The sequence below is a fragment of the Coturnix japonica genome, chromosome 1 (assembly GCF_001577835.2).
Source record: "Coturnix japonica isolate 7356 chromosome 1, Coturnix japonica 2.1, whole genome shotgun sequence".
In the NCBI taxonomy this organism is placed as follows: domain Eukaryota; kingdom Metazoa; phylum Chordata; class Aves; order Galliformes; family Phasianidae; genus Coturnix; species Coturnix japonica.
In genome coordinates this window covers 44067944-44134529 of record NC_029516.1, presented here as the reverse complement: position 1 = coordinate 44134529, position 66586 = coordinate 44067944, and the positions used below count along the sequence as shown (strand labels likewise).

General features: G+C 45.0%; 1 long non-coding RNA gene across 1 annotated transcript; it reads right to left on the bottom strand.

The window, feature by feature from the left end:
* Window positions 1-15057: 15057 nt before the first annotated feature.
* LOC107312433 lies at window positions 15058-18510 on the bottom strand. The gene is made up of 3 exons (XR_001554495.2): window positions 17809-18510; window positions 17587-17718; window positions 15058-15268 (listed from the first exon to the last, which is right to left on the bottom strand). It is a non-coding gene; the product is annotated as an uncharacterized LOC107312433 (long non-coding RNA).
* Window positions 18511-66586: the final 48076 nt, after the last annotated feature.

Here is a 66586-nt window from a genome sequence, read left to right as displayed (position 1 = left end):
TTTCTGGGGAAGAGGGTTTTTGTGAACTGTTGTTACAGTTCAGCACTGTTTAAAGGATGTGGAGGGGAAAAAACAGAGGGAAAAAAAAAAAAAAAGAAAAAGAAAAAGAAAAAAAGAAAAAAAAAGAAGAAAAAGAAAAATCATGAAGAAAACGTGAAAACCTTTGTGATGTACAAAAATACCTGTAAATAGTCAAAGATACTTTCTCTTTTCTAAAAACAAATTATTTCTGTCACTTTATATTCAAAAATAAAGAAAACTACCACAGAGTATCAGGGTTAAAAAAAATCTGAACCCATATTCAGAATATCTTTTGTTTGTCTTGGTTCATTTTACACTTATCCTGAAGAATGCCTGGGAGTGTTGCACTATATCTGTGACGTTTAAAAAGTCTGAAATGGGGATGAGTTGAAATTGGGATATAATGTCCCCTGAGAGATGCCTTTCCCCTGGTGCTCACTAATGGCTGTAGATTGAGCCTGGTATCTTGGGGTCACCTGGCAAGAGTGGAATAACATCCACTGTCTTCACAATCAAGAACACGCACTGAGGAAGAGGCACACAGACTGAGGTAAGAGTGAACCTTTGCAGAGGTTGCCCTGGTCAAACCACCAGAAAAGGCCTTGGGTTTATAAAGAAGCACTAAGAAGTAGAAAGTTTTGGAAACAGAGCAGTGGATCACCTTTAATGGTGAGAGGGTAGTCAGCCTTTAGATATTTTTAGGGGAACTATAAATAAATAAAATAGACCAGCTGAGCCAGACAGAGGATGTTAGACAACCTGTGGGGTGCAATTAAAAGGGTAGAGCACAGCAGAAATACTCAGACATGGCAAGCAAGACTCAGAATAAGAAAGCAGTGTTCATCTGGGGAGGTTTGTAACAGCTGATAGAAGTTAAACATTAATAAATGCAAATAGTTGACAAGGGGAAGAATATATGAAGCAGGGAAGGAAAATCTATGGCTAGTGGATGTAAAGTTAAAGAGGTTTATATTTATATAAGCACACCATATGGCAAAAGCAAACAAACAAACAAAAAACAAAAAACTGTTCTCTATGTATCTATCTCCCTACATATATACATATATCTATTTTCAATCTCATCCCATGTGTGTTATGCACAAGGCAGAGGTGCTCACCTTTGTATTTCTGAGTTCAGAACATCTCTATTTAGATAGGGAATCAAGTTTATTTTCTTCTGATGGTGGTATAGATAGTGCAAAAATGAAATGTGACTGTTTGGGGCCAGTTCAGAAAGAACCTGATATTTTTGCTAAGAAAACAAAAGTGTCTTCTTCCAGGTTGGGGACAGAGCTACATTAATGCAGGACACTGCCATCAAAACTGGGTAACCTCCAACACATCACTGTAATATAGTATAGCTCATTAAAACTTTAGGTCATATCCTGGTTCCTCAGCCAAAAGATGGGGTGTATTTCACTATATTTCACATGCAATCCAGAGCTAAGTCCTAGCTGAAGGGAACTCAGCTTGAAATTCCAAGCACATTCATTCTTCTATCTTTCCAAAATACACTGATTTTCAATACTCTTCATAGTTTTTGTATTTGTATTTTTATTTAATTTTTTTTTTGTCCTTGATTTATTACTTAAATTAAATTGGCAAGTTCTGCTTTGAAACAAGAGATGCCTGCCAGTCTGCTGTTTCAGATCTGAAACTTCTCACATTTTGGCCAAGCTGCGTACTTTGAAACTGCTAATAGAGTAAAAGCAATCCAATGGGAAACTAAATGGAGTGCATAAGAGAAAAGCAAAGATAATCATCAGAAGGAATCGAAAAAAAAATATTCAAACAGTAGAAAAATACTTCCTCATTAGGTTTTATTTGTGCAAAATATCACTGAAATAAAATCTGGGCAGAACTTCTCAAACAGCTCAACTGGCAGCTGAAGCAAATAATTTTGAGAAGTCTAGCAATGTTATCAGCGAATGAGATAGCGATGAAGAAATTCAGGTTCTCTCTGAATCTCCTAGATGTAACAGACTGAAACTAGAAAGAGATTAATTAGTTTTCCTTCTTTTTTTGACTTTCACCTCAGCCAGGAGCTGGTAGCTCAGGAATAGCTATGGACAAGAAAAGGAAAAATGGAAGCATACGGAGGAAAATAATCACCTTATCACTAGCCTTATGATACTAAGGTGTCTTAAGTTTTGGTTTGTTTTGATGTTATTAGCCCACGCTGTCACCTTTGGTTCTTTGAAGAGCCAAGCTTTACAGAAAAGCTTTTAAACACAGCCCAGTATGACAGTGATAGAAAACAGCTGTTCTCTGCTACAGCCAGTCTCTGGTACCCATGCCACAGAGACAGGTATATATCTCCCTAGCACTCGGTATCTGGTATAGGATGTTTCCAGATTTTTTTCTTTGCTTAGAGCAGAGCAGAAGGCATTTCTACATTTCTAGAATACAAGTCAAAAACTAATATCTGGTTTCAACTGCGCTGAGGTGAGCCTTTCTCTTGATAATTGCCAAAATGATTGAAGTGTGTGTATATACGTATGCATGCTTGTAGAGTCTCACCTAAGCCTTAGGGCTGAAATCTCAGCTACGTGCTTAGGTTTTCACTGAACTTAACTAGCATCCAGTCAATGAACTCTGGAGAAAGTCTTTTTTATAGTCCTGTATAGATGTCTCTTTTAGTCCAGACAAATCTCCAAATAAATTAATTCCTTTGGCAGGTCTTTGCTGTGATTCCAGACTCATGGGCACCATCACCAGAAGGCAGCTAAAGGTGTGTCAAAGGAAGCCCACTTCTGGTATCTAAGTTGAGGTGGAAGAGATGATAGGAGAGATATGTCTCCCTTACAGTTCAGTTGTACTGAGTATCAGGCTCTGAGCACAAAGGATTTCTTTCTGGGACAAATTCTTGGGAACCAGTGCTCCTTTTCTGGAGTCCCTTGGGGATGTCCCTCAGAAAACACTTGCAAATAGATGTAACCCAAGGAGTGGGAAAGGTCTCCTGACTCCTTGCCTTGTTTCAGCTAAGCACCATAAACACCATCTTCTCAGATCTTTTCAGCCTTCATCCCGTGGTATGCAGAAATTCGGTAATTCAAATAAAGGTCTTGTGCCAGGTGCCATATTACCCCATGCAAGGTACAGGCAAAGAAACTACTTCATTATATCAGTAAAATTCACAAAGCAAGAGGACCCCTTTCCATTCCAGGAAGACAAGCGAGAGTTTAGCAAGCAATTAAGATGTATTAGTGTCCTCCACAGCCTCTACTATCCTGGGCTGCCCTCTTCCTTGAATGGCCCACGGGATGTGAACCCTTCAGCATTCATTATTCTCAAATTAGGAAGGCTTATTAGAGGGCCCTACAGCACAAGTCATTGCTACCGTGCTTTGCATAGGATAAAGCTTTAACAGGAGAGGGAAATTAGGGTTCTGCAGGAAGATCAGTTGGTGTAAGATGTACTTGATGCTCTAAGCCAGGACAGAAAGAGCAGAATGAGGTTTGACAGACAGCTGTGATGTTGTGTTTCCTTTCCCTTTCCCCCTTTTTCTGCCACGTGAAATGTAAATAAAGTACTGTGCAAGTGGAGGTCCCTGTGTGTTGTTCAGCAGTGGCAGCTGTACAGGAATGTTTCCTGTATCTAAATCCTCCTGAGCCATCTTCTCAGCTGGTGCAACACTAACACAAACGTTTGCAAGAGCATGAAAAATAGTGGTGACTGAAGATGGTTTTGCCAGAGATTGGATCTTGACTGATTTACCGGTCAGCAGGGTGGTAGAAAAATTGCAGTCAGGTGCATGATGCCCCATGACAATTGGAACAGAGTGACCTAGCGAGGACTGTGTTGGCTCACTCCTGCTTGCAGAGTGAAGTTGTGCTCAGCATTGTGTCCTCTGCTTCAGTAAGATACAAGCATGTTCAAGCATGATAACACTGTAGTTTCAGAAAGAACAGTGTCCTGGCCCAGTTCCAGCTTGTATAATTGATTTCTTCTTATCTGAAAGTTCTACCTGTAATTTTGAATGGACATAACTGGATTTCTTAATCTCTTTCCAGCCATGACTTCAAACTGCCAACTGTTTTTGTGTTGTTGTTTTTTTTCCCCTTCTGACTCCTTAAATATCTTGTGGCTTCCATATGTACGTGTGCATGCATATTCATATTCCTTTCTTTATCTTTTGCGCTGTTGCAGCAACAAAAGCTATAATGCTTTTTTAATATTTTTTAACTGTGTGATTATGCAATGCACTATATAGGGCTATATGCAATAATACCCTTCTAAGAAAGCCTAAGAAGGAATGATCATCCATACACTGAAAACACCATGAACTCTCCAGTCCTCCTATAGACAGCTTACTGCAGCATAGTGCTCTTTGCATCAACTGTCAGAATGCTGTTCTTTATTCAGTGATCAGCCACATACACAGTGCTGTGTATTTGTCTGCATATTACCAAGCTCAGGAGATGCAATCACAGAATGATTAATCTGTGAGATGATACCTATTCTTTGTAGGCATATTCTCCAGTTAATGTGGAAGAAAATGTATGTCCTCAAAGCGTCCAAATCTGCTGCATGCACCTTGTTTTAGGGCCTGGTTGAAGGGCTGCTGTGCAGATATTCTCACTTAAACACCGCCCAGGAATCTGCCCACTGTACGCCATTTGGTAATTGTAGACAAAGCAGCACCAGCATAGAAAAGGTGCCCTGCCCAGCTCAGTACAGCAAGGCTCTGTATAGTCTATCCAGCCAATGCTGAAACCATTCACATTTCCACACTTGCTTTAAAGAGTCAAGGGATGGAACAGCTCCCTGTAGGGACAGGCTGAGAGAGCTGGGGCTGTTCAACATAGAGAAAAGAAGGCTCCAGGGAGACCTGAGAGTGGTCTTTCAGTATCTAAAGGGGGGATATAAGAAAGAACAGACTCTTCAGCAGGGTCTGATGGGATAGGACAAAGGGAGATGGTTTTGAACTAAAAGAGGGGAGATTTAGGCTGGATATAAGGAAAAAGGTTTTTTTACAGTAAGGTTGGTGAGGCACTGGCACAGGTTGCCCAGAGAGGTCATGGATGCCCCAGACCTGGAGAGATATTCAGGTCAGACTGGAGGAGCTCTGAGCAATCTGACTGACCCTGTTCATTGCAGGGGGGTTGGACTAGATGACCTTAAAGGGTCCCTTCCAACTCAATTCTCAAATTCAATGCTTTGTGAGCAATACCTTAAACAATTTTCAGTGAAGCGAAGCATTGTTTGACTGTGTGGTAACACGTGCCTGGAAAGCAGTGATTGATTGAGCTGGGAGGTTGCTCTCCCAGAGCAATTAGACACGTCCTCCTGTACAACTTTTATCTACCTGTGATACCAGGCAGTGATATCCTGAGTACCTAAGTACTGCTGACTGCTGGAGGTCACTGTGCTTTGGCAGTGAGTGAAATGATTTCCACGTGTATGTCTGTCACATGGGATTTAGTCTGAGCCTGCAGAGATGCCAGTGGCCCTTTTGCACACACAACTATTGTTTAGGCTTTGCAGCTCAGCCAACAGAGGGTATTTCCAATGGTCCCAGCACTGGGCAGGAGAGGGTGGGAGGGCTGTTCAGGACAACTGTATTGTGTAGAAATTGCATCCATGCCTAGCTTCCTTAGTGTGTGCACAGCTAGATTGGATGGGGCCATGGGCAGCCTGATCTGGTGCCTGATTTAATGGTTGGCAGCCCTGCCCACAGCAGGGAGTGGGGAATAGATGGTCTTTGAGGCCCTTCCCAAATCAAGCCATTCTATGAGATCACAGCCCCACAGTGATGTTATTGGTGGTACGGGGGGGGGGGGGGGGGGGAATAAATAAATAAATAAATAAACAAACCCCCAAAAAACAGGTTTAAGTATCTCTTTCAAGCCCTGTAACTTAATCAGTGTGTCGGAAGGAAGCGGTAGCAGTTCTGCCTCCCCAATGTTTCTGCTGCTCTGCTCTAACCCACACAGATGGGAGATACTACTGCTTTTGACCAGGTGGGCCTCCCCAGTCCCTTGGCTCAGGAATATGGTAATCTGAATGTGCGCTGCTGTAGGTGACTGGGTGTCTGAGCCAATTCCTCAGTCAGCAGCACCTGTGTAACTAACGTGGCATTTTGACGGCTATCCAGTCCTTAGCAGCTAAGCTGTTTCAACACCCTGTCATCATGTGTTGCCAGGTGGTTGTAAAACAAGCAGAGGTGTGCCGATACAAACAGAAGGATAAACATGAGGGGGGAAAACAGGAGCGGTGTAATTAATGAGGAGCGCAGAAATCACAGAGGTCCAATGAAGGGCAATTCAAATGATCCAAAGCAAGAGGGGCTGGAAAGCTGTCAGAGGAAACAATGATCTGATATACAGGGAAAGTGGGGATGCTGGAGACTGAGCTGAAGGCAATAAACAGGTAGATGATGAATGATTAAGAACAGGCCAGCAGACACTCTAAGTTAGCCTGGTACAAGAGAGAAAGTCTTAAAGGCAATATGTTTTCCATTTTTATGGATTAAAAGGGCTTACATTTCTCACCCTGCAATTAATCAGTCCCTGGGATTTGCTCTTGTTACATACATCAAATATATATAATGCAATAGCTTTTGTAGAAATTCAGGCAGGGTATTTATTCACAGCAAGGCTGCCGGGCAATGCCCTTAGAGAGACTTACAGCTCTTCCTCCCATTGCTCCAGCTGGCTAGAGTTCTCATTGCTCAAAACACCCCTCAGAGAGGAACGAATTAATCAATTCCCACCTGTCTAGAGCAAAACCACTGTCACAGACCAGCGCATGAACTAGTAAATTTAAAGATTAGACATTTATATAGCAGTACTGTGACCCAACAGGTAGTTCGAACTTGGCTGAAATTTAGCTGAACATGATTAAAAACATAAATTAATCTCTGGCAGGGATACAAAGACATTAGAGGATTACGCAACTGTGGATAGCATAAGGCTCAAGTACGGGAGAGAAACTGCTTTATCTGCTATTGATGCATCTGGGGTTATAGCAAAGGCCATAGCAAGGGCAAGTTGCAGGGCCTATCTATCATTTGTTCTTGTGCAGAATCAAGCATGTTTTTAGTCTGTAGTTTTCTCCAAAGGTGTAGGCCATAGTACAAACACAGTGTTTGTACTAAGTAAGCCTCCCGGGGGAAAAAAAAGCAACTTGTTTTTGCCACCTCTATCACATTTGTAAGTGCTTAAGCAGGGACTTAGTCCCCAGAGAGGTTTCTTTTTCCAGTGGAAGAAAAGCAGAACTCTAAAGGGTAGGCTAAATACTTTCAGGAACAAACAGCCATGCAAAACCACATGGGCACTCTTGAAAATTAATCCCAAATCAAAAGCAAACTCATGGAGTGAGTTAGTGACTAGAGACAGCTCTGCATGGGAATTGCCTGCTCTTGAGAGTAGCGCAGGATCCATCCTGCTGGCAGGATTTAAGTGTGATCAGCTGGTGAGTACCAGGGCTGGCTTCCCTCTTTGAATAGCGTTAGATATTTGGTACTGGAACTCTTGTACTGTTCTTACACCTGGTGTTCATCTGCTTTGCTTTGTTGAGTGCTGAGGCATTCAACATGAATCAAATATTCCACAGGGAGTTATCACCTGGCAGTAAAGCCCACTGCACTGCCTTTCTTGTGACAAGCACAGAGGAATGATGGGCCATTTCCATGGTGTTCTGTGTCCTTGCAGCTGCAAGGATGTGACAGCAGGTTTGCATGTCAGCTCAAGGAGGGCTGTAGAGGGCCCAGTGCAAACAGACTCAGCCTGGTGGCTGGCTTTATCTACCATATGAGTGATTTGCTCAGTGCCTCAGTTTTAAAGGTAAGGAATCTATGGCTGTACAAGGAGGCAGATCTGATAGGGAGAGAGATTGTATCTCTATGTAATCCTGCGGAGAAGGTGCAAAGAGGCCTTGAGGCACACAACAAGGTTTCAACATTATTGTTTTAAACCCCAAAAAGTACCTATACGCCTGAAAAAATGTCAATTTTCACCAGAGAGTAAAGGCACTGTACTGTGGGAATACAAGTGACTTCTTGGAACCACATATTCTGATCCCTTTTTGTTAATGTGATATTATATTATTTTTATAAAAGTAAGCATACTGAGCCTGTGACAAAACCATGACCAGAGATAACATCAAGCTAGCAAACTAAAGTCAGACAGTGGGAAAATAAAGCTATTCTAATGATCAAATTATTCCTGGTTCAAGAAAAAAACATCCTTTCTGGCCACTGGGCTGTTTTCAGTTGCTGGTAAATCTTGTTCAGTTCCCTGAGGGATGAGTACCTTTTGCAAACACAGAGCAGGATTAGCAATGCTGTGTGTGTGAAAAGGAGGTGCAAACTCTGTTTCTCTTAGGTGGGTACCTCTGAGAGACATCACAGGCATATAACATGGATGTGGGTGGGCAGAAGTGTTTTAACAGTCTGTCTTTCTACTTTCAGTTAAAACTATTAATTGCTTCTCTTGGGCTCTTGATTGAGCTGTGATTTCTCCAGTGGCAGGCTGTATTTTAGCCCAGGCTCATGCTCAGCTGGTGTCATTTGTCTTTGTACAAGCGTGTCATGGTCACTTTTGCCACATGGTCTCCTTTAGTGGGTATGACACATCTAATTCTTTCTCATTTCTCTAGCAAGAAACAGTTTGACCCTCTTTTTAGAGAGGTCTGTTGTCTGTCCCAGCACATGGCTTTTTGGGTTTGGTTGTTTTTTGGTGATTTTTTTTTTTTTTGACACATAGTTTTTTGGTTACTAATTAACTTAATTATTAATTAATCTTGGATCCAGAGCAACAAATTGCTTCATAGTAACAAAAGTAATTTTTTCCCATTTCATCCATTCTGAACAGTACCCAGAACAAGGATGACCAGTAACCTCTAGGACCTTCCTGGATCCTTTCTCAGTTTGTCTTTAGGGTTTTTTGAGACACAATATTTTGTCAGACTGCCCAACAACTCCTTCTCTATGATCTCATACCATGGACTGTTAATCTTAAGAAAGTGATCTTTGACAGCATATTTTTCACCCTAAAAGATTTTCTGCTTGCCAGTTAAGTTCGCACAATCATGGAATGGTTGAGTTTGGCAGGGACCTCTGGAAGTCATCTTGTCCAGCACTCAGAGCAGGCTGCCCAGGGCCATGTCCAGATGGCTATGAATATCTCTAAGAAGACTTCATAGCCTCTCTGGACAGAGGTACTGCCTGGTGGTGTTCAGAGGAAAACAAACTGTGCTCCAGTTTGTGCCTGTTACTTTTTGCTTTGCCAGTGGGAAGGACATTCATACACATTACCAATATCCCCTCCGAGCCTTCTCTTCTCCAGGCTGAACAGTCCCAGCTCTTCCAACCTTTCCTTGTATGTGGAATGCAGTTGCAGCAACTCAATTGCAACAAAGCAGAAAGACTTTAAGCATCACTCTATCCATTATTTTAAGTCCTGAATTTTTAACATTCTTTTCCCATTGGTAAAAACTTTCCTGTATTTTTATCAGCTGCCTTCCACAGAGGTTCTATTTAACTAATCTTATTCAGTCATTTCTTTATGCTCTACTAAGTACTCCTCTCTTGGCATGCAGTAAAGGAAAATTCATGAACTTCTGTTGGTAGGGAAAAAAAAAAAAAAAGAGGAAAAATGTAGTTTTGAGAAAACAAGCATTGATCCATCTGCTGAGTGCCAAAGGGAGCTCTGTTCCTCTGGGTAGCATCTCAGGTCAAGTACTGATGTCTTCACTGGCACATCATCCTGTAAAGTAGGCCCAGGTGAGGTTTTTTACTCCAAGCTCTACTGGCATAATTGGTCCTGGTAATGCAAAGATGTCAGGTTTAGTTTTGCCATATAAGACCTCTTGGTGACTGTTTCAGAAAATGATTTTTATCAAAATGAGTCCTTGCTGTGTGTTGCTGTGCTTGGCTCAATCTCTGTCATGTTTCCTTTGCCTTTTTTATTGTTTCCTTCTGTCAATCACGAACCAGTATGTGGTGAAGGCTGGTTTCAAAACAGTTATTTAAATCATCAGTAGGGCTTTGTCCTTCAGAGACATTTCATTAATTTATTTTACATTTATTTCTGCTGGGAACAATATTTCCTCTCTAATGCTTTCCTGATGCGCGCGGCACAGAGCCCTTGCGCCTGGATGTCTTTCAGTGTGCTGAGATTGTCTCTGCTTTACTGCAAGTTAGTCATTGCTGTTTGTCTGCCCTAATATTTGGCCTTTATACCACAGCGTTTTTTAATTAGGTGTATAGTTGCTCCTGCAGTGTTTGCTTGTGCTTCATTCTGGGCAGTAAGTAACTGCTAGCAGTTTTCAGCTAGAGCATTATAAACATTTATTTCTCACAAATGCTGCTGTGATCACTGCTTCAAACACATCTCAGCTGAGAGAGGTAACATCAGAAAACAAGCCTGGCAATCATCCGGTCCTGCCCATTGAGGCACAGCTCTTTCAGCCATGTAAGCAGTTATGGCCATTCCAAGGCCAAGTGGTCAAGTCCACTTCTTGAAATAACTGCTATTTTGGAGCATTAATTATATGACAAATAATCCACTTCAAAAATACTTCAAATTCATATAATGTTGGTTTATTTCCCTGCCATGTTTTCTAATAGGATGATCAATGCTATAGGCTGCCAGCTAGCTTCTGGTAGAAACAGGGCATCTTTCCCAAACAGCATTGTTGTCCAGATCAGAAATGTGGTGACTTTTCTATCATGTCCAACAGTGCAGGGTTCAAATGCTTGACTTCAGAACTGCTTTCATAATCTGGGAAGCTGCACTGGGCTGTACCATGTGGTGACCTCTGCACAGTGGCACACAGACTGGTGATCCCTAACTTTCTAGTGCTTTATACCAGTTCCCCCACCTCTTCTCCTGTCTTCTGGGAAGAGAGAGAACCTGTTCTCCACATGGCAAGGCAATAACATGAGCTCCTTTGTGTTACAGTATATGTGATATGAAATGGGAATACAAATGTGTAAATCCCATTTACAAGAATAGGGATCAATATTTTCAGCAGCCTTATGTGTCCCTTGCTGAACACCAATTGCTTCCTCTGGTGAGTTACTCATGGCCCAGCATCTCATGTCACTGAAATTCCTGCTGAGTACCCAAGGCACAGTCCAGTCACTAGAAATAGAAATGAAAGTTTTGAAGGCTGAGGAGTATTACAAACCTCTGTATCCAGTTTTCCATGGGGAAAATGAATATGACAGGGGAAGACCTTTCTTTCCCAAATGCTGGGCACAGGGAATCACCTATCACTCTTTTCCTAGATCAGCAGGTGATGATAAAACTCTGATGTGTGACTTCTGGAGCTCTGTGAATGACTACTTGTGTTAACAACCAGCCCTATCCTTTCACATGCAGTCTTTGCACCTTCTCCAGTCCTTTATCTCACATGTACATGAAGTTCCCCAGGTGAATACAGGATTTTTTCTTTTTTGCCACTCTGCTTCATGCCCCCGCCTACAACCCTGCAGGCTCTGACCTAGTGGGTTTGCTGCCTTTGCACCCAGGTAACACTTCTCATTGCTGTCAAATCACCTTCCTCACAACAGTTTACCTACTCAGAGAGTGAACCATCTAAAAGCCTATCTCTTTATTGGGCTCACATATTACATGACCTTTCTAACTTCTGTGCTGTCCAGCATCCACGTGGACCTACGATCTTAAACTGTGCATCTCTCTGCTCTCTGAGGTTCCTCAGAGCAGCTCGTCACCTCTGTGGCTGGCCTGTCACAAAGTCTGCCAGCTCTGTGGATGGCTGCAAGTCTCAAAAGGAGAAAGCAAGACCTAATCACTTACCTGCACAAAAAGCTTCTAGAGCTGCAACATGAAGCAGTTGTACCCTGCTGGCAGATTATGAAGCTGCAAAACATCAAGAACAGCTTTGCTGTCTGCAGCTTTGCATGCTGCAGCAATCTGGACAAGTCTGGGACATCATTGCTGTGCTGTGTTACAGCTCTTTGCACTATCATCTGCAACAGTGAGCAGCAGCAGAAGCTGAGAGCACAGGGCAGGTGATTCCTAAGTGAGACCAAGGAGATGAAGACAGCTCCAGCCTCTGAAGGAGCCAGACCCTAAGTGAACTGCCTTCTCATGTCAGTGTACATGCTGGCACATGGGAACACTGATTCAGTGCAGGGCAGCAGAGGCTGTCAGCCTCTGTCAGCCAGGTTGGAACATGAAGTGTGCTTAGGCAAACCAACCCTGCATGGAGCTGAGCAGGTCAGTACTGCTTGCAGGAGTCCTGTTCTGGTGAAGACTGCACAACAAGAGAGAAAAAAATAATTTGAAAAGAAGTACAAACATTAAAAATGAGAAAAATAGTAAGGTATTGGAACAGGCTGCCCAGGGAGGTGGTGGAATCACTGTTCCCAGAGATCTATGCTTTGTTCTGGTTTCTCTATCATTCTTTGGTGCTGCCTAGTTACAAAGGTTGATTCCTCTTTAGGAAAAGTAGTTGTGGAGACCAGCTTGAGGAACACTATGCTGGAGGCAGTCTGTTGCTGAGAGGAGATATACCACTGCGCTGTGTAGCCTGGTATTCCAATGGCTCATAGATTTAGGGGGTGGGCTAGAACAGCACATTGCTACAGGATCCAAAAAGTAAACCTTATGTGACACTCTGTGTGGATTTCATTTGGTATGTTCATTCCTGTGCCAGTAAAAGCGTGTTGTAGCATATGGTTTGCATATGAAAAACACCAGAAAGATCTTGGCATGAACATGTACAAGTGGTCTTTTTGCAGTCTGTCACAGATCCTGTTAGTGACTGATTGTTGAAGCCATTAGCAGTGCCACTGGCCATTGCATAAGAGCCATGCTGAGCAGATCACACAGACTGCTGAGCAAAGCAGAAAGGAAAGCTTGAAAGTCAGGGAAGAGAGCCCAAGGCTAGGAGGAAAGGGACAGTAGGAGGTAGAAAGCTCTTGTGTATGCCTGTATCTGAGCATGTCTGAGAGGTTAGCTGTTCACCACAGTATGAGGAGGAGGGGTGGGGATGACCAGTGGCCCTCAGAATCCAAACACAGTACTCCACACCTCCACACATGATGTGCTTGTGACCTGCAGAGCCCAGCCTTCCCTGGTGCAGGGGCTCCCTGCCAGCATGCATTCTCCTTGAGGGGTCTTGCTGGTTGGGTCAGTCAGCAGTTCATCTACATAGAGATTGCCCTGGAATAGGGATTTGGCTCCCACCCAGAGCCACTACATACAGAACATTCTCTTCCTTACTCTGTTCACTAGCATTAATGTGCTTTCAGGAGCAGCCAGCTAAAGTCCTTGCAAGACACAGGCGATGGAGTAAGTAGACTGGCCATAGAGAAGCAGCCCAGGCCCCGTTATGTCACCTAAAAACTCCTTCTATTCCTTCATTTATCTGTGTGAGTTAAAACTGAGGGATCTGAAAATGAAGGCACACAGCTATACAAGAAGACAGAAAAGTTACTTCCTTTTGGAGAAAGAAGAGGGTCCAGGCCATGGATTTAAAACCAATGGGGATGATCACTCCTGAAATGTCGCATGTGTTGTAGTGTCTCCTAGGATGGGCAGGATCTGGGGGCTTGGTAAGGATTTTTTCCAACAGTGTGTGCTTCCTTTAGAAAATGCTGAATCACAAGGCTCTTGCTGTTTGGCAAAGTGTGCTGACTTGAATCCACAGCTCCCAATCCACAGATGGGGCTTGGTCATACTAAATATTTGGTGAGACAAGAAAATAGCAGGGAGTCAGATGTTATCCTGCCTCTTACCCCACTTACCTGGGCTCCTTGCTCTGGAGTCCAGGAGCTGGAGCCAGGCTGGGAAATTTATTTTCTTTCTTTTTCTCTTTCATTTCTTTTTTTCCTCTTTTTTTTTTTTTTTTTAAATTACTATTATTGTTATTATTATTATTAATTTTTTTATTCTTTTTGGCTGCCAGAATGTAGCTGTCCCTTAGGCATTTTCAAAATGAAACATTTTGAATGTTTCATGTGGTGGAGCCACATGGGCTTCAAGCAGTGGAACCAGAGGGGTTTCAGAGCCCATTGCTGCCTTCAGTGGATGTTGCTATCACTTAGTGGAGTCCCTGTAACCAGCTACGTGCTGGCTTCTTGCCTCACATGGTGCAGGCATTCACCCATGCGATCATTCATACCTCTTTCAGTGGTCTGCATGTTTTGTGTTCAGGGCTGCCCAGGAGAAGGTAGTTCATCTTGAAGATAAGACAGATGTCAAGAGGGCAAGGCGAGCCAGACTGAAGGTATGGAAATACCAACAGCATAGGGATAAGGCTCTGACCACAGTGTGGTGTCTCTGCTTGGGTGTGGAAACAAAGCACCTTGTCCAGCATCAGGAGGGAGAAGACTAGGGAAGTCATGGGAGATGTAGGAAACCATCAAGGGGACTGCTGCTGGAAATGCCTGGGGGGTTGTTTGGCTGCAAAACCTTTGTGGGTCAGCTGGTCCCACTGAGCTGATGGGTGTGAGGTGGGAAAGCATCCAACAGAGGACAGTGTGCAGAAGAGCTGCAAACTACTGCAAAGACAGCCTTTCTCATTCAGGCCCAGAGTCTCCAGCTGCAGGTGTTCCTGCCTATTGGGTTCGTTGCAGGCCTACCCCAGCCATGCCCAGCTCTGACATGCAGGACTGGTGCCATGGCTGTGTGCTGGGATGGGCAGCAGCAGCTTTGTGGTGACTTGCGAAACTCAGCTCTTCCCAGCAGTTCTGGGGTATGATCTATAATTGAAGAGCTCTGGGAGTTTTCCAGGCTTGTGGTTCTCCACCAATTAGGGCTAAAAGGCTTCACTTATTAACAACTGGCTTGTTTAAATGGCAGTTCCCATCAAGTGTGTCAGCTGTGCACTGGCGTGAGCACCAGAACACTCTAGGCCTGTCTGGGCCATTGCATGGTACCTTGCAGGTACCTCTTTCTGTGGCCCCTGTGCAGCTCTGATCCCTTTTGTTAACATCCAGAGGGACATTGCGCCCAGCCCACCTCCTTCTGCCCCCATTGATGTCTACGCACACAAAGACCCACATTGCTTCCCTGTCCTGCTAATATGCTCACGCTCCTGTGCATCAATTAGGCTGCTTTTTGGAGGAAAAATAGATTTTACATTTAGTGCCAGTACTAGTGGGATGGTGCGTTGGATCTTGATAGAAGAGATGATGTGTTGAGTTTTGCTTTCTTTTCTCCCTGTGCTCTTGAGACACACTCATGCAGTGCTTGTACTGCTCCTGCTGAACACGTTTTCCCACTCTTGGACTCCACGGAAGCTTTGCAATTATCTTTTTCTTCTTTCTCTGCCAAAAAGGAATAAAACAAAACAAAACAAACCATCATTTCATAACTTCTAGAGTAAAACTTCTACCAGGTAATGTCCAGAGACTCCATGGTGATCCAAAGAAGCAAGGTGGCTTCCTGCACTGCCTTTATGCAGGTCTACACCAAAGAATTTGGAAATGGAACACCAAAAATGCTTCTTTCCTTGTGATCCTGAAGGGACTGCTGCTGGGCTATTTTGTTGTGAGGAATAGTAGCAGCAAGGCAGAAAAAAGCCAGTGGCAGGGAAGGGTTATCTCCAGTGCTCACTGACCTTCTGCAAAAACATTGGTGGCCATTTTTGAATGGAGGACAGGGGCAAATGGCAGGGCATTAGGAATTGTCCTCTATTAGGTTTAGGGAGAAGCATTCTTCCTCCAACACTTGCTAGTGAGAGCAGCTTTGTTCTACACTAGTGAAGTTCTCACTGAGCAGAGATACGCACACACTGCTCATTGCCTATTCAAGAGACAAGCTACAGTAAAAGGCTGAAACTGCAAAACAGGCTGGTGCTGGAGCTCAGGAGCCTTGGAGCTGGGCGTCCCTTTGCTACAGTACAGCATTGCAGCTTTATTCCTGCTTTGTGAGCCCCCATGACTCCCAGGCAATACTCTTGTGAAGAACTGAACTTGAAACTTGTGAAGAATTTATTTTTCTCTCCTTGAGCTGCGGGGGGGGGGGGGGGGGGGGGGGGGGGGCACGGCGTCGGCGGCTAGGCGTCGCTGCCCATGCGGCTCGACTAGGTCGGCACAGGCACTGCCCCAGTAAGAGGAAATGGTAAAGCACACAGGGACATTTCACAGAAAAAAGGGGGGGGGGGGGGGGGGGGGAGAGAGAGAAAGGTCAAATTATCCTCTCTGGCTCTACTGATAACATTTCATTCATCTGTGGACAAGATGAATGTACTTAGCATCCTTCAGGCAGTCTGGCGCAAAGTCTTCTGCCAAACTAGACTCTCTCTAATTCTTCTGCTCCAAGCACCGGTTCCTGGGACTTTATGAAGCAATGAATCTGGGCTTTAGTGTCAGACATGACACCTTCCACAGTCCCTTTGTAGGATGAAGCTGTTTTATGAGGCCAGTTTTAATTGCTTGTGTTGTGATTGTACTTTTAGTTCAGGTGCTGCAAGTGCGAGGTGCCTCCAAAGGCAGCTTGTACTTACAGAAGAGTACAGATAAAAGGTAATGAGACAGAGAAACCATGTGCTGTGGGCAGGGTAGATGGTGAACAGCCTCATTCGATCTGTGTTTATTTACAGGATACTTGCTTTTGTAATTTATTACAGGTAGAAGTTAAAGTCTGTAACTAGTACCTTACAGCTAGTGGTAACACCAGAGACTGCTGAAAGCTACTGAAGTAAGCTTCCCTGACTTGCATAGGATTTTACTAAGCTTGCTAAGCTTGGACTCTGGTGATTTCATGGAATCTCAGGGGACTTTTGGAAAGTAAGCTTCTAGATCTGGTGTTTGCAAAACAAAAACTTCTCTATGCACATCCTAAATGAATGGCCCCAATTTCCCTCTGGATGGCTGTTGTAATTAGAATGCTATCAGCTCATGCATATAGAACTATAACTTTCTTTCCTTTTTTCCCCTGAATGTTTCATTGGGAAATAGGACACATATAATCTACTCCTAACACACGTGTACCTGCACAAGTGAGGATGTGAACTGGAAGGGGGCCTGAGATGCAGTAACTCAGGCTGGCATTTGGCCAGAGTTTGCCCAGCACACCGTTTGCAAAGAATCCCCATGGGTGCACCTTTATTCAGAAAAATGTGGCTTGTATGTCTGCTCCTGGAAAGCAGTTCCACAACACTCCCCCCTACATTCTGTCCTGGTAGTAAAATTTTCCTTCTACAAAGTGCTCTCCAGGTGCTACCTGAATTCTCCCACTTGTGGGCATTGCCCAGACTACTGTATCTGCACAAAGGATGAAGAAGAAATTTATGCAAGAGGAAAATTATTATTTTCCAGCTTTGTAAGCTTGTTTTTATGTGGTCAGCACATCTGCTCACACATATATAAAACTAACAGCTTTCTGCAACTGGAACTAATTGCATTCTTGTTGGCAGTCTCTGAGGAGATGCCAGAGATGGAGCCAGCCAGCTTCTTCCCTCATATAGAGATACTGAAGCACTGGGAGGAGGAAACTTCTCCGTAACTGTTTGTCTGCAGTATAGGATATCCCTCTCCAACACTGAGACACAAATATCTCCAGCTGGAAACCGACACGGATCATTCCTATATGGAAGGGGGACTTGGCTCCTGAGCTGTCATTGTTCACTTGTATGTCGTACCTTTAAAACTGAGTTGTCTTCTCTGAGTTTCCCAGAATAGGACAGACTTTTCTTAAGATCATCCTCTCAATTTTTCTGTGAAGTACCTCTTGGACACTGTACAGTGGCACAGCTCTCCTTGTCTTCATCTATCTGCCAATCAGAAAGAGAAAAGCCAAGTTGCTGCATCTGATGCATGGACTCAGATGAGAATGATCCAAATTGTTTATTACAAGTTCTCACATCACTTATATATCTTCACAAGTTTTCTCTTCCTAGCTTTCAGAATCACTCCTATATGTCAACAGAACATTCCACAAACACTTCTTCAACCGTTCATGCGGGCGCTTATCCAATCAGAGCCGCAAGCTGTTCCTTCTTCTAGAGGTGTCCTTGGTTCTTATGCTGTTTATCTTGCTCCACAGCTGCTGCTCTGTACAGTCCTTCTTGTTTTCCCACACCAAGTGATAGCTTTAATTGCCCTTTCTTCAGGTGGTGGTGGGTTTTTCTCAGCAGCAGGCCCTGCTTCAACCCTCATGGGCTAAATTCAGTGGACCTAAAGGAACAGAGAAATGAGAAAGATAAGGTTGAACAGACAGGAGCAGTAGATCTTGCTTGACACCAAGGATGTCTAAGTGATCAAATAAATTAGCTCAGTTTGAACCAGCGACTGAGCATCTGATGGAAAGGCAGGGACAATACAGAGGAGCTGAGGTGCATGCAATGAACTTGAGTGACTGGAAGGGCTGGAGTTAGGATCCCAGACCTCATTTAAGGGTTGGTGGTGAAGGTGAGGATATCTTGTTGGAGATTCCTGTATACCTGAGGCCTTCTCAAAGTAAGTAGCTACTTTTCTTTATTTCTGTGTCTGCTGTGTTTGAGCAAATCCTCACTTGTTGCAGCCTGTGATCTTGCTCCTCTGCTGTTGTAGTTGTGCTTTCTGTTGTGTTATGTTCCCCCCAGCCCCAAGAGGGATCTTTTTCTAAAGACTAGGCCAGCAGGGTGCAGGTTGTTGGAATTCATGCCTGCCTCTATTTGGAGTTTCTGGTAATTCAAGGTGTCTTTGGGGTTTTATAACAGCATCTGAAATCTTGCATCTTACAGTCTTTATGATATAACTTTCCTTTAAAATGAGGCCAAGTAATATCTGCTGTGGAAGGCATTGTGAGGTGTTTAATTACTTTAATGGGCTGTTTCAATGTATAGAACAACAGTAAGGGGATTAATAACTTGGAAGGCAGCAATGTGAAGATGCTCTCCTAGTTCTGTTTCTGTCTTTTTCGGTTGTTGTTTTGTTTTTGGGTCGTTTCTTTTTTGACAAAGTCAGTATGGGGTCAAGCTTGAAGGAGTAGCCCAGTACCCCTACAAGAAACCTGCAATGATGTTGTCTCTTATAAGTTCTCTTGAAGCATCCTGAACAACTCTGCATCTCTCTTCTGAAGGACTTGGTAGTCTCCAGTTCTCAATAATGCTGGCTAAATCTCTCATATATCGTATTATGCCTCTCAATAAACTAAGCATCAAAGGCTTTCTTCCTCCTCTTACAATAACTTCATTCTTCCTTCCTGGAAATTCTGATAACGTTTCAGTTGCTTCCCAGGGCCAACAGTTTACTTGGAAGCTGCCTGCCTCCCCAGATGAGACCTGAGACCTGCTGTTCCCTGAAGTGCCTATGCCTTCCCAGTCTGCTAATCCAGCTTTCTGGGATTCTGCATTTAAATGCCCAGAGAGCTGAATTTACTAGAAGGAGAGCAAATATTGTCACAGTTACTAAACGAACAAATTATAATGCCTAAGCAGAAGATTTTCTAAGATCACTCTCTAGAACTGTGTTTTCCTCTTGCTGGCTTACTGCAAGCAGGGATGATCAGAGGTGGTCAGTCTGCCTAACCATTCTCATCATTTACATGGGTAGATAGTGATAGGACAAGGGGGAACAATTTTAAAATAAAAGTGGGAAGACTTAGATTAGAAGTTGGGGTAGCTTTTTATTGAGAGGCTAGTGAGTTACTGGCACAGGCTGCCCAGAGAAGTTGTGGATCATCACTGGAGGTGTTCGAGATCAGGTTGGATGGAGCCCTGGGTAGCCTGAGCTGGTGCCTGATTTAGTGGTTGGTAACCCTGCCCATGGCAGGGGGTTGGAACTCGATGATCTTTGAGGTCCATTCTGACTCAAGCTATTCTATGATCTCAGGTCAAATTCTGCTTATGAGAGCCATAAAGCCCATGCTACCCACGTGGAAGTGGTGATGAGGAAGGAGTCACTGTGAATAACACGCATTTTTCTTTACTGTCTTTGGCCAGTGCTGTTGGCTGTGTTGGTACATGAATCTCCGGCATAGGGGAAAGGCTCGTGTGTGGATGTGTAAGATGGATGCAGAGGAGCCTTCTCATTTGTGGTCCTTTAGCAAGAACTAAGTGTGTGAGTCTCCTTATGGATGAGTGATTGCTCTTTCCTATGCCAATTCTTCTCATTCTTCACCAGTGTCTGCTCCTGTCCTTTGCTTGTAGTCATGACCTGGTCACCTGCCTGGTGTGCTCTGAGGAGCACAAACTCCTAAGGCAAAACATCTGTTGCCAAGAACAGGTATAGCTGTGCCCTATTTCTTCTCTCTGACCTGCTCTCCCACTAAGTGCTTAGAGCATCACAGATGTTGGTAACTGTCTGCTTGTTTTTGATAGGAAGAATATTTCCCTGGCCTTTTTCACTGATGCTGTGTTTGCTGGTCTTGGCAGTGTCTCCTCTTAAACTGGAAGAGTGCAAACCCACCTGAAAAGAGGTTATAGTGAGGTGGAGGTCAGTCTCTTTTGCTAGATAACAGTAACAAGGAAGAGAGGGAATGGCTTTGAGTTGCATCAGGGGAGGTTCAGGTTGGGTCTTAGTAAAAAAAATTCTTCTCTGAAAGAGTGGCGCTGGAGTGGCACAGGCTGCCTAGGGAGGGGATGGAGTCACCATCCCTGGAAGTGTTCAAGACTCATATGGATGTGGCACTGAGGGATGTGGTTAATGGGGATGGGCTGATGGTTGGACTTGATCTTTGAGGTCTTTTCCAACCTTAATGATTTTATGACTCTATGAAAGGGATAAATAGCTTGTATCCTCTGAGGAGCCTTCTTGAGAGTTCTTGGAGCTCTGTCTAATTAATCTTCATTGAAAGAAATGTCTTTCTCCAGACAGCATATTCTGTATTTACCTGACAACAAAATGTACAATTTCTTAATTACAGGCCTATTTCAATTGAATTAATTTGTTTGATGTGGAAATGGGGGGTAGGGAGAAGAGAAATCCTTGAAGAGCAAACAGAGAATTTAGGCCAAATTATCTCACACTGGGGTAGCTAAGGTTAGTGCAGATCTAGAATATAAGGCAGAGCCTGATTTTGCTTGCTCTCCTCTAGGAGGCACTGGAGAAAACTGAGATTTTGGGTTAGTGATTGTATCTACAGCTCCTCCCACTGCAACTATCCTGCTCACAGCCTTTTCCCTGCCCAGGGAAGAGAGAAAGATGGGATGGAGACTAGGCCATACTCATGTTTGCTTCAGCAGTCTCTGTTTTCAGTGTCAGCATACTGGGGCTCTGAAATGAGAGACTGAAGGACAGCAGAGACTGAAGGCCCATCTGAAATGCTTCATCTTCATCCCTGGCATTGATCCTATGGGCTACAAAGTGGTTAAAGCTCATGCTATACCCCTGCCTTGCTCTGGAGAGCCCAGCCTGACCATCTGTCTATCTCTCTTCCTCCATTCACCCTGTGTAATGGATTTATCCTTTAGAGAATCCCAGCTTTCCCTATACACTTTGAAATTTTTTTTGCAAGTTTCAGAGAGGCTTTATCAAGGATTTGTGCTATCTTCAAATATACTCTTCATTTGCTCTGCAATTCTCAGCTTCTTAATGCAGCAGAGGAAAAGCCTGCTCAGTCTTTTCTGTCTTATCACTTTACTGGCCAAAGAGCAGCAGGACAAGAGTTGGTTATTTCCTTCTCCTGATATATTCTTTTCCTCCTGTTTGTCATACAATGATTTTAAACATCAGGCATATGGAGAGAAATAAACACTGACTCGCTTAAGCTAAAGGCACACTTAACCCTGCTGCCATCCGTGTCCCAGTATGCTGCTGTGGTGTCACAGCACTTGCAATGCTGCTGTCAGTGCAGAGGCAAAACAGGGAGACAAAACTGCCTTAGGTAATTCCCATGTGCTATAGGAAAGAGAGATTCATTTCAGGGGTGCCTCTTTTCCTAGGAGACCATGGTGGAACACATCAACTCCAATGGGTGGAAATCCTAAGCTCTAACTGCAGGATGGCCATGGCCATTCCTGTGTTCATGTCCCAGGAGTCTGCTGTTCATCAAGCAAGAAGTCACCTTGCTCCTTGTTCACCTTGAACACCCTGGGGTGTTCAAGGAAAGACTGGATGTTGTGTTGAGGGACATGGTTTAGTGGGAGCTATTGGTAATAGGTGAATGGTTGGACTGGGTGATCTTTTAGGTCTTTTCCAACCTTGGTGATTCTATGACCTTGAGTGGTCAGGCACGGGAACAGGCTGCTTAGGGAGGTGGTGGAGTCACCATCATTGGTTCAAGAAATGTGTAGATGTGGTACTTAGGAATATGGCGTAGCGAGTAGTAACGGTGGTAGGTGGATGATTGGACTTGATGTTTTAGAGGTCTTTTCTTTTAGAGGCCTTAATGATTCTATGATTCCCAATGCCTCACTTTGTTCCTAAGGACCTTCCATTGATTCTGACAGAAGTACGTTCTACATCCAGATGTTCAAGCAATGTTGGGGCTCATAAAGAGCTGGAGCAGTTCAGGTGGAGGAGGAAAGAAGTGGAAAGAGAGGGATGGTACTCAGGCATTACTGAATTCCTCCTATTGGAATTAGATGAGAGAGCCAGATTAGATGCTTTATGCGATATGCCCATAGCACCCTCTGGATCATAGAGTGCTCTTTTTCTTGTCAGAAAATAAAACCGTAAGAAGAACATAGGATCCATGAGCAATGAGAAGCTCTATCTCTGCTCCACTTGGGACTGACCCTCTTGTGCTGACCAGCCCTGCTGCTGTAAGATCTGACAAGATCAGAGGTGAGGTGGTTTGGCTGTAGGCAGAATTATTTGTCCTTTTATGGAATTCTTCTGCTTCTCTCCCAACAACAGCCTTCAGATCTCTGCTTAGTAACAGAGGAAAATTTTCTCCTTCTCCAGAGCCCTCACAACAACGATCTCACCCACGTAGAAACCATCTTGCCTTCTGCAAAGAGACACCCCTCATGGGTCTCTCTTTGCACAGAGGTTCCAGCTGATGGAGAAGCAGGAGTGTGGGTAAGGAAGATGTCCTTCTAGTCTCCTTTGGTGACTGCTAAGATCACAGGTATGAATCTGCTGAGTGGGACAAAGAAAGGTTTTTCCAAGTCCTCCACTCACTAGAGTGCAATACTTTGTTGCCGCTCTTAGACAGTGGCAGAATATGATATTAGCAATACTTAGAATTAAAGCTTGTTTGCAGAATCTGTCACTGGTATGTATACCACCAGCTATATCTATGTGCGCTGAGCCAAGAAGGATTTAGTTTCCCATCTGGCAGCATCTTCACCCTATTTGTTCTTTCCCACTATAGTAATGCTACCCATCAATCAGGCAGCTTCTTCCCTTAGGCTTAGTGGAAATTTTATCCTATAGGTTCAGGCAGTTGCATTTCAGCGCCCTTCCCCCAGCCTCCACCCCCAAACAATACTCATTTAAAAAAGAAATAAATAAAAAATCTAACTGTCAAGGGATCTGCCCTGCCTACGTAGGCTTGGAAAAGCTGTTGTGACTTCAGTTGAATGAAATCATAGAGGAGCTGGGGGAAATCAGGACAAAGTAGCAGCTGTGATTCTGCAGAACTTCAGCCCTGCTGGTTCTCTCTGGCAGGGGCTGCCCTTGGAGCAGCAGACACAGCCAGACTGTGCAGTGTGAGTGTGAACAATTCAGACAGTAGATCTGGAGACCGCTGTGCCCTGCAAGGCTCAGGTTAGGAGACAGTTCACTTCTGATTTGCTGCACCAGTAGAAATATAGGTTGGCTGCAAGACCCTGCCAAGGGTATGGTCTGCCAGTCTGCTTGCTGGGAGCACTGGTCCGGGAATTGCTTCTGAGCTTCGGGGGTGGGTATGAGGCAGGATTAGAGATGTCGGGGTTTGAGGATGCAACTGTGATTCTGTAATCTGATGCAGACAGGTTTAGCTTTAGCACCGACTTGAAGAGGAGGCAGCAACGTGGGATTTTCTTTCATGTTGCTTGTATTTGAGCTCTGCTAAGATCAGAGCTTGTGGGGGAAGGGTTTGCTATGCTTAGGTAGGGCTGTTCCCGTGAGTTTGCATGAGAAGTAGCAAGGCTGATCTGTTCTGCTGGTTGGCTTGTCCTCCAGGCCAAACAGAAACCTCTGGAGATCCAAGTTACTATTTATTTGGCAGTAGCATTTGCTTTGCCAGTTCCCCTCCCACACATCACTGCCTGCAAGGATGTCCTTTCCTGTTGGTGGGAGCAGCCACCACTGGGGTACAAAGACAATTTGGCAACATGTTATCTGTGCTGGAGGATCTATATCAAATAATAACTCCAGGGCAGAGGTCAGCGCCTCTATATAACACTCTTATGGGACTTTGTATGATGTAACATTTTGCTAAGTGTCTGCTCAGTTATCTCTGTACAGCACTGTGTAGGAGTTACCCTTTATTTTTATCTGGGACAGTGTTTCTGTACCCTTCCAGGTAGAATAGAGAGACCCTTTGCACACAGGTCACTCAAAGGGCCTGAATGAACAACAAAAATGATGTCTCTGTGTGGCAGTGTGTAAGGCTGCCTGTAACTACAGCTCCAGAAGGTAGGCTCTCAGTGTCAAGTGCACTAATGCTATTCTGCTGTTTGCCAGAGCTTCCAGAGAGCTCTCAAGAGATCTCCTTATCTGACATTGAACATGGCACCATCTTGCATGTGCATGCTTCCTTTCTAGCAGGCAGCTCCAAGAATCCCTTGCAGGCTCAGATCCAAATGCACAATCTCACTGAAGCTGCACCCTGTGGATAGCTGCATTAAATTGCTCCTTCCTCTTTATCAACACATGGCTTGAAACAATGACAAATAATACCTGCCAGTCACTCAGCTGCTGGTTACTCAGTTGCTCCTGTTTCAACAGACTGTCAGAACCTCTCACATCTTTTTCCAGTTCTGCTTATTGGCATCTCTTGTCCTCACTGAAATGTAGGGAATCTGCGTCTGCAGAACACTGTTGACTTTGGGTGCTCCAAATCTGAGCCAATTACTAGGTACCAGAGAAAACAGAAGCACTGAATTTGGACTGCAGTGTTGCCTGCCTCTACACATGTACTCCTTGTATGTGAGGCTATGCAAGGAGTAGTACCTCATTCTGGTCCATACCTGGATAGTGACATCCCTCGGAGGGTGTTACAGGTGTTTTGCAATGGATTGGCTTGCAAGGCTGAGTTTGAAATGCCAGTGCTTTCCACTTTCTGGCTGTGGAACAAATGGGTTTCACATTCCAGGTTTTCCGTTTCCATCATGTAGAATATATATAGGGAAATCTCAAAGATGACGAAGTGTTTTCAGTTGTATAGGCAGGTTGGGCCAAAACCTCTAATTCCTTTCCCAATTCATACAAACAATTAGAATAGGACACTAAACACAGTGTAAAATCTAGATGAGAAAAAAATAAGTGGATTGTTGTTGCAAGAAAAGAACAATTAGGTAATGAAGCTCAGATACCCAAAGAAAGAGGTCAGGATGATTCAGAAAGAAGGGAAGCTGTGATAGATTTTCTCTGATCCTTTCTGAAGCCCAAGGCTTCTTGGGAAAGTTTAGCAGTGCTTGCATTGGAAAGAAATCTTTTCTGTTCTGTCATGACCTAGGATTACTCCTGACTGGTTTGATTACGAACACAGTGAACCTGATGGAAGAAACTCATTGTTTTTTTTGATCAGACCTGGGCTTGTCTCACCTAATGTTAGGTATTTAACTAGAACATTCAATTAAATACTTCAGGGCCATCAGGCAGGAGGTTTGCCTTCTTTCCCTTTTTTCTATTGACTGCAAAGGGAAGCAGTGTGACAGGGTTTCTAAGTCTGGGAGATGAATTTGGGTTCAAATGCCATCTTTGTGGAAATGTGGTTAGAAGAGAAGAGAGAAAGTTGCTGGGAGTGGGGGGACTGGAAAGAGATGGGATAGTAAAACCTTTCTCTGAAACGCTCCAGTGGCTTGCTGCGGGACCAAGAGAACCTGCCAGGTGGCTACACACAGGTCTGCAGCAAGCAGGAAGATGCCATATGCCACAGGCCATCAGCTTTTCTGCAACATATTTTATGGTGCTCAGAGGGCCCTAGGACAAGCCCCAGCTCATTCAGAAACAACAAGTCCACATGTTTTGATTATGTCAGAAAGGGGAAGGGTCTGGCTCCTACTGACGCAAGATGCTTGATCTCTGAGTTTTCCCTTCAGCATGCAGCATGCCCTGCACTGCTGATGAGCAAGTTGCATCAGGAAGTACCTCCTTCTTTTTCCTCTCCAATCTCTACTTCTCTCTGTCTCTTTTTCCCCTTCCTTTCCTTTTACCTGTTGGCAGCAAAATAATGTCTTGTCTCTGAGCTATGCTCACAGTGTATAATTTGCAGCCTATAAATAGATCACCATTATTAACAAAAAACCCACAACCCCAATATATGTAAAGTATACACATTTTATTCCTTTCCAAAGCATTAAGTAAACTATGGCAGGCAGAGGGGAGCTGCTTGCAGTACAAGATGTGTTGCCCAGCCAAACAGCCAGGTCTCTTTATCCCGCAGTTCCTCACCCAATTAGTTCCACCACCACATCTCTCCATGCATCTGCCTCCTTTCAGCTTTTCATTTCTCTTGACTTTGCTCCCCAGCTTGATGTCCCCTCCCTGCCACATGGAGCCACCACCTGTCACCCCCCTTTTGCTCCACCACTGTGCTTTCTGCTCCTTCCCCCTGTGCTTCTAGCTAGTTGCTCCAGCCCTGCACAGCCCCAAGTGAAGCTCCTCCTTGACCAGAGGAATCGGAAAATTAGTGTCCTTCACCTTGCAGGTGCCACCAAACTGCTTTGGCTCCATAGGAGCATTCTCCTTGTGGTGGCCCTTGAGAACCTGATGGTACATGGTGAGGGTGGCTAGAGAGGAATGGGTGAATGTTCTAATTATGTACCTAACAGTGGGCTGGCCTGGGGGCAGGGGAGGAATGTAAAGCCCATGTACAGGTTAATATCTCCAAAGTGGCATCTGGGGTGAGGAAAGTCAGTGGAGTGTGGATGTTCCCCTTTGCAAGAACTGAAAGAGGGATGGTGAAATCAGGGTATAGGACTGAAGGTGTCTCATGTTTCCATAGTGCTTTGCATGCTCAAGATCCCATAGGTTGAACCCTCCATTTCCTAACACCCTTGCTAGTCACTGGGGCTTATCACGTATCTAAGAATCATGGAATGGCTTGGGTTGGAAGGTACCCCAAAGCTAATTTAGTTCCAGCCCCCTTGCTGTTGGCAGGGCTGATAACCACTAAATCACATTGCCCACTGTCCTATCCAACCTGTCCTTGAACACCTATCTTGATTCAAGTGTAACAACGGTCCCACAAGCTTCATCTTAGCCCCAAGCTTTGTGTGTCTCCCAGGAAGCTTGCATCATCTGCAGATGGTTTGGTGGCTTGCCTGGGAAGACAGCTGTGAAAAATAAAAGGCTGTGCACCTTCCATTGAGCCATTAGCAGCATGGGGGCAGGTCTATGACTCAGGGGTGGTCCCCACCACATGCTCCACATTCCTGGACAGATGAGTCACCACTGTGCAGCCCAGCCCCAGGTGGTGGCATAGGGAGCCAACACAGGTGATCCATACCAGGGCACGTGCTGGGCACAGCATGGGTGGTAGCTGCAGGGAGGGCAGCTTGAAAGGCTAGGCCAAGGCAGACATCAGTGCTGCGTGGGGCTGTGAAGTCAGATTTGGATTATTATTGTTTTAAATAATTACCTAGAGGCTTGCAAGGTTTTTGCTATATGATTACAGAGGAGAGGGTGTCTTCCTATTTTATGTGTGTATGTTTTATTTTACAGTTAGCTCGTATCAGAAAGAGTGTATCTGGAGTGTGTGTGGGGGGTGACTGTCCCTCTGTGTTCTATGCTGTGAAGCTGCAACTTGAGTACTTAGGGACATGATTTAGTAGTGAAGGTTGGTTGTTGGACTCAACGATTTCGGGAGTCTTTTCCAGCCTTAATGGTTCTATGATTCTGTGATCACTCTGAGTTGCCTAATCTAGCATCCTGGAGTCTAGCCCTGAGCCACCTTCCTGAGCTGGCAGGAGCAGCATAGAAAAAGAATAGCTTGTGAAATAGCTGTCAGAAATAGCATCTTGAGTCACTGCAGGCGTGGATAGTGGGGCTCACTCTCCTCTCCACCCCCAACACATCAGTACATGTATCACAGGGATGGAAGAAGCTGCAGAACTGAGGCCAGGGCCTTCATCCCTATCAGTAGCCATGGCAAGTGACCCTGCTGCTGGGTATGGGCCAGGTGTGGGAGTGAGGGGTTCCTACTTTCACCAAAAGCTTGGAGATGGGAGATCAGACATGGACCTTTTGTAACCTGCAAGCCAAGCCTCAGCTCAAAAACATGTCAAGCACGCTGTGGAAGTTCAGTGAATCCTGTTCAAAGGGTCAGGAATATTACTTTAAGAGCAAATTAAACAAATAAAAGGTCTGAAGTACCAAGCAACTACACTGGCAGCTCAGTGGCAGTTGGTCTGGATTCCCACCTGGCGGTCAGCTTTGAAATAACCCTTTTCCTGATATCCTGGGATCATTCTGCCCTTTTGACTTCCTATGGATTTACTGCCTTTTGGATTTAGACAACTGCCTTGGCTTTCAAATATCAACTCTGGCTCAGTATTGTGCTCAGTAAGGAGAAAGCTTCAGTAAATCTTGCAAGGGGTGAGAAATTCAGAAAGAAATAATGCCCTAATGCAGAGAAGTGTGCCACCTATGACAAGCTTAGACATGCCTTTAAAAATGTAGTGATGTGTATTCATGTACTGGGTTGTATGTTTGTGTTCTGCTTGCATTTCTGCCTGTTGGATGCCAGAGAAATCTCCTCCAGCATAACTCTCGCTCAGGGGGGCTCTATTTGACTGAGAGCAGATTCTAATATACAGTAGAGATATCACAATATCTTCTATTACTGTTAGTAGCTGGTCCACAGTAAATAATCTCATGGATGTTAATAGCTTGTTATAGGTGGGAGATAAAGCATCTCAGCTGTCATTGCCTGCACAGCTATGGCTTTCCACTGGCCAGAGGAAATTGATACCATGAAAAAGCCATGAAAAACTCACTGTGTATCGCTCCAGTACCACCAGATTTGACTGCACTTCTGGGATTAGCAGCCTGGGTAACTTGCAAAGGAGTCTTTGTTCTAACAGGGCTCCAGTGCTGAGTGCCTTCAACTGGATTGCAAATTTCTGATATCATGTGGCTCCTGCAGCCTGTCAGAATGACCCCTGGCTGGTGTTTACCAGTCTGACCAGCTGCCTATTTGTGTGTGAGCCCATTTGGGTATGCCATCACCATCCCACTGAGACATAGCAGATAGGTAGATAAAATCCCCTTGGAAAATACAATCAACTGCTTAGAACGAAGATAACTTTACTGCCTGGAAGCACTAAAAGTAAATCAATGGAAGTCCTAATGTTCTAAATGAGCCATTTTACTTCTGAAGGCTGCAGGCCATGCGTGGAGATCATTAACATTCCTGGGTGACAAGTTGACAAATCTAGACAAAGCAGAATTGACATATTCCAGCCTCAAGACTTGGTTCTGCGTCCTGAGAGGTGACATTCAGGTGGGAGCAAGGAGGAATATAATCTTTATTCTTTGGAATGTGACTTGTGTGTGGAAAGTGGGGGCTTCCAATGTCTCCCAGTTGTAAGATGCAGCAGCATCTGAACATCCCTCCTGTACTTAATTTGTTCAAACAGCCTCAGTTCTGGAGCTGAAGGGGACCAAAGACTGCCCTGTGCTGGATGCTGTGAGTAGCAACTCCCACTGATACTTCTGCTTGACCCCAGGGGTGATGTGACTGCAGAGAGGACAGGGTCAGCTCCTCTCTCAGCTCCAGTGAGGAATGTCTTGGGTGGGTGGAGGATGGGGGGGCTTCTGAGCTCTCCTGAGCTATCTGGGGCGGGGGGGGGGGGGGGCACAGAGGAGCCTGGAGGCAAAGCAGTGATGCCAAAGTCCCCCTGGCGGTCCATTGAGATGCTACCACCATCGGATGAAAAGGAAATGGACACTATTGCAGACCTGTAAACAGAGCAGGAACCTTACGAAGATGTTTAAGAGAAAAGGAGCAGAAGGGGTGTTGGGAGAGACAGGAAGGAAGAGAGGATATGAAATAAACAGGATAGAAAAGGAAGTAGTTGAGAAGGAGACAAAAGGAAGCAAGCTTGTGTAGGCTCTGAGTTGTTTGTTTTTTTTTTCCTCTCCTTTATTATCCTGATAAATCCTCTCTTTTGAAGTGGCTTCTCTCCTAGCACTGAGGTATCAGAGAGGTGAAATTATGTGGAAAAAATGTCAGTGTGGGCTCTGGGCACACCCTGTGAGAAACCACGGGTTCCTCATCTTTCCCTTCTGCCCTGCAAAATTCACGGCCAGAGCTGGGACATTTGTGTGTACCTCTCAGCATTCCCCAGCCTCAAGGCAGACCCCAGAGGGCTGTGGGATGCAGGGCGATGTGAAGGTTGTAGGGCTACTCTTTCCTCTGGACCATGAAGAGCTTACATCCCCTTTTGGTTTGTCTCATCAGCAGAAAATCTGGATGCCTCTCCAGAGTACATCTGAACCCTCTCAGTTCTCTTTTGCATGACAATTTTTTTACATCTGAAATAAGTCTGACGAGAGTGCTTGACTGACAACCTGGGAGACTGAAATTTCTCATTTCTCACCTTGCCAGATACTGTTCTGGCTGAGCAGAGCCCATCCTCCACCTGCAGTTACCTGTTCCTAGCAGCAGGGTTGGGGGCCCAATCTCTGTCCTAATGGGGTTTTTGCCTTCAGCATTGTCAGAAAGCCCAAGAGCATGTTCAGAGAAAGGCAGTGAAGCTGTGGAGCTTATGGGAAGCAGCTGAGGAAACTGGGATTGTTCAGTCCAAAGAAGAGGAGGCTTAGGGGAGACCTTATTGCTCTCTAAAATGACCTGAAAGGTTGTGTGAGGTGGGAGTCAGCATCTGCTCCCATGTAACAGAGATAGGATGAGAGGGATGGGCCTCAAATTGCACCATGGGAGGTTCAGATTGAATATTAGGAAAAAAAATTTCTCTGAAAGAGTAGTGCTGCATTGGAATAGGCTGCCCAGGGAGGTGGTAGAATCACCATCCCTTGATTGTTCCAGAACTGTGTGGATGTGGCACTGAGGACATGGTTAGTGGGCATGATGGGGATGGGCTGGTGGTTGACCTTGAAGATCTAAGTGGTCTTTCCAACCTTAATGGTTCAGTGATTCTATGAAAAATGGGAATGAGATCAAATTTCTGGGTGCTCACCAGCAAGGAATAGCTCACCCATTTCTCATCAGGCATTGCAGTAAAAAACATTTAGTCACTAACTCTGTTGAATACAGGGGGAAAACTCATGTGCCTCTTCACCCTTATCTGTTTAATGCTTTGGCCTAGGGTAGAAACAGCTTAAGATCAGCTGAAGAGAGATTTGTCTCTGTGCTGTGCCCGTTTCTTACTGCAAACAGTCACACAGGTAGATTTCCAGCCAAGACAGAGAGCTCATAAATTACTGAGACATCAATAAATGACTCAATGATTTTAGAGTGACTAAAATGAAACATATCTTATTTATGTTAATGAAAATGATTGACATCCTCAGCGCCTGTCATCTTGAAGAATCACTGAGTGCTCTGCAGACTACATACACAGTGATCATTCAGCCACAGCTAAAACACAGCTACCTCTGGGGTGGACTGTGACAGATGCTTAATAATATCTGGAAACCCAGCAAAGGCATGTGCAGGAGGAGGAAAAGATAACACTTTGCTTCGAAACCAGTGGGGAGAATTTAAAGTAGCCATTGTGTGAAGACAAAGTGGAGTCTGATGAGATGCTGAGCTCCTCTTTAAGTAGTGCCTGACACTGAAATCCAAGGACTTGGCAGCTGGAAAATTGCTGGGTTCTGTCCGTTATCACTGGGGCAGCATGTCTGCTTGTGAGGGGTGCATGCTTGCTATATGTATATGATGATGGCAGTTTTGCATTCAAATGAAGCTGTGTAAATACCAGTCTGCCTGTGAAAAATGCCTGGTTTGTACAAGCAGTTCCACTATTGCAAAATCCAGTGCAGAAATGCATGCTCCTCTGGGATCTGTGTCTGCAAACCTGAATGATCAAGCACTTGGCTTTCTGTGCCATTCAAAGTCAGCATGTTGCATATCCTCCCTGCTTGCTGTTACTTAGAGCTGTGAAGCAAAGTGATAGAAAACTGAAGGCTTTACCACATAATTCAAAAGTGATGCTAATTGGTTTCTTTCAAGCCATCTCTGCAAGCACCACCTTGGTAAAGCTATAGATTATTGCAAGGTTAAACAAAGGATGATGCATGATTTGCACTGTGGGTGTTGGGATGGAATTATTTCTCAGTTTTGCAATCTTGTTATTTAAGGTCATTCAGAGCTTTCCATATGAGGCCAGTTATGGCCCTAATTGTGAAGGAGAGACGGATTCAGAAGGTGTAAATGACTGCAGTATTGTCCAGTTCAAGACAGAGTGGCCATTTTACAGCAGCAGAGCATGGTTGGAGGATGCAGTATCAAAAGAGCTGAACAAGGAAACCAGCCCAAGAACTTTGGTATCTAAATGGGAATTCTAAGAAAGAAGGGGACAGACACTTTAGCAGGATCTGTTGTGGCAGGACAAGGGGAAATGGTTTCAAACTAAAAGAGGGAAGATTTAGGCTGGATGTAAGGAAAGAGTTTTTTACAGTTAGGCACTGGAACATGTTGCCTAAAGAGGTGATGAGTACTGGGACAATCAAGGTCAGGCTGGAGGGGCTCTGAGAACCTGATGGAGCTGTAGGTGTCCCTGTTCGTTGTAGGGGAGTTGGACTAGATGGCCTTTAAAGGTCTCTTCCGATTCAAACAAGTCTGCTTCTGAGCCCAGCACTCTTCCCATCTGCAGACTCATCTTCTCCAATTCTCCCTGCAGCATTAGGAGCAATGCTAAATGAGACATCTTCCCAAAGAGAGAGATGCATCTCCTGAATGATGCCCACCTCAGCACGCACTCTGGGGGGGATGTATACTGTCACTTTAAGGCAAGCTCCTTCTTTCTTGCATGTTACAGCCTTTTGCTCAGCAAATGCTCTCTGGAGCGTGCAGTATACTGAGGGGCGTACATGGCAATTCAAACAACAGGGGTGTACGTGTGTGCAGCCTGGCTGCATTCCCGCAGTTCCATCTCATGTGTATGGCCCTGACGCCTCCCTTCCTGGCATGCACACATCTCATATCTTGGAGTAATTTGGGGCTCTGAGTGTGTGGCTGCACTCCCCTCACACCCTGCCTGCATAACAAGTCCATAGGAGTATGTGATGCAGAACAGGTAGGGTTGCAAGTTGGGAGGGAGAAAACGAGAAAAGAGGGGGAGGAGAGGCTGTACTGCCCCAGCTGCCATCCTCAGCTGCTTCCTGATTTGCAGCCCTGGCATTCACCTTCCCCACGTTTATCATCTTTATTTATTAGACCAGCCAAAATGACTGCAGAGGAGAGCAGGCAAAGCTAATAATTAAGATGGCCAAATGAAAGCAGAGCCAGGTGAGAATATAGGGGATTTTAGGAGGCAGGGGAACAGGGGGAGAGAAATGACAATCTATTTGGTCCTCTGTCTGGCTCATCACCCCAGCTTCCTGCAGACACCCAAGGTGAGTGAATCTGTTGTCTCTTTCCTGACTCAGAGCTGAACAGTGTTAGCTCTGCAGATATTGCAGTGGGGAAAACAAACAATAAAAAGCAATTGCCACATTTTTGCCTGCAAGTTTCTGAAGGCCCTTGCTCACCTTCTCAGTGGGGCCAGTGTTGTACACCATCCTGGCTGCGTCATGTTTCTACATCTATGGATTAGATGCTACTGGATTTTTCATGCATGGGAATGTTTGCACCTGCAAAACACCCTGAAACTCAGACAGCTCTGGGTCACACACAGCCATCTGGTACATCATGTCCCAGCTTGAAGAGAGCTTCAGTAAGTGAGGTGGCCCAGGAGCTTCAGACTGTAAAGATCAAATTGCCTAATGAGGGATGTGAATGAAATAGGAAAGAAAATGACAGTTATGAGTCTATAAACTTCAGTAAATAAGGGCTAAAATGGAGCTTGTGCTCCATAGCTCAGAGGATTAGACAAAATCCTGTCTCATCACTTCCTGGAAGCTTTCATTTTGTCCCAGGCATCCTGGAGGGCTGTCCCATATATAGTTCCCCATTGGCTGTAGTTTCTAGTTTTGTATTGTCTCAAGAAAAAAGAGCAAAAAAAGCCTTCTCTGTAGGGCCAAAGAAATTGCTTTCAGTAACAGTGCTTTTGTACTTTTTTACTTCTAATTTATCCTAATGTCCAGGTGAGCAGAATCAGGATGCAAGCCCTGGTTCCAGTGCAGCCTACAGTCACAAGGCACAGATAGAGCATGATCTGTAGACTCTGCACTCAGAAGTCCTCTTCAGTCCTCTGTCATTCCAAGCAAGCAAAGTGCTGTTGGCTGTCTTCTGAAGGGACTGCTGGAGCAATCCTCCTTAGCTAGATACTGGGAGTTGATCCACTGCATGTGAGTTGCAGCATCTCCTTAAGAGTTGATGTTTCTATTTCTGTGGGGAATACAGGGGGCATATAAGTAGAATCATATGAGTTTGAGTTGGAAAGGGACCCTTAGAAGCCATCCGGTCCAACTCTCTTACAATGAATAGAGACACTTACTTAGCTTGATCAGAGTGCTCAGATCCCCTCCAGACTGACCTTGGATGTCTCCAGTGATGGGGTGCCCACAACCTCTCTGGGCAACCTATGCCAGTGCTTCACTAAGCATTGCTGGGCTGTCTCTACTGTGCTGAGATATGTGTTTTCTGCAGTACCTGGTGGTGTCCAGCCAAGTGAGCCCTTTCTCGGCATTCCTTGCTCCCACATGGGGTTTGGGTCTGCAGACTTTTCTTGCTGTTTGAACATCAACTCTCTGAAGAGCCTGGAAAAGGCAGTAAGGCAGGTGGCAAGAGGAGGAATTTGTGCTGGAGTGAGAGGATAGTATGTATTTTAAGACTACAGGGAAGCTGTAGGGTGTATGACCTTTCGTAATCTCCCTGCTTTCAGGCTTCTTTCCTCCCCGTTGAGAGCCTCTCTCAACTGTTCCCCAGGGGATTTCAAGCATTGCTATTATACGTAATTGCACAAAAGGAGAACGCTCTGGCCCATGAAAGGAATAAGAGGGATAAACTAATTAATTCCAGGCCACAGAAGTGGAAAAGAAAGCAAATACTCAGCAATTAATCAGGGGGCAGCTGAGCCCTTCTTTCCTATCAGATATGGAGGGAAGTGCTAATTGCAGAAGATAAGCCACACAGTGGGATATGGGAAGCTGCCTTCTGAACGGGAGAGAAAAAGTGAAGTGTTGGGCTGCTTGTATATGGAGGGGAAGTTTGGGGCAGTGGGTGCCCTCACCAGAGCTAGGATGCAGGGCAGTGTCGGGAGCCTGGGATTTGGTATGGGCTGAAAACATTGTCCAAGCTCTCCCAGAACTCTGGCAGATCAGGTCTGAGACCAAGCCCACCACCCTCTGGTGCAGACCCTGCCCTTCACCTCCAGCTGCCCCTCCCCTGATGCAGCTCCATGCCGTTCCCTCGGGCCCTGTCGCTGTCACACAGAGCAGAGCTCAGCGCTGCCCCTCTGCTTTTTTGTGCAGAGCTGGAGCTGCCATCAGGCCTCCCCTCAGCTCCTCTGCTCTGTGCTGAGCCAACCAGGGGACCTCAGCTGCTCCTCATAGCTGCTCCTTGCCCTCCAGACCCTTCATCATCTTCCTAGTCCTCCTTTGGAAGCTTTTGTCTTTCCCATATTGTGGTGCCCATAACCTCCTGCAGTGCTTGAGGTGAGGCTGCACCAGTGAAGAGTGGGACAATAAATAGCTATCTATATACATGGGGCCGGTGCGCCCCTCCTGGGCACAGCTATGGCCTGGGACTGCTGTATGCGGTGACTCCATTGCCCATCCAGCTGCTTCTCCTCCCATCTGAATGGCCACAGTACTTCCAGTGGAGGTCTGCATGCAGACATCACCTCTTTGATGTTCCTCACTCAGCACTCAGAGCCCAATTACGGACTGAGACAAACAGGTTTGCTCCTTGGAGAATGGAAAGAAAAGCATAGCTCCCTCAGCATTATGGGTTGTTGTTGGTTTTCTTCTTCCAAGTATTCAGATCTCTTGGGGACAAGGCTTTTATGCTAGGCCCAGAAGGGATCGATTACCTATTGGTTACATGTGTTATTTGTGACAGAGCCCCAGAAAGCAGGATGTGTGCAGTGGTGCCTGGGGTGCAGAAGGCACTGTAGAAAGCTGCATTTATAACCACTCAATGGCAGTGTAAATCTGGAATAACTCCCTGTTAGCTTTAGTAACCACAGATTTACATCCATGCTAAGAGCAGCTTGGCCTTCCCCTATAATTCAGGATGTGCAAATAAGCTTCCTGCTCACTTGCCACGTTCCTGCATCGTGCTGGGGGAGCTGGCAGAGTGTTACAATGAGCTACTTCCCTGCCTGGCTGCCGCCCTGCCCCTGTGCAGAGCCCAGCCGCAGCTGGCAGCTGCTGCAGCAGCCTTTGCATTTCACTGTCCCATCCCTCCCAGGATTTCAGCAAATTTGCATTCCTGATGCTCTGAAGATGAACTGCAGGCTGCTGCTCCAACAAACCTTCATTTGGGGGTGCAGAATTCATCAATATTTCACACTGAAGATGGGGAGAAATATGTGCTTGTGCATATATATGTAGAAGAGGGAAAGGTTAGTGCAGTGAGGAGATAAAGCTGAGGAATTTTCAGAGAAGGAAGGGTTAGAGGAACTGTTTTTCTGCATTTATTTGACCTCTCGGGCTACGCATAATCCTAGGGAAGGAAAAATCCACGTGGTATTGAAGAATCCCTGTTTAATCATTCTTTTATTTGTAGGCATCAGTGCTAGCAGTAATTTCATGATAGCCAGGCAAAGACTGCAGTTCCAGATAGTGGAGAGGAAAGAGGAGAGGCAGAACAAATGACATGGGGAGAACAAGAGGCAGCAGCGCGAGCGAGTGAAGCATACGCACAGGGGACTGGGGGAAGGGGGGGGATTCAGCAGCAAGTCTCCTTTTGCTAAAGCCCCTGCAGCCCTTACTCAGCATAATGTGGCCAGTCAAGTGCATACGATGCTTTTAGAAGTCTCTGGCAGTTCTTTCATTAAAAGCTTGACCGCGAGGCTGGGTTATAAATAATTCGATATTAAACACACACGTCAAAGAAGAGGGTGAGGAGGGAGGGAGATTGTTTTCAAGCCACAGAATAATTATTCGGGTGTATAATTTTAGCTTTGAGCTTCTTGGGGATGAAGAGGCAGCATAGGGTGAGGGACTGGTGAAGAGTAATGGTTTCAATATCAGGCAGGGCTATGTTGGTGCTGGCTGCAGCACAAGGTGGGGCTGCCAGCTGGCTCAGGAACTCCATGTCGGGCATGAGCAAAGGCTCTGCTGCCCACATCATGTGGGATGAGCTCAGGAATGTGTGGCTGGACTTGCACCCAGTGCCACAGAATCTGTGTTTTGCACCTGCACCTATCCTGAATGCACACACACACAGAGCTTGCATGTGCATCTACATGCTACAGATGCTGAAGGGCTGTGCATCACAAGAGGAATTTCTGTGGGACCCAACACAGCATGTGCAGGAGGAGGGCTAAATACTGCAGCTATTTTATTTCTAGAGACTCCAAGGATGCTGCAGCCTCTCCTCTGCCTTGGGCACACTTGCTCACCCACATGGCAGTCTGCAGGAGTTCCTTCATACTGGGGCACCAGCCTGTCTCCTGCATGCAGCTCCACAGCATGTGCATGCACACGTGCTTCCCTTTCTTTCCCATGCTCTTCTCAGCCCATGCCATCCCTTGAGGTTCCATCTCTGTGCTTACTCCAGTGTTGCTTCGTGTCCCAGCTCTGAGCTTTTCCTCGGTCTCTTTTCCCCAGATTTGGTGCTGCCAGAGCCAGAAACCTCAGTCCTGCAGGAGAAACTAGCCCCCCAAGGCTAGACAGGCTGGGGTTGGGTAAGGAAACCCAACCTTTTTCCTTGTGCTAGGAAAAAGGGCTGTAACAAGAGGCCAGGTCCCTTTGGGCTGTGTGTGCTCACTGCTTTGTCCCAAATGCACATAAACCAGCCCACAGACCTGCACCTCAGCTTGTGTCACACACAAGCCCCAGTTCCAGCTACCAGATCTCTCTCATTTCAGCCCTGCAGGGTTTAATATTTCAGTGATGACTAAATCCCACTGCTTGTACCAGGGACGGTCTACATCACCTAGTTGGAGAGAAAGATAACGTGACCTGGAGATCTCCCAGTCATGGTACCACCTGGCTTTATCCCATCTCTGTCCTGGAAAACAACTGCTCTATCTGTGCAGACTCCTCCTTGTCTTCCACCACCACAGTGGCTGACATCTAGGGAAGGCCGGGCGACGGGGGTTAAAAATCTCTCTTGGGAGCCAGAGATTCAGTGTTGGGCAGTGGGGAAGGAGTCAGGCAGCCAGCAGAATGAGTAGCCTTCAGACTCTCAGTGACTGAGGGAGAGAATGCTATGGGATTTGCAAAAAGCATCCACAGTGATGCCCTCCAAGAGGGTTTTGTGTCACCAGTGTGTGGGTAGGGGATGGCATGCCATCACCCCCGCCCTTTCACTGATTTTCATCCCAGTCCCCACTAGATGAGTTTGCTGCAGCATCATGTCCTCCTGTGTTGCGTAGGGCATCTTGTGGAGAGCAGCTCTCACCTGCGTGCTGCCCGCTGCCTTCCAGCTGTTCCCAGCAGCTGCTTCCTCCTGCACATCCCTGAGCACTGGGTGCACGGTTACCTTAGAAACTGATTTTTCTCTTCCTCCCATGGCTGTGCACAAGTTAAACAATGGGTAGCAGGAGGCACCACAGGCTTCTGCATCAGGAAAAGACCCAACATTCTGCAGTGTTCTTATCTATGTGGGAGTGGGGTTCCCAGCTCTGTGGAATGTGTGGGAAGCCCTGATGTTCTGCCATAGGTTGGCCATGCTCACAACATGAAGAGGCAGGATGCTCTTTTGGTGACTGGTATAATGTGAGGATGTGGATGCTCTTGTTCCAAAAGCAAGTATTTCCTGCCTGATGCAGGCATTTTAAAGCAAATTTGGATTCACTGAATAAAAAACACGCTATACATGAAATATTTTTTGCAACATATAAGTACTTGTCTGAAAGATGTAAGATGAAGCTTGGGGAGAGACTGAGATTTGCCTTCTAGATGCTATTTGGAAAACTGGTGTTGAGTACTCACTTTCTTAAGCCCCTTGCTAAGTGGGGGCAATGGCAGTAGACTCTGAAGTAGGTGGATCTCAGGCTGGTTTCCAGGGAGGAATAAAATGTCAGTACTGCACTACTACTGAATATCTAAAGGCAGTCCCAGCAGGAGAGGAAAAAGGAATGAAAAACAGTGAGCAATTCATCAATATTCCTCACTAGTTCCATGCTGGAGTCACCTTATCCTTTTCACAAAATGGATGAATAAGCAAAGAGAGCTCAAGTTCATCTTGTGCTTTGCTGACATTCTTACTCTATACCCATCTAAAACCAAGGTCCAAAACTAAATGTTTATTGACTATTGCTTTTTGCTCGAGAACCATCGATTTTGAGGTGGTGAGGGACAAGGAGGGTGGTGTTATTTTGTTGGTCGGGAGGCAGGCGTTACCCTGGGGGATGGCTTTTTCTCTGGTGCTCTGTGGATGCAGCCGAGCTGTTTGTTTGTTGCAGTTTGGGATTTTGTGTTTGCTTTGTGGGTGTTGTTACCCCAACCCCCCTGAGCAGATTTCTGCTTCTCCATCTCAGCTGCATGTGGCTTCAATTAGGCTGGGTGTTTGTGTGTCTCAGTGTGCAGGGAAAGGCTCCGGATCATTACTGTGAAGTGTGTTTGATCTCCTCTCGCCTTCCCATTTGAAATGGAAATTGCTGTATTTGTCGGTTATCAGGTCCCCAAGTAATCGTCCCACCAGACCCTCTGGCAGCCTCCCTCTCCCTCTGCCACTAGGGAAAGCTAATGTCCAGCCCACTACACCTCAGCAAGAGGCTTTTTTGCCTTTCTCACAGTGTCGTTTTGATCCAAGGTTTGATAATTTCTTGTTCTTCCTTTATTCAGTGATCCTTTCTTTTGCCTTCCTTCCTTCCCTCAGGGCTCGCTGAGCTTTGGCACCCTTCAGAGCAGAAAGACACACAGTTTATTTTTATTTTTTTCAGATTGTGAATACACTTCAGGGCTGAATGAAGAAATGAAAGAGCTCTTGGGTCCTTTTACTGAGGTCTCTCCTTTCCCAACATCATGTAGGCAGGAGGGAAGGATTAGTCAGCAGAGCCATTGCATCCCCTTTACCATGCCTCCCCATGGGAAAGCTGAAGGAGACTAAGGGCCCTATCTGAAGGTGTGCACTGCCCCCTGCCCATCCCAGCTGCACAGACAGCCCTTTCTCCTGGGATTTCTGCCCTTGGTACCAGCCTTTAGTTCTAGTCCCTCCCTGCCATACAGCAGTATCACCTGAACATCAGCACTGGACAATGGAGGAGATACTGTCCCAGGGAAAGAGGCAAAGAGGCCACAGCTGACACCACCCATCAGCCTCATATTCACCTCCACAGAACATAATTAACGCCGCTCATACACACTTCCTTATATCAAACAGAAGAAAAAATGAGCTGCAGGAAGGGCAACAGGAGAGAAGGGAAAAAAAAAAAAATCACTGCCTCTGGTTTTCATTTGGCAGTGAGGTGAGGTAACAGACGGGCAGCCCAGCATCCTGTGGTCCTGGCAGCCCATCTGCCTGCGCTGCATTCCAAGCAGGCCCTCAGCCTTCCTTAGGGGAGTGAGGTCAGGCTTGGAGGGCAGGGTGCTACTCACTGTAACACACTGCAAATGAAGATTCCTTCATGCTTGGATAAGAGATAATGGCCTTAATTTGTACCAGAGTAGATTCAGGTTGGATATTAGGAAGAACTTCTCAGAAAGAGTGGTGATGTACTGGAACACCCAGGGAGGTGGTGGAGTCACCATACCTGAAGGTGTTCTTGAACATCGCATAGTTGTGGCACTGAGGGACATGGTCAGTGGGCATGGTAGGGATGGGCTGATGGTTGGACTGGGTGATCCCAGTGGGCTCTTCCAACCTTATGATTCTGTGAATGTCTGGCTGCTTGCAGCAATCTTGTGTGGGAGACCTTCCCTTCTTTTCTTTCTCCCTCTCAGGAAAGCCCTTTCTTCTTAGACAGGAGGACCGGTGACACTTGTTATGGGGACCATGAGGAGCACAGGGCTTGGAGATATTCATACCATGGCTGATTTTCTTGCTGTTCTCCTGTTTCCTCCTGTCTTTTGCTCCTTATCCAGATCTTCATTTCCCCACTCAATGACCCATGAAAACACAGGACATTTTTACCCATTTTACATTTTTACCATCTTTTTGCCAGTCTTCACATCTCTGTAAAGGTATGTCTGACCCACAAATGGCTGTTATCCTCTCCCCAGGAGACTGTGACCACCTGCACATGGTTGCCTCCAGCTCACCGTATTCATGAGCACATGCTGGCCATCAGCCTACCTGCACTCTTTCAGGCAGGGTTATTTATTCACTCCTGTGACAATGCAGAAGGGGCCTGGGCATAGCTCAGCATAGGGGTGGTATTGAACTTTTCCAACACACAGCATGCTTTTTGTGGTTGGTGGGAGAGCAGAGGTGTGACCTGACTGCTGAGTTCTCCCTTTCTGCAGCAATGGTTGTGTTCATCTACCTTAAGCACACTGGAGTACACAGTATGGCTTCTCATAAAAGAAGCATTCCAATTTGAGCTGCACACCAATTTTTCTTGTTCTCTGATGTAACCAGCTTGTTGAGCACAAGTCACCACCACCCATTTCTATCTGGTCAGTGGCTACAGTTTACCTTCTTTTTGAAAGACTGTGGTTATTTGGCTCCCTTTTCCATTACATGTATGCTCCTTCTCCTGGTTGTTTTCTTCTCCAGTGGCATTGCAGGGTGCTGGTCTTCTCTCCAGTATGCCGGCTGCAGATGGCTCTGACACAGGCCTGCGCATGGGCTCTGTGCACTGGCTGTGCCAGTGAGAGGTCACCAGCCAGTGAATGCCTCTTCTGCTGTCTTTGCTATGTCACGCTGCTCAGCTGGATTCACGGCTTCTTGCCGTGGGCTGCTCCTCCAGTCCAAACCAAACCTGATAATTGATGCAGTAATCCTCTGGATTCCCTCATTAACAGCTGCTAATGGCCACTGTGTTAGCAATGAGCATTGTGAGCAGGACCAATTCAATTAAGCCTCTAATAAACCCATTGTAAATGGCAATAACCACAGAGTTCAAAGGCAGGATTATGGAAACTCTTTGCAATGGCTTGTGACAGCAGACAGGGCGTAGGACTTGCTCTGATTAATTGACTGCAGTGAGCTGAATGACTCTCTCAGAAACCCTTTGCACCACAGGCTGGCTTGCAGGAGAGAGCCAATAGCAACACAGGTTTTAGCTCTGATGATCCATTCCCCTGGCCCTTCTCATTTGGTTATGGGCCCAAACTCATTCACACAAGCCTAATGCAGAGTTATCTTCCAGTCTCTTCCAATTGGTGAGGCACTGGAACAGGCTGCCCAGGGAGGTGGTGGTGTCACCATCCCTGGAGATTTTCATGAAAAAGGTGGATATCACACTGAGTGACGCTTCATTAGTATGGTGTTGGTGTGTTGCTGGGTGACCTAGATGATCTTTGTGGTCCTTCCAGTCTTAATGATTCTTTGATTCTATGATTCAGCATTCCAAAGGTTTTATACCCTTGCTGGTGCGGAGAAGCTCAGTGCTGCTGGCAGCTCCCTTTGTTACAGCTGGGTAGTCGTGGATAGTGGTGAGCAGAGGTGACTCGGTGAATTATTCAAGAGCACATCATGGTTTCCTTGCACGCTTAATGTGAAATGATTTGGCAGGTGATTTCTGTAGATAAATTGTGACCTGTCACTCATCCAGAAAGACTTTGCAGTGGCAAGGCTAGGCAGAAGTACTTCACTGAAAACTTCTTCATCTTGAAGACTGAGAGTTTTGTTGCTTTATTGTTTTCATATTCCCTGGACAAAAGTTGAATGGATTTTGTGAAATTCTTGTTGAGAAGATGTGGGAAAAGAAACCTTCAATATGAATAAGATTTAATTGCTGAAAATGCTGGATTTTCATCTGAACATACTGTTTTAGAATATAGATTAATCTTCATTTCTTTTTTTTCATATTATTTTTTGATGTGAAGATTACATGTGCTGACATCACAGCACATTTAAAAGCTATAAAAGGTAACATAAAACTGGAAAAGGAAATAAAAATGGAACATGAGAACTGAACACATAATTTCGAAATGTTTAAGTAATTGGAACATTACCGAGTTCTACTTTTTGAGGACCATTGGCATATTCATTTCAATTTCTGATTGTTGTAATTAATTTCATTCAGTGTGAGCTGATTAAGCTAGACAGGTAGGTCACTTAATAGGCCTTTGTTCTCTTCTTGGATGTAATTCCTGGAATTAAGTTTCTCATGCAAATCCTGACTACGGTGAGCCTGCAATCTCTCTCTTCACATCTCCTGTAGGACTCATTTAAACGTTGCTGCTTTTGCAAAGACACACACAAGTGAACTGATTTCCTAGAAACATGGTGAAAATGACCACAGATGGGGTACTAACATGCCAAATGGTTTTATAATTGAAATGAATGCTTCCAGCTGACTATTGCTTGCCTTTATTTTTTCCCCATGACTTCCTTTGACTCTGCAATCTCCTGGTCCAACTTCAGATTTCACAGCACCTTCTGGATACTCCATACACTAACTCAAAGCTCAGCCAAACATGGACGGAGATGGGGCTACATGCACAACAGTTCCCAGCTTGCTCCTGGGCAATCTGCTGGCTCACAGCCATGTTTGTTGAAGTGGAAGATCAGCTCAGAAGTTTTGAAGTTTAAACAGTAGGGTTTGCCTAGCCATCAGGGGCAGCCCAGCTCATATAAGAGTGAGCCAGGCAGGAGATGTAAGCAATGAAGAGGAGTAGATGGGCTTGATCCACCATCAATCTGAATCACTTCTGAATCAATTTGACCTAAATCATAGAATAAAATCACAGAATCATTAGGGTTGGAAAAGACCTCTAAGATCATCTAGTCCAACTGTCAGCCCATCTCCACCATGCCCACTGACCATGTCCCTCAGTGCCACATCCACATGTTTCTTAAACACCTCCAAGGATGGTGACTCCACCACTCCCTGGGCAGCCTGTTCCAATGCATCACCACTCTTTCTGAGAGGAAAATTTTCCTAATATCCAACTTGAACATTTCCTGGCACAACTTAAGGACAGAACCTATAATCCCAACGTGTTCCCATGCCAGCTCAGGGATCACAATACCTGTGATGGGTATTGGACAGGAATGTCTCAACACAAAGTTCTCCAAGGCATGATCTTTTTCCGTGGATGACTCCCAGAACTTAGAGAGAGATAGGAGGACCTGTTAATGGTTAATGGTGCTCTACAGACTCTCTCATGTTCCAAGGAGAAGTAGTCTGCAATGTACCTGACTCAGATGAGGAGTAACAGCAAGGTTATCTTCTACTGGTACTGCCATATATACAGCTTTTCAGATATTAGCCCTTTTTAATTGTCACATATACATCTAAAGTCTCTAAGAAGCAATGGAGTTTTTTCATTAAAAATATGGGTCCTAATCATTTAAAAAAAAAAAAAGGGAGAGAGAGAGAGAGAGAGAGAGAGAGAGAAAGAGAAAGAAAAAGAGAAAGAGAAAGGGAAAGAGAAAGAGAAAGAAAGAAGAAAGAGAAGAAAGAAAGGAAGGCAATCAGGCCCAAACCCTAGCACTGAAGATCTTAGTTTTACTGATTACATCACTTAAGGACAGACATAATTCTCCTCACTTCTTTCCCCTGAGAAAGTGAATCTCTCTGTCTCTCACACACTCCCTCACCCTCTTTGTTTCTCCTCTTCTAACACTTAGAGACATCCATCTGTACTCAGTCACTTTTTTGGTAAGCTTCCTTAGATTGTATGTGGATGGTCTTCCAGATTCTAGAGGACACCTCCGTCAGAAGAATTCCTGGGGATATAGCCTCTGTTTGATGGAACTGAAAGCTGTAAAATTAGCAAAAGAATAATTAAATATGTGATTCTTTGTACCTTAATAGAAGTCTTCTTTTACCAGCAACTACTTTTTAGAAACTCTATAAAAAAATGTACATTCATCGTCTCGTATTACATTTTCTATCAAATAAGACTCTCAATTTATGAAGATTGTGATCTGTGTGTGCGTCACAGGAAATTTGCACCTTAGCTACCCTGCTGCCTTGGGGATCCTAAATGTACGTGTACAATTCCAGCTAATTTCCCCAAATCAGTTTAATTTTTTGCTCTCTTTCAGAGTGTATATTTACCCATAACACAGAGCAGGGAGGGCTACAGCACTAAGTTTGCCTTGGGTTGGAAAAATTCTGCCTGCCTTGTTCACCCCAGGAGGATGGTTTGGATGCTGAACAAGGGTATCAGAAATCAGGGCAGAACAGATCAAAGGGCTGCATAGGAGGGGGCAAAACATTGTGAAGCATTTCTTTCTTAAGTTATACCCTTGGAGTGTGTGTCAGCAGGGACAGCACTGAATAACTGAGTGGTAACCTTGCCTCTGGGTGCCTGTCACCACCTCCAGATTCTGTCATGCCTTTTTTTTCTTTTCTTTCCCTGCCCCTCACTTCGTGTACACTTCTCTTAATTCTTGCTTCTGAAGAACACCACAGCATTCATATGTAAATTGCACGGAGCACTGCAAGAGGGAATGTGTCTGAAGGAGGAATCTATGCTCCTTCACTGAGTTTTCCTTTCCCAGATGGGCTCCTCTCTCTGGTCTCTGAGAAGGTATCAAGAGTTCCATGTCTACGGATGGCAATTACAGAGCAAACCTCTCTCAGTGCCCAAGCACTGTAAGAATGTACCACACTGCTCTAGGATCACCCCAGGTATGCATCTTGCACAGCCCTCAGCTTCAACAGGGTCCCGTTCCTTTGACACAACTGCAATGACTGTCACAGCACTGTTGATTGTATATGTCTAAGTCAAATGGAAAAATCACGTAGAGGCACAAACAGTGATTCCCTTCTGCCCCCAGGAAAAGAATTTTCAGAAGATGCTGGAAACAGAATTTCTTCATGTGTAGGCAACATGCTGGCAGGTTTTTGTCACTTCCATTCACTCCCTAGATAGGTTACTAGGGGACTGAGAGCTACTGCTCCTCTCTTGTCTGTCATCTTTTAGCTGCATAAACAGCTCCAAAATCAAAGATTTCTGCTCAGCAAGTCAGTGGAGAAAAACCATGCAGTCCAGTCTGAAAAAGGAGTGGACATCTACCTAGACAGCTTTCCCATTCTGCTGGGTGCTGACACTTGTTCTCACCATTCTTCGCAAACCAGATTCAGCTTACTCAGCTGTGAGAACCCAGCTGTCTGGGACCTGAGCTGCATTTCCTCCCCCTGACATCTGACATACGACATCTCCCACTGCTTTGCCTCCCTTAACCTTCTGTTGAGGAGCAAGCTCTGAATTTGACACAGGTGCAGGAAGGAATGGAGAGATTTCCCATCGGCTCTCCTGCTCTGCTAGTGCTGTCAGGATGTCTGTGCTGAAATATCAATGCAGCCAATTGAGAAAGTCACTTTTGGGAACACAAGGGATGGCTGTACAATATCAACATGCATTGTTCCTGAGGACACCCAGTCCCTTCCATGGCTTGAAGCAAGTGCTAGGATCACTGCAGGGGGAAAGGATGCAGCTGCTCTGGGAAGCCCAGAGTGCCATGATGGGAGATGCTGGGCACTTCCTGTGCTCAGGGTTTGCCAGGGCTAGAGCAGGATGGTGAAGACACAGAGGACTGCAGTGGGATGTGGAAGGCCACTTGCCACACCACTGCTTGGCAGCAGGTCCTTTTCAAACTCTGATCCTGAGATCAGCCCCAAAGGTCAGTGCTGCCTGTGCCCCATGTTAATTCAGCCTGACTTGGACAAAATCATGATGTTCTATGGCACCCCAGGGAATGAGGCTGCAACTGGGAAAGATCTGAGGATTCCTTGCCTGGAGAGCTCTCTATGTAGCGCTGACCTCCATTTGTCTGCATGTGCCAGCTCACTTTTTTAGTGTTAATTCATAACAACTTGATACTGTCCAGAGACCCTGGAAGAAATGCTCATCAAGAAGAAAAGTTCTTCCATGCTCCCTCCAGACTCAACTACATTCTACATTCCATTCTTGTTTATGTAGGTTTTAGCCCCAGGAGAAGTCTTCTTTAGAGGGAGATAAGATCAACTGATATGACTGGGTGCAGGGACAGGGCAGCCCTACTTCTGATTGTGCTGAGAACAAAGAATGGTGTAGTGAAAATGCTAAGTCATAGCTTGAATTGAGCACCTGGTGGGAAGGCGGGGCCAACCCAGGGGAGCTCAGGCGCATGCGATGCACCTCAGTGACCAGAAGGGGTGGAGCCAGGATCCATCTCTTCCTAGACCTCATGTAAGGGTTGACAGAGGAGGTGAAAGTATCCCTGTGGAGATCCCTGTATACCTAAGGACTTTACAGGTGAGCAGTTTCTTTCTTTTATTTCTGTGCCTACTGCTATTACATCTAAGCAGATCCTCACTTGCTGTAGCTTAAGACCTTGCTGCTCTGCCATTTTGTTATGCTTTCTATTGCATTACAGATGGGAATGGGCTTTCAGAGAGACATGTTCTCAGCACTGTCAGGAATATGAAATACCCATCCATTAGGGAGGAAGCAGCAGCTTTATGCTTTTGATGTCAGCTACTGATTTACAGTGATTTATATCAACAGCTATAACCTGTATTTACATAGTATTCTTCACAGGACTGTCAGGGCTCTTTACAGGAGGGAAAAAAATGGTCTTAGGCTAAAGTGATAAGCCCAGCAAGAAGGAAGAGCCTTGTTCTTGCCAGAGCTCTCCTGCATCCATTTAGAAAGGCCATTTTAAGCTTAGCCCTTCATGCCTGAGTGTCCCCAGCCTTGAAATGGGGACAGTGGTGCTGTTTGTCTTCACATGGAGGGGCAGGCAATGTGAAACTTAATGAGATGTGCTTAAAAAAAAAAAAAAGAAAGAAAAAATAAAGAGGAGTTTCAGATCCTGCAATTGAAAGCGGTAGGTAACTGCATGGCTCCCAGCAATGGCATCCCTAGGGTGAAGGAGCACACTAAAATAGGATGGGGAAAATTGCTTTAAACTAAAGGAGAGGAGATTTAGACTAGCTGTCAGGAAGAAGTCTTTTGCAGAGTGTGTGGTGAGGTGCTAGAACAGATCATCCAGGGAGGTTGTAGATACCCCGTCTCTGGAGATCTTTAAGACTGGTTTGGTTGGGGCCCTGGGCAGCGTGACCTGGTGCTTGATCTAGCGGTTGGCAATCACGCCCTTGGCAGGGGGTTGGAACTAGATGATCTGTGAGGTCCTTTCCAACACAAATCATTCTGTGATTCTATTAAATCTCTATTAATACTGTCTTCCTCTGGGCTTGTCTCCAACAGCAAGCCATGTTGTTTCAGGCTGGACTAGATGGAAATGCCTGGACCAGAAGGAGCTCCTCTGAAAACAGACATTTGCATGCTTTGTTGTTTATGCAAGTGAAAAACGATGTAGTGGAGTCACAACCCACGTGACAGAGACAGCTGTCAGAGACCCCATGTAGCTGGGATTTCTGCACAGAAATGTACACTCATTCCTAACAACCTTGGCCTACAGTGTATGGATTCAGTCTGGAGCCTAACAGCTCCTGCAGCTCCATGTGGTCCCCTTCACCAGCATGGGAAGGGCCTGGGTGTCTTGCAGGGGAGTGACAGTTCTTGCTGCCTGGCCAGGTTACATAAGAGGGGAGAGGGGTCTGTTCTAACTTTCCTTTTGGAGTGCTTTTCCATCTAAATCAGATTCATTTGTTCTTGATTTTTGGGTCACGATTGTCTTCATTTTTCAATGCATTTTAACTTTCATTATGTTTTCTCTCTTGTGGCTAACAAAGTCCTGGACTAGTCTAGCCACTGGGTTTTTTGTTTTGTTTTGTTGGTTTTTTGTTGTTGTTGTTGATGTTATTTTTGTTTGTTTGTTTTTAAGCTTCAATGAATAAACTAACCAAGTCAGAAGACTAAACATAATTTAGTGAAACAGAACTAGATGATGCTGCTTGTTGCTTCAGATGCTTGCGGTTGTTCTCTTAATATATAAGCAGGTAAAACGAATGAGCTTTCATTGCTGTGCCAGGTCCAGAGAGGAATCTATCTTCTAATTTCAGGATGGCAGAGAAAAACAGTGGTCAGTAAGAACCACTGTTTCCAGCTCAACACAGGTCACCCTTTATATTTATGTCAAGATCCTGCCAGCCCAGAAGCAATTACTTGTATGAATAAGACTTCTTAAATATTCCCTTTGTGCAGATCTGGGAGCAGTAACCCAGTTTAAGCTACTTGAAACCATTTCAGCTTGTTCCAGCTCTTACAGTTGGTATAGAGGAGAGGCTGCTGGTTGTAATGAGCAAGAAGGTATGTTACATGGTTTGGGCCTATGATGGACTGTGGTGAAGATACAAGAGCATTTCAAGAGGCTGCATCATGATGCATTAGATAATGTACCCCCATGTAACAAGCAACAGGATGAGAGTGAATGGCCTCAAACTGCACCAGGGGAATTTCAGGTTGGATATGAAGAAAAATTTATTCACTGGAAGAGTGGAGAGTCACTGGAACAGATTGCCCCAGGGAAGCGGTGAAGTTGCCATCCCTGGAGGTGTTCAAGAAGCATGGAGATGTGACACTGAGGACTATGGTGGGCAATACTGGGTGTAGGTGGATGGTTAGACTAGATGATCTTGGATGTCTTCTCCAAACTCAGTGATTCTACGGATGACCGCTCTCTCCTAGAGCACAGGACTAAACAGCTTTGAGCACAGTACTGGCACTTGCATTGCTAGAGGTGAGAAACAGATGAAAAGTCTTTGGTCCATATGTCTTGAAACTGGCCACACATAGGGAAACGTTGATTTGTGGTGATGAATGTAATTTCTAAACTAATTGAAGAAAGATAGTGTTCTGTTTCTAGTTGTGCAATTTGCATAAGAATGTGATTACCTTAAACAGGAACAAAGAGACCCTTACACATAATGAACTGTGTATGTCTGGGGGGGCAAACTAGCTGTAGGTAGGAGAACGGAATAGCCAACTGACAGAACAAAATTGGCTAGTCTGGATCATAGCTGTTACAGAAACAACAGAGAGAAATGAAAACAAACCTTTTAAGAAAATGTGGATATTTTTCACAGGAAAATACATTCACAGAGTACATCTTGCTGTATTTCACTTGATTGATAAATGACCTAATGAAAGACGCAGCAGTATCTACCTTTTGCTAACTCTGTCCAGCTCCTGGTGCAGCCATAATGCACACAATCATTTGCAGAACACTTGAACGTCATCTGGCAAAGGTGTTCCCATCATCTAAACCTTGATTAAAACCTTCTTCCTAGTTTCCAAACAAGCTAACTTCATAGAGATGGGGGTGAAGAAAAAAGTACCCTTCTATTATTTCATGGCAAGCATTTGCTCAGCTCTTCCCCTGAGTATGACTAAGAATATTTCACACTCAAGTAATCCATCACACTTAATTCTGTTAACTTTTCAATACCAACTGTACATCCCACAGAATATACAAAAAACCCTTCTGGGATTCTTTATCATCATAGCAACAACTACAGAAACTACTTGTCCTCCACGTGAAAGACATTTAAACCATGTGATCACCCAAAGTCCTTCCATCACTTTTCAGGACAGAAAAGAGAAGCGATTCACAGGTGAGGAAAATCCTCACTGTTTCTCACTTTATAAGGTGTATCTTAGAAATAAGGTGCTCAGGGAGGTTTAAATACTAAACTGTGAGTGTGCTTGCTGCCTAACCTGCTCCTGGGCTGGGGAAGCAAATCCTGAGTTATGGAACTTGTTTAGCTATGCTGGCTTACTTCAGAGCAGCCGTGTTCGGAGTAACCATGATATTGGTCTGAAGGATGGTGACTTCTTGGTCACCCTGAGCTGTATGCAGGAAAATGTGTCTGAGTGCAATTTGTGGGTATCTGCAGGTTCCTGTGATGTCATTCCACTCCTGGAGCATGCGAATTTGGCAGGGTGAGAATGATTACCACCATGCATGAGTGTTAAAGCTTGCCTATAGGTGGCTAGGGGATGTGAAGGTTGGTCTCTTCTCCCATTTAACAGTGATAGGATGAGAGGGAATGGCTTGAAGCTGCATCAGGGGAGGTTCAGATTGGATAGAAAAATTAACTGAAAGAGCAGTGAGTCACTGGAACAGGCTGCTCCATCCCTGGAGGTGTTTGAGAAACATAGAGACGTGGCAATGAGGGACGTAGTGGGCAATATTGGTGGTGGGTGGGCAGCTGGACTAGATGATCTTGCAGGTCTTTTCCAACTTTTATAATTTTTAGGGAAGAACATGCTATATTTTGGCTGTTCTGGAAACAGAAGCCATACTTAAATAGTTACAGACCTTTAAAAGGGAGAATGTTAAACTGAATGGAGTTTCAAGATTTTTCTTAAGTGCAAATAGTCCTGGATTCTGTAGCTGATGTGTGGCTCATCTCTGCCAACTACAGTGATTCATCCAGCAGATCCTACATGCAGGAAGCCCAGACATTTCTTGAGAATGCCAAAAACCTGCTGTGCGCTTACTACAGATCTGAGTGCAAATCCTGAATCTACAGTCTTATCTCAAAACAGTAATTTCACGAGCACGACCTCTCCCAAGGTCTGAGTTCCTAGATTAACCATTCCCCCTCCTGAAAGGAGCCCAGCAAGACAGCACTATGTCCCTAACAGCTGAGAAGGACAAGCAGATAAATATGAGCCTGAACTGCACAGGGAGCTGGTTCCTCATCCAAGTCCTGTCTTCCTGCCATAAGGTCACTCTGACATCTACAGGAAGCTCTCAGCTGCTTGAAATGCTGCTCGAAATGCTGCTCTCCTCAGCAGAGAGGATCTTGATGAGACCTGCAAGCTTTGCTCGGGAATGAGTTGCACCAAGCTGACTCTCAGTGTCCTTGGAGAACATTATGCTCCCTGACTCAACTCAAGTGCCCTGGAACTCTTTTCCTATACAAATCTAGTTGCTATGTCCATGGATACTGTTTACCTACAGGCCACTTTCTGTTTTTTGCAAGGTGGGTCACTGGCCCTGGAGGCTGCAAGGGCTTCAGCTGGATTTCAGGGAAGAGAGCTCTGATTGAGATTTGGGTGTCATAACTCCCTCATGTCACCCAGGAATGTAAGGAGCAACTCCTTTAATAATATCCAGAACCTACATGGAGTCCTGGAGATCACACCTGGTAGAACAAAACTTGAGATACTGAATGTCTAGAGTTAATCTGGGCGTTCAGATTGTAGGCTATGTCTTTATTACAAGCTTTGGGGGCAGCAGCACTTAAGCTATCAAGATTGTTCAGCACCAACTGTTAGGTAAACCGAATGAGGAATAGCCTAGGTCATCCAAGTGAACATCGCTATAGGACACTGACAAACTGTCGTGAGTTTAAAATGTTATCAACAGTCTTAAAATAAAAAAGGGAGATGTACTTTGGTAGCTCTTTCTGTGAAAGGTGCATTGAGGTCTGGCTCTTTACCTCAATAAGGGTAAAGGCCTAAGCAAAGATATTTTCAGACTCCTGTTGTGTTCAGCCTTCTTACCCTGCGTGAAAGATGACCCTTTTCTCTCTCCTGCCTCCTCAGAGCAATGCAAAAGCTGCCAGCTCAGGTGCCTGCAGCAGGGGAGGGGGGTAAAAGTCACAAACAGGAACCAGAACAGCTGATACAAATTACCTTTCAAATTGGAGCAAATGCTTCTAGAAATGTCACCTATTAAAAGATCATCTAATAACTTCCTGCTGCAGAGCCTGAATAACCTGACTGAAAAAAATGCTGGTAGTCTACAGGACTAGTTTTTTTTATGAGCTTCACAATTTGAGGTTTGTCAGTTTTGTACTTAGCACAATTGATGAGACTCTAAGCAATATTTAGTACAAAAGCCTGCTGGATCTCTTTGAAAATCTGGACCTTTAAGGGCTGGGAACAGGCATGTGACTTCTTCCTTTTGCCAAGCCATAGCAGATAGCCAGAGCCTGCTGGATGTTGGGGAGAGGGCTGCTTTGCTGATTCTTTACCTGCTGATTCAGTATGTGTTTAATTTGAAAAATGCAGTGATCCTAGCAGAGCTCCAGAGGCTGAAAGAGCAGGATGGTTTTGATGAGGTCATGCTTAACACCACACGTGTTATTTCTATGGCTTTCAAGATGAATGTCTCTTGGATGCAGAAGCTCTAAAATGTGAGGTTTGACTGCATTCTAATGGGTGGATTTCATTTTCTTTGAGTGACTCCTGATCACTTTTCAAAGTCATGTGTGTAATCACTATGAAACCTACAATTTTCATAATGATAAATATTGGCTATTTTAAGGTTTATGGAATCTTCCTACCATACATTCTTGTTTTCCCGGTTAACTTCTGTGGCTACCAGCTGTAATGTTGGAAGGTCTGCACCTTGCTGTCATGAACAAGGATCTTATTGGTAAAAAGTTATTTCAGCTATAGAAGAAGCCTGTCAAAGATGGACTGAATACAAACCTCGGTAATTAGTAGGTTCTTAGAGCTAATGACAGTGAGAACAAGCCTGAAATTGAAGGCTGTATAATCCAAAGGTTGCTTGACCAGCTGTTTGACAGGATTTTGTCTCTATGCACCTCCTGATTGCGGCTATAGTGGAGTCTCTTAAACTTTTAGTCATCTGCTTCCTGACTCATCTCCTGTGGCTAATGCTGGTAGATATGGCTGAATAAAATCTCTATCTGCAATTGAGTGGCACTCGCAAGTCAGCTTTTGCTTGTTAAACCCTCACAGAGTCATTGTAAATCAGCAGAGTGAGCTGTAGGGCCAACCAGGAAGATGCCAAACAAGAGAAGTGTGTTCATGCCAATTTTGTCATAACAGAAAGTAGCAAGGCCAGGTAGGTGTACAATGGCAGCCAGCTCCTATACACAAAATGTGTGTGGTTTGGTTGGGGAAAGCACCCTGCTGCGAGGTGATAGCACTGTATCATTTGTCTACCAAGTAAGCTCATTTTATATTTGCCCTTATTGTGCTTGGCACAAATCCTAGTTGTGGTGGGCTGGTGGAGGAGGACTTGCTGTTGGGGTTAGACCATCATTCATGTAACCTAGAATTAGTAAGGATGCTTCTGCATGGGTGGCAGTCGCACTTGCATGTTGCAGTGCAGATGAGTCTGAAGTCAGGGGAGGGCTGGAGAGAGATGTGTTTTTTCTCATATTGATCGGGAGATTAAAATGAATAGCTTTCTGAATGCAGTTCCAGCTTTCTGTGTGGATGAGTAGCTGATGGTGTTTATTTTGAGGTGTTCTATCTGGGGGAGGAGTAGGACAGCAGAGACTCTTTAGTCTCCTTCCAAGTAGTGTGCAAGGCAGACACTGCCAGCAGATGGATGTTTCTGTGCCTTTGGCTTGTTCCTTTCTCTGACACATACTTGGAATATGAGCAGAATTGGTGCAGACGGTTGTAGAAGTCTTCATGTCACTGCACCCCATATACCATTTGAACTCACAGCCATATACCAGGTAATTACATAGTTAAATGCAAGTAGCTCTAACCAAAAGGTTAGGAGGTGAGTTGAGGTTTAAACCTACCTGTGCCATGAAAAAACTGCTGTCTATTCAGCAGTGTGTGCAGAACGCACACCTTGCTGTTCTGCTGTTTGTACTGTAACAGCTGGATGAGCTAGGCTTTGTCTGAAGGACAAAGACCACTTACCTTGGTCTTACTGATGTGGTATGGACAAGTGACCACTGACACTTCACTGCTCTCTTCAGAGCTTTTGTTTTGGCTTTCTGGCAATCTGTTGCACCATTTGATGGGATGCATCCTTGTTTCCTGCGACCATCACTGAGCTAACTCATCAATGATCCCTGAGCTCTTAAGTTGCCACTCTTGCTGGATTTGTGGGCAATTCTTTGGTGCTGTAAGGGGAATGGCACATCCTGACAGGCAGTATGAGGTGGCAGGACTTGTTGTCACTTCTCATACTGGAGATGACAGCAGAGTTCTACTCCTGACTGGGAAAGAAATTTTTGGCTTGTCCTCTAGGGAGACGTAGATGCTTGCTACCACTTTCCCATCCAGATCCTCTCTAACACAGGAACAAATAATTTGTTCTCCCTCTCTGTAGTGTTGTTTCTGCCAGGGAGAGCATAAAAAGAGAAATAACAGGGTATATGGAGCCAAGAGGCAACAGAGTGTCTGTACTGTGCCAGACAAATCAACCTAGTGCAATATATTAGGGAAGGGCTAGAGCCACAGCTCTGATTCACAGTGGCTGTAGTGCACCATGTCTCCAAAATCTGTTACGTCTCCTCTTCCTCAGATCAGCCAGTCCCCTTCTGTGAACAAAGAAAAACTCATAACGCTCTCAGTATTCCCCACACACATTTCTTGCAGAGGATAGTTCTTGCTACAAGCATTAAGCTTCAGAGTTGGCTGAATGTAGGGACTAAGAGCAAGGTCATAGCCCTTCTGCTCCCCCTCACTGTTCCCCTGATATTCCTGGTTGACTGAAACTATGGAGCTGTATGCTAATAAACTAGCAGTCAACCATACCCTTCTGAGTAATCTTCTGTTCCCATAAATTATCTCTTCCATCTAATATTGGTGATTTTTGTATAATTAATGCTGGAGATGGAAAGGCTTTGGATTCATGGCCTATAGAAATGCAGGCTCTTGCTATGCAACTTTCCCCTGCATCTGAAACAACTCTGCCTTAAGTAACTGTTGCCCTGATTATATGATTACTGCTGGAATAAGCTATAGCAGAGAAACTGAGTTGCTTGATGCATGACAGAGGAGGCTGGAACCATAAGGTCTCAGTTTTCTCCTCTCTGTGCTGCTAATGCCTTACACAGGCAAACTGTGCACTAATTCCAGAGCGGTGGGAAACCTCACTGGGAAGGACGCTCCCTGCCACTCTTGTGTAATGGAGATGGAGTGCTTAGACATGCATAGGCTTGCATAATTTTCCTGACTAAGTGACTTCCTCTTGGATAATGTATAAATCAGATGTACCTTAAATGTCCGCTCTGTTTTCCTGAAAGCTTGGGCAAAGCTGTACAAGCTGGAGATAATGATCCCTTGATAAATGAGGGATAAATGCTCGTGGAAGGTTCAGGGGAAGCCTGTGCAGAGGCTTAGCCAGTATCCCTGAAATAGGCTTTGGTTACTGTAGGGGGTCTTCAGGTGGAGAGAGGGGACTGCTGCCCACCTGGCTTGGAGTGGGAGAGAATATGTGAATCTAGGGACAGGGAAGAAGCCATTCTGGCACAGCCACGTTGTGGTGATGATCCCCAGTCTCTCTGACTCCTTCAGTGAATTTCTGCTCATTTTCCTGAGAAAGTGATGGAAATCTACTGGGGTGTGGATTTTGGGAAACATTAACTGGTGTGATGAACATCTGGCAAAAAGACACATGGGCAGAAATGCTACAGCTTCCTACACAATTTCTGCACAAAAATCTTTAGGGAATTGTGTTCAAAAGACAGTAATGAGTCCACAGGTCTCATGAGTTCCATTTGTACAACTTGTTACCAGTGGTTATAAAAAGGCTGCAAACTGAAGCCACATTGCTGCTGTTGAACTTCTTTGGGCAGCTCTCACAGCTTCCTATCCATGCACAAGAAGCAATCTTTGGCAAAGGTGGTGGTGTGTCTCTCTCTTGTCTCCACTGCTTTATGTTGACTTCTGTATGAGACAGGTAGAGAGACTTTTCAACGTGCCTTTTTTCTGTTTTCCTTTGGAAAGCTTACTGTGTCTGCTTCAAGTCTTGCTCAAATGCAAACTGTTTGTCTGTGTCTACACAGATGTAAAAAGCAAGGCTTTATAGATGGAGAATCAGTTCTTTACAACTCCTTGGGTAGAAGGTATAATCCTCTCTTAAGGAGGAGGAAAGACACACAGATAAAGCTTCAATGACTGACTAGAGGCCTAATTATGGGTAGAGAGTAAGGCTGAGATTAAAAATAAGTCTTGAATTCAGCCCCTTAATGAACGCTCCTAGATCCTGCTGCCTCATTTTATGCAGATGTACAAGCAGCATATGTTTTACACAACGGGCTCATCACGTTGACTCATCGGAAGGAACAGAAAAGGGAGTGTTTCTGTTTTACCCACTATCTGCCTTTTGCGATGCACTTTCCCTGTCTCTGTACCTTAAATGCCCTCTGTGCTGTGGTCTCTAAGTGTTCTTGTCTTCAGGAAGCGCAGGTTTCCTCGCCAGATGGGAGTCTGTGCAATCACATTTCAAAGCAAGAAGGACAGGTGGAGGTGGAAGGAGAGGATTTTGGCAGGATGAAGCCAGTCATGGAATCTGCCCCTTTGTTTGAGGAGTGGTGCAAATGAGGAGCACTGTCTGCCAGTGCTTGGACTGCCTGGTCTGGGGTGTGAAGGGAACCTACAGATTTGTATTCATCTTTCCCTTTCTTTCCCCTCACCCCTTCCTGTCATCAGTTGCAAAACTAATGACATTGTGTCAAAACCTGTTGATGCATCTACTATGCAGATTCAGGTTATCAGATGTTTGCAGCACAGCTTGGCTAATACACCTGGGGAACATCTGTGTACTATCACACAAAGACTCTGAAAGGAAAGCTAACAAATCCAGTTGGTTATGAAACAATATTAGGCATTGAATAACACTATCTTGGAATTCTTCTAGTGTCCTAAAAGCTGTTGTGTGGACTGTGTCCACTGAGGGAGCCTGGGGCTGGCTTGCTTTCTGTTTGCCAAGTCTCATATGCTGGTAGTTGATAGCATTGGTATGAAGTTCTTGTTTTGTTATTGCATTGTATTCTCTATGAGGACCCCACTGATGGTGATAATGAAAGACTTTCCCCAGACCATGGATATACTGAAATTGGTAGTGGGTGTGCTTTTTTTCTTTTTATTCTCCCAGAGTATATTCTGCCTCTTGAGATTTCTGCTATGAGTGACAGCTCTTCCTGTTTCTCCGGGTAGCAGATGTTAATTGTGTCTCTTGTAGAAACTGTTCCTTCTTCCTCCCTTAAGAAATAAACTATAATTATCCAAGCTAAAGGCAAAAGAAGGATTCATAGGGTAGAAACCAAAGATGTACGTCTTTTTAGCAAATCAATAGATTTCTGAGTAGTAGTGCAGGGAGAACTGTTGAAGGACTCTCAGAGAGGATCAACAGCATGTATCCATCCAGTGTGAGGCACAGTCACTTGCACTGACTCAGCCTCCTGTCTTGCTAGAAAAATCAGAACAGGAGGAGATAAAATGGTTTCTCAAAGCAATCTCCTCTATGCAGAGTCAGATAGGGTGGCTAAAAACCTGTTCTGCTCTAGACTGCACTGCAGACTAGGTTTTTGTTTTCTGACCTCAGTAAACCATGGCTCCTCTAGCAAAAAGAGGAATGCAAGTGGCATGAGGAGCAAGCATTCCCAGAGCAAAGGTGAAACATTAGTTGGGAAGAAGCTATGAGGTGGTGCTATGAGAATTCTACTTCCTTAGCCCATTTGCTGCTTCTAGATCACCTATCTGAGCTGTGATTAGTCATGGAAAAAAGACTGTTGCCTGGAGTATGTTTACATATTCTAGAGTAGGGCTGGTTGCCTGGGTGATGGACAGGTGAAAGGAGAAGGCTCAGGGTTTGATGTTCTGGGTCATTCATTTGTACTGGTGATAGTTACAAGTACCATCAGAGTTATATATTTAAAATAAGTGGTTCATGTTTCCTTTGGCTGCTCTTCAAATCCTCTACCTCTCCTCAGGCCCACAAAATGTGGTTAGTACTCCATGAAACCCTCACAGTTGGTATTTGTGCACCTCACTGACTGTAAACCAACACTGAAATTAGTAGTTCAGGATCTACTAGTTCTTGTGGAGATTAGGGTGAAACTCTCTCTCAATCTGGAGCAGGTTGGGATTTCTTTGCTAGGTCCTCCTACCTGTTCTGGGTAGTTATGTCCCAGAATTAGTGGCTGGTTCCTTTTAGTGGTCTCAAGTATCTTGACTCAGTCTAATGACCCAGATGGAGATGCTGAGGAATATTTTTATTTCTTTCTTTTCTGGGGAGAGATGCCAGCTGCTGTAGCAATTCCATGCAAGGAGGTAGTGTTAGCTGATGCCTAGCATGCTGCTGATAGGAACCTCTGGAGATTGTCTGGGTTACTGTGATGAAGTATCTGATAATGCAGCTGACACCTTTGGACATCCAGTTCCAAGAAAGATGAGCTCTTCTCTGTCTTCTCTTAAGATGTGGGTGCTGCAGTCTGACAAGATTCCACAGACACTTCTGTGCCTGACAGTGTCTCAAGAGACAGAACTGGTAAGTGGAAAGGTCAAAGGCTGGGCACTGGATATGAGTGGGAAGAGGTGGAAGATCTTCAAGGCACCTGTCAAGACAACTCCACTGAGTTGGAAGCTGATCCTACTGAGAAGACTCTTCTAAGAAGACTGAGAAGAGGAGGCTCAGGGTAGACCTTATTGCTCTTTAGAGTGACCAGAAAGAAGGTTGTATGAGGTGGAGTTTGGCCTCTTCTCCCAGGTAACAAAGTTAGGGATGAGAGGGAATGGCTTCAAGTTGTACCAGGGGACATTCAGGTTGGATGTTAGGAAACATTTCTTCTCAGTAAGAGCAGTGCTGCAGTGGCACAGGCTGCCCAGGGAGGTGGTAGTCACTGTCCCTGAAAGTGTTCCAGAATCGTGTGGATGTGGCACTGAGGGACATGGTTAGTGGGCATGGTGTGGACAGGCTGATGGCTGGACTAGATGATTTTAGAGGTTTTTTCCATCCTTAGTGATTCTGCGAGGAAAGTTCCTGCTCTAACATTCCCTGCTTTTGTGCATAGGCTAAATGAAATCACTGCCCCTGGATCCAGATTGGTCTCAAGGATTACTGTAAAGCATCTCTTTGATAGCTGTGGCACCAACATCTTAATGTGTGAGACTGTTCCCTACTGGAGGAGTGCTCAGTCCCAACAAGACAAGGCGTTAACGATCTGCTCCACAGTCAAGAACTGCTAGCTTCTACTCTTTGCAGAGCTCTATCTGTGCCCTGTAGTAATGGCTTCTCTCACCCCTTCCCCTCAATGCTGGCTGCAGGCTGAAGATGTCTATGTGCCACATGGCAGCCCCTTCTGCAGTGCCAGTGCTCCCAGTCTCCTTGTCAGGCTGGGCACGTCGGGCTCTGCTCCCCTGGGTAGTTTTGTTCCTTGCCCACCTGAGTGCTGATGCTATGGTAAAAATAACTCTGCACGGAAATGAGAGCACTGATTGGGATTTAAATAAAATTTACATAAAACTCTGCTTTGAGTACTAATTAATTAGGTGTTAAAAGCCCCTGAAAAAGGAGAGGGGGGCTTGTTTGCCTTCTCAAATAGGGGAAGCTATTGGGAGAAAGAGGCAAAGACTTTCTGTGGCCTTACTGTAGCACTATGCTCCAGCTGACAGGCGTGGTGGGAGATTTGCTATTGGAATGAAAGAGAGAAGATTCCCTTCTGCTTTGCCCAGTGCAAGATAGCCAGCCCCCTAGCGCAACTGCAGGATGCCTCCATCAGGTACCAAGGAGGGAGGACACAGCCTCGCTCTAATCCAGCCCTCCTTGACCAGGTAGTGCTTATACTTGTGCTGGGCAGAAGTGGAATTTGTCTCTTGATCTTGTCCTCTATGGGAGGCTGTAGGAGGTAAATGCTATGTAAGAGGGACTGTTCTAGTACTTGCATGCATGTACTCTTTTATAGCCCCCCCCCCTAGTCAATTTTTTCCTCATGTATTACAGTTATTACAAGGGACAGCTCTATGACTTGTGGTGACTTAGTAGTTAATTAAGCAATGAGATGTACACATTGGAGTAACACCACCAATTAACTTGTTCCTTGTACTGTTTACCTAATTTAATCTATGTAGGTTTTTATAGAGTGTTCATAGCTATGGAGAAGCTGAGAGTAGGGAGGCCCTTAAATTTTACTGCAGTTTGTAGAGTTGTCTGAATCCCTTGGCCACCCTTAGAAAATGGGTCATATAAATGGACAAGCAGGGACGTTCTGTTGCTCGAGCCTTTTAGACTTGATTGAACCAACTTTCTGTGTCAGAGAGGACATTTAGCTCTCCCTTGAAGCAGACTGGGCTCTTCATACCCCAGTAGGTCTTCAATGAATTTCAGTGAACTGGGTTGTGACATTTCTCCACTGGGTAGCCACTTGCTGCATGCTGCAGAAAGTCTTGCTGCAGCCAGTGGGTGTGCTTAGAGATAGGGCCAGCAGGGTATTTATAACAGTTGGTGAAAGCTGAATGTTTGTTCCAAACTAGGGGGATGGGCCAACTATGTCTACTAATATTAAAATCCTCTCCAGCATGGAGTGTGTCCCCTCCTTGTCCATCTGTGCTCCTGAAGAATGCAGCAGGCTGCTGTGCAAATCTGAAGGTGAATCAAAATCTGTCCTGTCCATCTTTGATTTACAATCTATTAAGGCTTTTGTTTGTTTGTTTAATGTTCAGAGATGCCCAGATCTCACAGAATCCATAGGCAATGAAGAATCCGCTTATGCCATATTGACCCTTCTCTGTAGCTGGCTGTTATTTTTGTGGGAGATGCAATAAGCCACAGTCTATTCCAACCTTGGTGTATACTATGCTTTTACTTTGAGATAACAACAAATCCCAACATGTATGTGCTTTTTCACCTTTTCCACCCCAACCCACAAAACAAGCTTTAGAATGTACAGATATTTTGTTCCGATTTTCCTTTGCAGTGTTTCCACCTAGATACATCTGTGTCCCCAAATGTATTGAAACTTCAACTGTGACTGGTTATTGTGAATATAAACAAAGTACACATACCCTGACAAATACATAGATGTGGAGCTTTCAAGGAAAATAAAGTGAGTGAAAACTTTCCCAGGGCTATATAATGGATCCATGTTTGTTTGTTTTTTGTTTGTTGGTGTTTTTTTTGGTTTTTTTTTTTTTTTTTTTTTTTTTTTGACCACTACTGTGCCAGAAAAGATAAGACCAGAAACCCCAGTTTACTGAGGTCAGAAAACAAAATCCCTGTGCTTTTTCCAATGCCTAACAGGTCAATGGTCATTCCCACGCCAAATTCCTGGTGAGGTTGTATTACATGTTGCTTATCTTTTCTTTGCAACAGCAGTTGGCTATCACTGTATTCAGGATATTTTACTAGAATGGTAACGGTCAAAGGGCAGGGGAACAAAGCCTGGCAATCCAAACTGGAGTCTGGCATTTCTGAGTGCTGCCCAAAGATGGAAACAACCAGCCTGGAGGCAGATAAGCCACTTCTCTCCCAGTCTCTACCCACTTTAGATGCCCATACTTGAACTGTTTAATTTTCAGCTTCAGGATGAGTGAGAATGCAGTTAGCATAGCAGTCTACATGTACATTTGATAAATACAATTATTCCTGGAATCACGGGTGCACTCTGTTTTCATTTTCAGGTTGCATCCTGCACCCTTCAAGTGTAAAAGCAGATTTGCTCTGTTTGGTGTGAATACTGAGGAACCAAAGTAGCTGCACTTTTCTAGGAAGAACATGCCTCCCTTCTATTGGCTAATATCTCTTTGTCCCACCCTGCGCAACCCCTTACCAGCCTCTATAGGGTTGCTGCTACCATCCTACAGGTTGCTGCTGAAGGTCTGGGACACCATTTGCAATGTGATTTTTTGGGGGGATGGGTTTCTGTGGACTCCATTTGAGCAGATGTCAGTAACAGCTCCCTGCAACCGTATGACATGTTATGTAACTGGTGGAGTGGGGTGGGGATGACTGAAAGCAGCTGCATCTGCATGCACTGTGCTGATTTTAAGGTCTTTAAAACTGGTCTAGGTGTCTGGATCTCTAGGAAGGCATCTAGATCAGTTTGAGTGCCCATTTCAACTCTGAATTCTAATGCTATTTTCACCACAGAAGTGTTTGAGCCACACCTAGGAGTAAATTGTGTTGGGAACTTGATAAGCGTGTGTGTAACTAAACAGATTCCTGAAGAGAGGAAATGACTTTGAAATATGACTACCTAAGTATCCATTGCATGGGCATATCAAATGTGTTTGGAAGGAAATTCAATCTCTGTTTGTTTCCATTATATTTATCTTATGTCAGGCTTCTAGTTTAATATTTCTGCAATTACCAGGGCTTATAAAAGCTTCACTCCCTCCTGTCTTTTGGATTTTGTTTCTTTTCCACCTCTCTCTCCAGCACTGGAGACAGTTGTGGTTCAGGGCAGCACCACAGATGGTGGCAGAGCCTCAAATATCTTTGGGGGCATTCTGTTTGCGTGCTTAGGATGTTTGCTGAGCTTATGAATTTTCCTAGATGTTGGGCTCTGGGCCCTTTGTAGCTCTTCTCTGGTGAAGCATGAATGGAAAGGAAGGCATGATGGGCTGGTGGAGCTGGGCAGGCTCAATGCCTCTGAAATAGCTTCATTTTATGAGAGCCATTTCAGCCACCTCCTGTTATTCTTGCAATCACAGGAGAGTTAATTCAGTCTTAACTCTCTTAAAATCTTCAAGACCAGTTTATGTTCCTGGTTGGCACTGTATTCTGTATATTTTTCCTTGTAAATCCAAGCTCCTTTGTCTGTCTGTGTCCCACTATGCATCTTTCCAATTAATAGGTAGTTTAAGTAGCACCTTTTAAAGGTTTCTTAGAGAGTTCTACTGTGATTAAAGCTGTAGCCCAGTATTACAAGATTCTTCCAGAACTAAAAAGAATTACCATGTTTTGAGGGCAAAATCATAGATTCCAGTAGAAAGAGACACAGGAGGTCACAAGAGCCTTGCTCAGCAGGGTCAGTGTTCTGCCCTACCTTACTTTGCTGTCTCACAGACCCTGTAACTTTAGCTCTGACCACAGCTATCAATCACTGAAGGAAAACTGTCCACCTAATATTCCATCACAGTCACAAACACTGACTGTTTTCCCTCCCACAATATAAGCAAGTCTCCTCTGCTAACAGCAAACAGCTACTTTCCCACCTGACAGCACAGTTCCTCAGAAACGTGTTATATGCAACTGCTGCTGGTTCCAGTCCAGACCTGCTGCTGTATTTGGAGCTGTTAGGAAGTGCTGGAGGCTGAACACTGTGCGCTCAGTGCTCTGGGATAGGCAGCTCTGGTGCAGACATAGTGTGAGACTCTGCTTAAAGGCTTCAGACTTTCAGTTCCACATGCAACGTGAGGAAATTTGGCCCTCATGTCCTGACATTTTAAGCACCAACTGTAAGCAGTGGAGGAATGGAGCAGCTTTGTTCTGGCTGCACCAGGGGGAGATCCTGGAGTGCAGCTTTATTTGTTGGAAGGGGTCTAGAGCAGGGAGGAGCCTCTGGTGATCTCAGTCCTGTTCTCAGCTTCCCCGTAAGTCCCACAGCAACCACTGGCAGAATGTTTCCAACAGATATAGGTGCCTGACAGATGTCCTAGTGGGATCTTTGAAAACTCCAGGGCACTCGAGTACATCAGTAAATACACAGCTCATTCACTGCCTCTTGGCAGCATCCTGGATTTATCCATAAGGAGATAATCCATGATAGAGGAGATGAGATCAACTGCTGAAAATGATCCTGTAAATTCCAAGAAGTTCACACTGCAGCTGCAAGATGTGAGGCTGTACCCAGTGCCTGCTTGGCTTTTTTGATGTTGTTTAATCACAGAGGTGGCTGCACAGCAGTTGGTGCTTTTTTAATGAGGCAGCAGGTTTCAATACGCACGTCTTCCCTGAGAGGTGCAGGCAGCCTGGTGCTGGGACTGTGATCTTGTGATGTGTGAGCACGCTTCAATTTCATTGAAGCTGCTGGGCGCACGGTGGGATGGTGCTCTGGGGATCCAGGCTCTGCTTGAGCTCAGGAGTGATGAGTGACAAAAGGCAGAAATGATGCAGAACTGGGAAACTGAACAGACTAGAATCCCTACCGAGCCTCACTAGCTGGCTGTCTCCCTCTTCCAGGGCTCAGCTCACCTTTCCAACCAGTCCACAACCTCCAGTTAAAAAATAAGAAAGACATCAACTCATGGAGTATTGTTTTACTTGCCCAAATGTAGATTTTTTTCCTTCCTAATCACTGTGACCTATAGACTAGATTTGACAGCAGTCAGCCAATGGGGAAGTTTTATACACATCTGCTCATCCCTTGGTGACCAAAATCCTCTTGTCAGATTCTCTGTATCAGATTGCTGTGCAGCCAGAACATGCTTGTTACAAACATGAGAATCACCAAGGAGTGAAACGGCTTTTCTTTAGCTAAATATGCACTGCATTTTGAATGTCTGTCTTCTGTGATAGGATCTTCCAAGGATAGCGGTGGAGAGTGTGTGGGCTGGGACTGTACCTTAGCCAGAGATGTTGCAGACATCTAACAGAAACATTGAGAGTGGTATGAATGGGCATGAAAGGTACCAGAATGTGGCAGCAGGATAGGAGTGGCAGGTGTTGGTGACAGCTAGGCTAGAAGGTTATCTAGATCACAGCACACCTTACAGCTTCCCAAAACAGCTAGGCTGGGAAACCAAAGGTCAGCTTCAAGCAAATGACAGACTGTAGCCACTGAGAGATGGAAAGATAAAGGACAAGCCTGAAGTCATTGAAGAAATCCAGGTAAGGAGACTAAAAATAATGAGTAAATCAGTAATGTTTCCTAATACTTCTAACAGGTAGAACGGGATGGGGAGACAAAATGCCACATCCACTGTGAACCCTTAAAGTGACCAAAAGGCAAATCCAAAAACAATTGGCCATGGCCTAAGAGGAACACGAGAGATGTGATGATGACCTTGTGTCCCTTGTTCTCCTGTCTTTGCAAGCAGTCCTGGCTTGCTCATGAACATGAAAATCTTGGTACCTGAGAACTTGTGGGCATGAAAAAATGAGCTTGAATGAAATCAGTGGTTTAGAATAGAATAATCTCTTCTGATAAGGATTCTCATTGAACTTTGCTGCATAAGCTTTGTGCAGCAGAGCACTCCTGCTCCTAGCCAAGGAGTCACAGTGTGATAAACCTTAAACGAGGATGTTCTGCATGAGAAATGTGGTATATTCACACGCATCTCTATGAAGGTAGGTGTGTGCTCCAAAGCCTGTGGTTAAATTAATTCTTAAAGCTTTTCAGTTTTACATGGCTTTCCTTTCCATATAGAATGTAACTGGAGGAGGGATAATTTTCTCTCCTCCTCTGCTTCTTTCTTTCTGTACCACCTGCTTGCACATATGATGTCTTCTGTTACCAGAGACTGTCCTGAATGAACCAGCTCTGATGCATGGCTGTGGTCCTCAGGCAAAGGTGTGTGAGGAATATTAAAAAGTCAGGCTGTGAATGAGGGGAGAGACAATCTGCAGACTATATATGTATTCCTCCTTGTCTTCTTTCTCTATAAACTCTGGCTCGAGCTTATGTGTGAGCTGCAAGACAGCTGTCAGACTGAGCACTGCTTACTAAATACATATAGCAAGGCACTGTGGGTTGAGCT